The sequence below is a fragment of the Neophocaena asiaeorientalis genome, unplaced genomic scaffold, assembly GCF_003031525.2.
Source record: "Neophocaena asiaeorientalis asiaeorientalis breed wild unplaced genomic scaffold, Neophocaena_asiaeorientalis_V1.1 scaffold35, whole genome shotgun sequence".
Classification (NCBI taxonomy): Eukaryota; Metazoa; Chordata; class Mammalia; order Artiodactyla; family Phocoenidae; genus Neophocaena; species Neophocaena asiaeorientalis.
This window is the reverse complement of record NW_020172984.1, coordinates 618,543-689,966: the sequence shown is the minus strand read 5'-3', so window position 1 is coordinate 689,966 and position 71,424 is coordinate 618,543. Positions and strand designations below refer to the sequence as shown.

Here is a 71,424-nt window from a genome sequence, read left to right as displayed (position 1 = left end):
GAGCTAGTTCAGCTGGTCTGGGAACCAGGGGAGGGGATGTGCTAGAAAGGAACAAAGTGCTGATGATTCAAAATGCAGTTGGGGGGATGGTTGGAGGAGTGAGCGGGGGTGGCGGGTGAACAGTGGGCATCAAAGCATTTACCAATTAGACAGTCTGGGCACGGAACAGATGAGTGGCAGATGCAATTACATTTCCCATCCGCGAGCTGTGAGCCGCCCCTGAGCCTCTTGTGGATGCATCAGTCGGGCCTCAATGTCTCTGACCCTCCTATCAGCGAAGGAGCCGGGACTGAAGCCCAACACCTTGAAACCGAGGACAGAGAACTCAGGGTCCGAGCCCCTTCTCCATCTCCAGCCCTAGGACCACAAAGATTCAGTAATGCTTCCCAGCTGCCCAGCACTCTGACTGACCTCTCTTCCCAGACCCACAGGGATGAAAGCAAATGAAGATTTCAGAGGCTCTAATCTGCCCAAACCTGAGGGTAGACATAGACCCTCTGTCCACGCAGGGCTCATCTTAAGCCAAAGCTGGGACAGAGCCGAGGGCCCAGGAGCAGTGACAGGCAGAACACGAGGAGACTCAGACAAAGTAATGACAACCCACACCCTACTTCCCTTGGGCTGAAACTATGCCTGTGCTGTCCAACTCAGTAGCTGCTAGCCGCCTGTGTCTATTTTCATTTAAATTAATTAAAATTGAATACGATTCAAAATGTAGTTCCTCAGTCATGCTAGCCACACTTCAAGTGCTCTGTAACCACATGCAGCTAGTGGTTACGATGTGAGACAGCCAGATAGAGAACACTTCCATCATGGCAGAAAGTTCTGTTGGATAGCTCGGGACACCCGAAAGTAACAACGTCAGCATAAAAATGAAAAGCCACACCTTATACCCCGTACAGAAGAGGGTTCTTTGGCTCCGTGTCCCTGTTCTCCTGTAGAGCCCTTTCTCCTTACTCTGGGACCCTCCTCCTCAGATGCCAGGCGCCCTGCTTTCCCATCCTCACCCCAGCGTCCTGAGCAGTGATACATCTCTTGTCTGCTCACCCCTAGGTGGCCTCGTCCGGCTAGGCCCTGGGCCCCCCCGGCTCTTCTTCCGTGAAGATGGGGCACAGGAGAATTACACACAAGCACTGCAGTGTGGAGTGTGTGTCCCTGACCCCTGCCTTCTCTTCTACCCTGGTGACCTGGGCTGGACCTAAGGCTCCCTGTACCTGCCTCATGGGAACCCAGACCTCGCCCTCAGTGACCAGGCCCTCGTCCTCTCCTCAGAGCATTCCCCGGAGGCCTCCAGAGCACCTCTGCCCCAGGCCAAGAGCTGCCACAGTTCTTCTAGCACTCCAAGTTGGATCTCACCTGACCGCCCCCCGCTCCAAATGTCTTCCCCACAGGGCCCCCTGCTCCTAAGGCTAAGGATGGGTCACCTATTAAGGCTACCCCAAGGTGGGATATTGTCCCAAGCCCTACAGGTCTCAGCAATCTGTTTATTTCTCAGGCCCCTCTGTCCAACCCTCTATCACCAAATTTTCTGGGTTACTGGGGGCATGTGGCAAAGATTGCTGATGGATCACCAAATCCATTTCCCCTCCTTCCTGGGCATACAGCTAAGCTTCACTTTCCATCCTCCCTTGCAGTTTAGCACATCCTTGGGAATGAGTTCTGGCCAATGGCATGTGAGGTGGTGCGTGCCACTTCAGGTACCATGACCTAGGTATGATCTCTGTGTTCTCTCCCCATCAGCTGGATGTTGGGACACAGGGCAGCCTCGTGTTGAACATGGTAAAGCCAGGGCCACCTGGGCCCTTGAATAACTGAGTAGAGCATAACCACCACCACCCACCAGCCCCCCACAACCTGGGCCTGCATTAGAGCGAGAGGGGCATTCACACATGCACACATCTGTCCACAGGGTCTCTTCACATCTGGCTGGAGATGTTCCTCCAGGCTCCCAGCTCCCAGTACTATTTCTGGTTAACAGGCAGGGCAGGTCTGCCTCCACGCTCTGTGGATGAAGGAATTTTTCTTCCCCAGCCACTTCCCTGTCCATGTCACCTTTCAAGTGAGCCTATAAATTGCTTTGGACAATCTCGCTCCAGTCCTGAGGCCAGAAAGAACATTTCTGCCCCTGCAGGCTGCTTAATGACTTGGCTCCTGCCACTTGGCAAGCTCCTTCCTCTCTCACTGTAGAAAAAAGAGCTGAGGGATGGTCAGAGGAGGGAGCAAGGACTTCAGAGCAGCCCCCTGTCTCTAAACTACGGAAAGAGGCCCCTAACCTTCTCCCTCCCGCCACCTCCTGCAGGTAGAAACCTCTGTGTCTGCAAATTTTTTTTTTTTTTAAACATCTTTATTGGGGTATAATTGCTTTACAATGGTGTGTTAGTTTCTGCTTTATAACAGTGAATTTGCAGAGATTAGGTTTGAAGCTCAGAGAAGGACCCTGTTTGATTTGACAAAGAGGCCCAGCGCACTGCCAACAGAAGGCCTTCCTCGTACCACCTGGCAACTTTCAGCTGCCCCACCCCAGGGCTGAGAGTGGGCGGCAGTCTCCACAGACTGTGCCATGGGTCTGGGGTCCCCCCGCTTCCACTGCTCTCTGCTCCCTCCTGGGTGGGATCTTTGGCGAGGCGTGTGCTCCAGCTAAAGACATCTCAGTCCAAACCGCATTAGAAGGAGTTTCTTAAACTAACTGAAAGGGCTTAGTCAAGTGTTCATCAAGCCATAAATGGACAGCTGCCTCCCGCCTTGAGCCCAATGCCTGGATTATTCATTCCTTTTGGCTTTCAGATCCTCCCTTTGGATCCAACAGAAGCTGCTCCTTCCACAGCCACCTTAGTTTGTAATGTCCTCCCAGCTGCATGTCCCCCCGCCCCCAGTCCCCCCCAGCGTTTTCCTTATTTTGGTAGAATAGGCATCTCTCTCTCTTCTCCAGGCCCCTTCTTTCATCCTGGACAGAGTCTCTGGGACACTGCTTCAGGCTTCTCTCACTTCTAACCAATTCCTTTTCCCCTCTTGTCACGGCAGTCTTAAACACATTTTGTTGGCCCTTCTACATTTTACTGAACTTTCCCTAAATTATCTCCAACCTGTTTATCTCTCTCTATTCCACCGTGCTCTAAAAAGGAAGCAAGTTTGGTCTTCAGCAGCATCCCTGTTTCTGCATGTTTCCCAGGGCTACTTCTTTCTTTCCTTGTCACTAGCATCCACCTTGTCCAGTCTCTACCCCTCAGGTGTTATCACACACATTTACTGTGTAACACGTGCCCAGGCACTATGTAAACGCAACACCTGCATTTTTTCATTTCATCCTCACAGCACCTCACGATGGTAGGTGCTATTATCCTGTTTTAGAGGTGAGGAGACTGAGGGAGGCCCAGCGGGATTGAATCACTCGCCTAGTCACGCAGTCAGTGGGAATAGGGATTCGGACCAAGGTCCGTCACGCTCTCTGGTCAACTCTGCCTAACACACACCTCAAGTCAACAAACATTTAGCAAAAGCTAGGTGTGCACAGTGCTATGGGTAATGGTTGCTTGGAGAGGAAACAAAGAAATAAAGTAAGATTTTGTCCATGCCCTCCAAGAGGATCCACTTAGTGCCAGAGACGGATGTGTAAATCTATGTAATACTTGGAAAGTGCAGTGGATAAAAATAACCACAGTGTCCTGAGCGTGTAGGAGAAGGAGTAACTATTGTCATGAGGGATGTGAAGCCCCTTCAGAAAGGTCTTGCTTATCTAAACAAAAATCTAAAGATAGACGAAAGCGTATTTCAGGGAAGGATCCTCCAGTCATGGCAGGAAAGTGGGAATTGTTGCAGAGCATCTTAGATGTTAAACTCCTGGGTTCTGGGTCAGATTCTTGATTTTGATCTTGGGAAAGTAACCTAATGTCTTGGAGCCTCAGTTTCTTTACCTGCAAAGTGAGGGGATACTACCTGCCTCGAAGGAGTGTTGGGAGGCTTAATTGTTCAAGTAAAGGATTGAGCGTAGTAACTGGAATGTTTTAAGTGTTCAATGATTATAATTCCCATAATCTTTCTTTTTGCCACAAAATACCCCAATTCTGTCTCATGACGAATAGTATTTATTGAATATCTTCTTAGAGTCAGGCGGCTTCACACAGGTTAACTCATTCAGTTCTCAGAACCAAGCTGTACGTTTTGTTTGGCATGGTTGGTTGTCACTGTCTTAACAGATGAGGGGGCCCAGGCTCAGAGTGTTCCGAAATTTGCTCAAGGTCATTGGAGAGACCTTCACGAGGACTCCAGTGGGCTCTGCCTGGCTCTGCAAGGACCTTGCTTTTTCTTTTGCATGAGTCACTAAGAACTCCTGGAGTTGCTGAGTGGAAGTGGAGGCATCAAGATCCCGGGGGACCTTGGAGGACATTGGGTCCCAAGCTGAAGTATCTGTGGAAGGAGAAGGCCACTAGGCATTCTCCTGGTGGCCCTACGAACACTGAGCTGTCTTCCTGCTTACAGTGGGGAGAGGCAAGCAAAGCAGCTGATTTTCCTTGGAAATGTCTACATTTCTGACAAAATCTGCCCTGGGGGTGTTGTCTATCCTTGCTACAAGGCAATGGGAAGACAGTGGGAGTCAGCATCTTATTGGAATGAATACAGGATTCGAAGATAGTCAGACATGGATTCAAATCCCAGTTCTAGGCCTCAAGCTGGGTGGCCTGGGTGAGGTACTTCTGACTGGTCCTCAGTTTGCTTGTCTTCAGACAAGGATGATCATACTCACCCAGCCTCCAGTGACTCCAGAGAGCAGTCACTAGAGCCAGCCAGTCAACGCATGGGGCACAATTCACAGAGTCAGGGCGATTTGGTGTTCGTAGTTGTTGAAATGAGCGAGGGGGTATTCGGATGATTCACTGCCCAGGGGAGGAAAACCGACCTACCACCTGCCCGACAGAGGAGAGCAGCCAGCTCTGGGCCACCACCTGGCAGTCCTTGGAGCCCCCTGGGATTGAGTACTTCCCCTCCCCACCCCCTTCCCCCCCCACCATTTGTGTGTGGTCTATACCACATACATTATTCATGGATCATAAAGTCCTCCAAGCCAGCCCCATCTGACCCCTTTGATGACATCCCCACAGCTGCCACCCAGTGTCACACACAGAGAACACACTAGATCCCTGCTTCTTGACTGACTGAATCAGTGTTGGGGTACCTGCTTTGGTCCCTGCTTGTTGGCCTTTACAGGGTCTCCACCTACTAATACTTGTCCCCGCACATGGAATCCATCCCTTACCCAGGCCTTTTCAAACAGGAAACTTCCCCTGTGGCCCACTGGCCATTGTTTCCTTTCAGGCCTTCATCACTTCCCATGTGGCCGAGGTTATGGACTTCAAAGCAAGGCCACAGAATGTGAGCTCCAGGCTGCTTTTTTCACGGCTTCTGCCAGTCCTGTTGCTCTGCATCCATCCCTGAAAACCTTCGGCTGGAACCAGAGGCCAATAGGCCGAAGTCCCTGTTGCCTGGCCCTTCTCAGCATCCAAACCAGCAAACCGAGGGCTTCCCCGGGGCTGAGTGACCTCCTCTGGGCAGTGGGCCAGAGCCCAGCAAAGCGCTGCTTCTTTAGCTGCTGAGGCTGCTTGAGGCCTGGGCTGCATCCCAGAGAATGAGGGCCCAGCTGTGCGGCTGGGAATCGCAGGGGCTCAGGGCTGCATGGAACTTAGGGGCCACCAAGTTCAACCCTTCTGTTGTTCAAAGCAGGCCGAAGAGGCACGGCAACCAGAATAGGGTCACACTGCAACGTAGGGGCAGAAGTGTGCTGGGCCACAGCCCTGTTCCCCAGCCCTGGGCTATTTCCTCCCCAAAGGTCCCAGTGCCTGGACTAGAAGAGTCCAAAGCCTGGCTCCACCCCTTTCCTTTTGGGTCCTCTGCTATTTGGCTTTTTCAGGGAAAAAGAAGGCTATCTAGTTTGTTGTTTCCAATTTCAGACTAAGAGGTAATGGAAAGAATAGTATCTATAAGGAAAAAAACTATTATTGTCCCCATTTGATGGATGAGGAAGCAGAGGCTCCCAGATAGCGAGTATCTTGCCCAAGGTCTCACAGCTAGTGCTGGGTTCCAACTCAGGCAGCTGGCTTTACGACATTATGCTGCTCGATCACCCTCAACCTCAGATGCACTGGCTGCTCCTTGGAGCCCCAGAGGCCAGGCTCCTCAGTTTGGGCAGCTCACTGTAGGGGTCCAGTCACTTTCTCCAAATAGTCATGAAGATTCTAGAGGCAACTGAAAAGGGCAGGAACTTTCCTTTCTCTAGTCCCACTGTTCTCTGAGCCTTAGTTTTTATGTGTTTTTGGTTTGTTTGTTTTTAGTCAGTAAAACTGGGGGCTCAAATTAGTTCTCCAAGATTCCTTACTTATTAACAGCCAACAAGCATGGAGTACTGTGCTGAGCCCTCATGCAGAAGCATCAGTGCCTACCATCCCTCTCCCGGAGAGGAGGGGGCAGCGCATTCCCGGCTTCAAGGGCTTGGATGAGTGGAGAAAACACACAGTCTGGAAGAATACATACGCGGGTCTTTGACTTCGGGTCCAAGGGGCCCTTCTAACCATTATAGGATCCATGGGAGGAACTAGAGTTTCGGAAGTGGCTTCTTTCCCATTCCATCCTCCAGGTCCCCTCTCATTCCATGTGTGTTCCACCTGCCTGATTTCTCAGCCCTCAAAGACCTCAAGGGACCACAGTTTGAGGGTGGAGAGACCTGTTTTCCCCAGGTCCTTGCACCTCTCTGCAGCGGGGTGCCGTGGGATGGAGAGGGGTATGGGGAGGGCCTCTGCTCACCTTCCAGGGCAGTGTCCCTGCAGGATGAGTTCACAGTGCCCAGACTAACAGTACAGTGGGCATCCCCTCCTCACTGCCAGGTGCAAAAGGCCTCTCTTCCACTGCTGTGCCCAGATGTGCCCACCAGGTTGGAAGAGGTGACGAGGGCAGTCCTCTGGCTCCCGTCATTCCCCCACTTCATCTTTATAACAGCGCCACCAGAAATTCTGGAGAAAAGGAAACTGAAGGCTGAAAATGACTCACACAAGGTCTTATAAGGTACAGGTGGCAAAACCAGGACACAAAAGCAAATCTGACTCCAAACCTGCCACCTATCCACTGAGTGACCAGTTTTAGCATCCGCTGACTCGTGGTCAGCCAGTGAGCCCTTCCCCCACCCCAATGGAGATTTCAACCAGACCCTAGAGCCTCAAACCCCTTAGTGAGGTCACAGGTTCTCTCTGAAGCAAACCGCCGCACCCAGCCCTGACCTGGCAGGCCTTCTTCTCTAATACACGTCCTGGGATGTGTCCAGTTGCATGACATGTTTTGCTGGGACTAGTTCCCTCTAGTCTTCCCCCAGTCCCAGCCGTTCCAGATTATCAATCTCATCCATCCTTCTGCAAGCGGGGGGTTATGTCTGCTAGTACAGGGGGCTGAGGGCTCCTACGGCCCTGTCAGGTGGCATCTGGGATCTCACAGCCCTTGCTGGGAGGCCCAAGGTGCCCATCCCCCTCGCAATGTTTGCCGCTTGGACCGAGTGACCCAGTTTCCCCAGCGGGGAAGCTCAGCTGGCGGGCTGCGCAGTTTGACATCTGTGTGTCTCTCCTGCCCCCTGTCGGTCACTGTGCAGGAGGCTCTCAAATGTCTGCGATCCCACTTGGGGCCTCGGTGCATTGACTCTCAGGCCTGCAAATGTTTGCTGAATTAACTGAGTGAGTAAGTGGATTGTTTACAGTTCTAGGCTCTGGGGTCCAAATTGGCCGAATAAACAGGGACTGCCCTTGACAAAACAGTGAACTCACTGTAGCTGAGCCTGGGCTCCTGCTAGCTGCTAGCTACCCCCTTGGCTGTCCTTTTCTCCCTTCCTGCCTGCCCCTCCTGTTCCCTCCCTCACTGGCCTGCTGCATTCCTCGGAAGAACTAGAATGTCTCAGGCTCAGGTCAACTGGTTTCCCCCCTCCTACCTCTTACAATCTCCTCTACCACATCCCCTTTGAGTGGTCCCAGTTCTCTGCTTGAATGCCTACAATGACGGCACGCTCGCTATCAGAGTAGCCTTCCCCATTTTCTGAGAGCTATAATCAAAAGAATTGTCTTCCTTTCTTCCAGACACTAAACCTGACCCCTGTTACTTCCACTCAGAGACTCAGTTCTTGCCTCTTGGGCGAGTCACTCAGAAGTCTGACCTGCCCACTCTGTGACAGCCTTTCAGCTCCTTGAAGGTGGCAGTCACATCCCTTAGACTTCTCCTTTCTCGCCCCAAACATGCTGGGCTCTTCACTTCCTGAGGCTTCCTTAAAAGGGGGAGTCTTGAAAACCAAAAAGCCTGGGAGACACAGACAGTGACTCTCCAATGGTGGAATTCTAGTCTTTTAGTCTGAAGACCTCCTGAAAGGCACCTATCTGCTTACTCCTAGGAGAAGCCCTAAATAACAAGTGGGATAATTCTTTAATCACTATTTCACAGTGTTTTAGATTTAGAATTTACAAAGCTCTTTTACAAAGAGCTCTTTTACAACTTACAAAGCTCTTTTACATGCTATCTCAGTTGAGTGAAATTATTTTCACACCCATTTTAGGGATGATAAAAGTGAGGACTCAGAGAGGAAAAAATCTTGTACATGATCACACAGTAAGTGGATGATAGCTGGCACTCACATCTGATCTTCTGATTCCAAGTCTAACATTCTTCCTACGAAAGTGTTTGTTGTGGCTTCTGCCTCCGGAGAATGTGAGAAGATCAAAAAAGGCAGAGAAAAAGTACTGAGCACTTACTATTTGCCAGGCACTGTTCTAAGTGCTAAATATGTGTTGATGTTCAAAACAACCACATAAGTTGTATAATATTATTATTGTTCCTATCTTACTTACCAGGGTTAGGAAGAAAAAGTCCAGCGTTCTAACCCATACAGCCCAGCTGTAGAGTTGGCCCTTCTAACCACATCCCACACCGCTCCACACTTGCCTGGGTTTGTGCTCACATCTCTGTTTCTCTCCTTGCCTCTCTTTTACCTGACGGGTGATACTGAGGAGAAAGTTTGAGAATCTTCCTCCGGGGGCAGGGTGGGGAGACCTTCCTTCAGAGGCAGTGTGGTAGTCGGGAACCCAGAGGCTGGTTCAGACTCAGGCTCTGCTCTTTCCAGCTGAGTGACCTTGGGCAAGTCAGTCAACCTCTCTTCCCCTCAGTTTCATCATCTGTAAAACGACAGTAACACTAGCACCCACCCTGTTGGGTTTCTGTGGGTTGTAAGTTAACATTTTTGTAAAGTGCTTAGAGCAGTGCATGTTTATTATGAAATTGGAAACTCTGGCCATTTGAGCTGACTGGGGCAAAGCCTGGAGGGTGGGTCAAAGCAGGGGGCATCCTGTGGAGGCACAGGGAGCATGGGCAGGGGGTGGGGCGGGGGGAAGGATGGAGGATGTGAATGACTTTCAGCGGGAACTGACCTCTTCATGGAGTCACGAGTTCTCTGAATTAAGAGGATCTTTCCGAGGCATCTAACCCAACCAGGCAGTAGAGCAGTAGAGCAGGCAGGAGTCTCAGCCAAAGGCCTGGGAAGACCAGGAATTCCCTGCTTCCTGAGACCACAGGACAACTGCAATAAAATAAATGACACTTGGGAGGCTGGGGTTGGGAGAGGTTCCCTTTGGCCTCTTAGGGAGTCTTGACAGCAGGGATATTGAGTCCAGATGCCTTTACACCTGGCCTCAATTTGGCTTCATATCCTGTGAATTCTTAGGCATGATCCAAACCTGCTGTAGAACTGTATGAGCTCTAGGCTGCTAGCTACACTGATAATAAGAGCCAACATTTATGGATTCCCATGCACTGGGCCCAATTCTGAACACTTGCTTGTTAACTCTTTTAATTTTTACATCATTGCTTTGACACTGGTTTAGCCCCACTTTACCTAGGAGGAAATGGACACACTGAGAGATTATAATATTTGACCATCATCATGCAGTGAGTAGTGATCAGAGAATGAGAACCAGATCCTTTGACTCCAGAACCAGTATTCTCAACACAAGGGAAAGCCACTCATTTCAGAAATAACTGAAATTGTGTATTGAAAAATTCTTTATTTTGTCTGAAAATTGAACTGGGTCTTTAAAGGTTTTAGAGAAGCAGGTTTCTCTTTCAGGTTGTGGCAGCATTTTCTCAGAACCAAATGGTGACATGGATAGCATCCCTTGCTCCTCCAGCAGTATCTGGGTGCTTGTTTCATGCCAGGCATTGCACCAGGCCCTGGGGAGGCTACACAGACTCAACCACTGCCCCGTGGAGTTTACAGTCTGGTGAGGCAGAGACACTGGACAGCTAGTTGTGGCAGCATATAATCCCACACCGTGATGAGTGCTCTGAAGGAAAAGTCCAGGATGCTCTGAGAGTACGTGATGGGCATAGGTACTGTCCTAGACTGGTGGGGGAAAGGGCACATGGCAGGAACACTTTTGTCTGTACGTGTGTAAGTGAAAGCTTTTCATATGCAAGAACATCTTTTTCTAAGATTATTTCTGAGTGAGTATAAATAATGGACATGGACTCAAATTTCACTCAGAGAAAAGAGATTCAGTACTTACTTCCCACCTCTTAAAGAGGCTCAGAGTTCTAGACACAAGAAGGCTTCTTAGACTGCATAGTCCCTTCGTGGGTAAAGAGGGTGACTGCTTCTCTGGTGTCCAGTGAGCTGGCATAAGAGTATCTTCATGATCCCAGGACCTTATAGTGCCCTGGTTCTCCTTTAGAAAATGACAATTCATACACATTTATGGTGTGCTCCAGCTTTTAGTAGCAGAGTGATCTTGTTAGGAGCCCTGGCTTTGGTGTCAGACTGACATGGGATAAGTTACTTCATTTCTATTGGCCTCAGTTTCCACTCTATAAAACGGATCAATAATAGCATCTACTTACAGGGTTAATGTGAGGAGTAAATGAGATAACACCTAAGAAACGCTTTAGAATCTCGCTGGATACATGACAAATGTTCAACCAGTGTGAACTAGTATTAGCCTAAGACTTACTAGCAAGGTTAGGATATTGGGGTGAATCTGCATTTATCTCAAGACATAAGACAGAATTGAATTTATTTTTAAATAAACACATTGCCTAAGTTGTCTCCATACCTTTGTCTCTTCTTCCTTTCCTATTTACCTTTCTATTTACATTATCTAATTCTATAGACTTTCAGAGAGAAAGGTCACAAGATATAAACTTGCTTGGAGTTTCTTATGTGAAAAAAGAAGGAAAGCCAATATGGAAATTCTCTCCAGCATTCCCTGGTTATTTATAAAATCTACCCAGAGCAGGAAACAAAACTCTAAATATAAAAACCACGTGAAAACTTCCATTTAGGGAGCTCCAAAGTGCTTTATTTTTAATTTATTGTTATGACTGTGGAGGCTATTGTTAAATTTCAGACACTGTGGGGTGGTAGGAAAATCCCAAGTGAGTTTTGCCCACAACCTTTCTGGGGTCCAAGGGAGGAGAGGTTGCTGTGAGTGGCCTTCAGAGCCCAAGCACACACAAAGGTGCCTGAGTGGTGGCTTCTGGCGGTGCACTTTGGGGATGACTTTCCCTCTGCCCAAAGCAGTAATGACTCTGCAAACAGAAGGATGCTCCTCTGGGGGATTCCTGCCTAGGTGTGCCCTGGGTGTAAGAAAGCTATATCCGGGTTTCTGATGCTCTGAGGGCAGGAAAACAGCTCTTGTTCCCATGGGCTTCCAGAGAATGCACCAACATTTATCTCCCTCCCTCGACAATGGCTAGAATGCTGCCTCTCCAGGCAAAAATAATTGCTCACCATAATTACACCTGGCATTTGGGTAACACTTTATGGCCACTAATTAGTTAAACGTACACAGCACCCTGTGAGACCAAAGGATCCCTGGCTCTGCTTTGTGGGGGGGAACAGAGGGACGGGGAGTAACCTCAGGCTGTGGCTCAAGTCAGACTGGGCTTGTGCCCAGCGCCTGCTCCCGCCCCAGACCCAGCACAGCAAGCTCTGCACAGCTGGCAAGGGTTTTAGCTTTCTTCTTCCCCAGAGGGACAAGGAAGTGGTGGTTTCCTAAACCATTCATTCTGCTTTGGTAATGGATATTGGAAACGGTACTCTCTGAGCAATCTCTACAGTAACCAGAGGCTCTGTTTAACAGATCGCCAAGCATCTCTTGAGGTCCAGCTGTAAGTATGTGGGGACTCATCTCTGTGCTGATGTCCTGGGGAAATGGCACGCCTCCATTCCTCCCCCAAAGAGTGCATAACCTAGCTTGGGTGGAGTGAGGCAAAATAACGTACAGGAAATAATTAGAGTGTAAGCCAAAATGGAGAGAGTGATATGGAATGGAGTTTGCTGAAGGTTAAAAGAAAGAAGGACTTGAAGGTGAGCCTGGGAGCACCAAGGAGAAGGTGAGCCTTGGGTGGTGTGATTGGAGAGGCAAGGGTACCAGTGAATGTGGAGAATGTGGAGGACTCTGTTGTCCCCGCTCCTGGGAATGCTGTGAGCAGACACCTGCAGCTGTCAGCCATTTCAGGGCTTTCCTCAACTGCAGAGAGCTGCCTTACCCCCAAGGTCACGATCCTTTCCACAGTGGTCTGATGACTAAACAATGCAGAAATACAAAGGCCCAGGCATCTCAGCTCATCCTGGGACAACTCTGAAGGCCACAAATTAGTGAGACCTTCTAACTCCAGAGCCCCCCCATGGGGTCAGCTGAGGCTGGCGTTGGGTCTGATTGCAGGTCCACTTTTCCTTCCTCCCAATCCTAGTTCTTTTCCTTTCCTTCCACAGGTGTCAATCTCAAAGTCACTACTTAAGAAACACCCTGCATGCTAAACTCTTTCCAGGGAACCCACTATCAGAAAGTTAGGTAAATGGATTTCCATTAGGGACCACTCCAGAATGTTGAGCAGGAAAGTCGGATGTGGGCCTTGGTAAAGACTAACCAGGCTAGAGCATGTAAAATGGGTAAGAGCAAGGGAGAGGGTGGAGGTGAGAAGACCAGCTCGGGGCCAGCTGGACCAAAGGGAATGCAGGCAATGAAGAGAATCCAAGAAATCCATATGAAGAAGGAAGAAAAGACAGGATTTGGTAGCAGGTTATTTTTCAGAGAAAGAAAGGTCAGAGATAAAAGGGTTAGTCTATGTTGTTTTTTTAAGTTATCACATTACCAAAATAATAAGATTACGGGATGGAGGACTGTTGTCCTAAATTCTGTTTTAGACTTGAGTTTGAGGTGACAATGAGACTTCCCAGTGAGATATCTTGTGGGCAATTGTGTGTCTAAAACAGGAGAGTGGATAAGAGGTCGGGATTGGAAAGCTTGATTTGGGAGCTATGTCCGTCTATATCTTTCAAAGACAGTCATGACAATATCTCCCATTGCACGTGCTCTTCTACATTGTGACCTGGCTACTGGCCCCATTGAGAAGTGGAGTCTAATTTCCTTGCCTTTGAACCTGGGCAGGCTTGTGAAAGCTTTGGTTAATAGAGCACAGTGGAAGTTCTGCTGTGTGACTTTTGGGCCTAGGTCAGAAAAGGCCACGCAAAAAAACTAAATATAAAATTACCATATGACCCAGCAATCCCACACCTGGGCATATACCCAGAGAAAACCATAATTCAAAAAGACACATGCACCCCAATGTCCATTGCAGCACTGTTTTACAATAGCCAGGTCATGGAAGTATCCTAAATGCCCATTGACAGATGAATGGATAAAGAAGATGTGGTACATATATACAATGGAATATTACTCAGCCATAAAAAGGAATGAAACTGGGTCATTTGTAGAGATGTGGGTGGACCTAGAGACTGTCATACAGAGTGACATAAGTCAGAAAGAGAAAAACAAATATTGTAGATTAACGCTTATATGTGGAATCTAGAAAACTGGTAAAGATGAACCAGTTTGCAAGGCAGAAATAGAGACAGAGATGTAGAGAACAAACGTATGGACACCAAGGGGGGAAAGTGGGGTTGGGGGTGGTGGTGGTGGGATGAACTGGGAGATTGGGATTGACATATATACACTAATATGTGTAAGATAGATAACTAATAAGAACCTGCTGTATTAAATAAATAAATAAATACATAAGAAAAGGCCATGCAGTTTCTGCCTGGTTGTCTTGGAATGGAAGCCGATGCCACGTAAGAAGTCTGCCTACCGTCAGACTACTCTGCCAGAGAGGCTGTGTGTAGCAGATTACAACCAATGTCAACTGCCAACCAAGTGAATGACTCACCTTGGATATCCAGCCCAGATGAAATGACTAAAGCCCCAGCCAACATCTGACCGCAACCACATGGGAGACCTGAAGTTTGAACCACCCAATGGAGCCCTTCTCAAATTCCTGATCCATGATTGTTTTTAGCTGCTAAGCACTGGGGTAATCTGTTACATAGCAATAGTAATCGGAACAGGGGTCATTAGCATAGGGGAGAGTAGGACCTCATCATTGTGTTCTGCATAATAAGCTCCCGTCCTCTAATCTGTTCCATGACACTGCATCCTGCCTCACCTTCCCTACCCTACCACCACTCACCTTCCACGGAACTGCCAGGGTTCTTTCTTAAGTGGTTCCCAAGTAATCTTATCAAATCGCTTCCCTTCTTGAAAACCTTCCACAGTTCCAAATGGCCTGCAAAGGTCCTCAAATTTCAGTATGTACTATAAAGTGGTACGGTGGTCAACTGTAATGACCATGGGGTGCCCAGACATTTGGTCAAATGTATTCGGGATGTGTCTGTGAGGGTGTTGCTGGATGAGATTAACATTTGAATTGGAAGACTGAATAAAGCCGACTGCCCCCCAGTGTGGGCTGGCCTTATCGAATGAAAGATCTAAATAAAACAAAAAGGTTGTGTAAAAGGCAACTCCTCCTACTGCCTGATTGAACTGGGATTATGGTCTTTTCCTTCCTTCGGACTCAAACTGAAAACTTCTCTCTTCATGGGTCTTGAGCCTGTTGGCTTTTGGACTGGAACTTACACCATTGGCTTTCCTGGTTCTCAGGCATTTGGACTCTGACTGGAATTTATACTGTCAGCTTTTCTGGGTCTCCAGCTTGCCGACTGCAGGTTTTGGGACATAGCTGTATCTATCTGTATCTATATCTGTGTCTTAATCTGTATCTCTGTTGCGGCCTCTCCCGTTGCGGAGCACAGGCTCCGGATGTGCAGGCTCAGCGGCCATGGCTCACGGGCCCAGCCGCTCCATGACATGTGGAATCCTCCCGGACCGGGCACGAACCCGTGTCCCCTGCATCGGCAGGCGGACTCTCAACCACTGCGCCACCAGGGAAGCCCTATATCATCTATCTTTATCTACATCCTACTAGTTCCGTTTCTCTGGAGAACACTGACTAATACAGTTGGAGTCTGGGAATTGATTCCCCAGGTGATTTTGATTCTGACACCGGTTGACAAACCCTAGCCTACAGGATACAGTCCTTTACAACCCAATAGTCTGCTCCCACTTTTGTTAAACATCTCACCACTACCCTCAAGAAGACAATGGCTTTGCTGCAGAACCTCTATATTCTCTATTTATCTACCAGCTTTCATAGTTTGAGCTTTAATTTCTGTAATTTGTATTATGAAAACAATAATTGTATTCTCAATATAAAAATATATAAAATGAAATTGTAAATTAATAATTTACATAATGTGCTTTTAAATATGCATGTGCATAAAATTTATAAATTAAATAGTAACAGTAGGAAAAAGTATCTCTTTCAGATAAACATCCCCATCACCACCCCTTCCATGCCCCTGGAGAATCTGATATTCTGTCCCACTGAGCTAAAAACCACTACTTTAGCCAGTAGGGCTCCCTGAAGATCCCCCAATCATGCTAGTCTCTCTTCCTGGAAGGGTTTTTGCTCCTTTGACATATATTTATTGAAGATTTAGCGTGTGCCAGGCACTGTGCTATGCAACGTAGCCCTCCCTCCCAGAGAGAAGCAATTGATTCTTTCTCTGAGGACCATAGCCCCTGAGTCTGTACTTGTATCCTAGCCTCGTCCTGCCATGATGTGTTAGTTATCGCCTTCCCTAGACTGCAGCTTCTCAGGTCAGGGATTGTTATCTTGCTCATCTTTGTATCTCAGTCACTGGCACAGTGCCCGATATCTAGTAAGAACTCAATGAATGTTGATGAATGAGTTCATAAATGAATGATGATAGCCCAGTGTCTGGCACATCAGAGATGATAAATAAATATTGGTTGAAATGCTATAGAACTGAAAGTACGGGTCACAGAAACAAGGTCAGGAAGAATTTCAAGAAGGAAGGTTTCTTGAACGCAGTCAAAAAGATCCCAAAAGATCAAGAAGGGTGAACACTGAGGAGAAAAAGGAAACATTGGATTTGACAAAAAGGAAGTTAATGTTAAATCCTAGAAAAAAAAAGCAATTGACAAAATGTTTATCACAAAACCAACAAGTGAAGATCAGTGTTTACTTACCTTCCGAGTGTTAGTGGTACCTCTTTACATCCTGTGACTGGGTGAGCTCCCGTGAACCCTGCAGTTTATTATGCCACAGTCTTCACTAAGTAGCTAGTTAAAATGCCCATACATTAACCATCAAAGCTTAAAAATCTTTCACTTACACTTGAATTTTAAGCTTAACCGTACATTAACCAAGATAACCATACAGTTATCTTTCCTAAGAAAAAATGGGACCACTAGCTGAGGGGTTATTACCACAGGTATCTTCTCTCTCCATTCATTCTTTGAGCACGTATTTATTATGCTACAAACTGTGCTGGGTAGGGTCCATTCTTCAGCTAATGGTGCAGATTCTATTAGTAGAGCTCATGTGTACTTGTGGCTCCATTTTTCAAATCCTAAATCCTAGACTTGCCGGGATTCCCAGGGCAGTTTAACTCCTGGGAAATTCCTCTTAGGAAACACTTAAACTCTTCTTACCATTTGCTGTACCAAAAACAGCACTAGCTCGGGCAGCTAGGATGTCTCGAGTGGAAACATTGCCCAGAGTACATCCTAGGGAACCCTGGTTTACATTCTGGGTCATATTAAAATGAAGGCTTCTTTACTGCAGGATTTGAGAGAGTCCTTTTTTTTTTCTTTTTTTCTTTCTTTGCCAGTCTTTTATATGCAAAGATGCATGGGGGCAGGGTTGGAGGCTTGGATAATACAGTATAAAGTGTTTTCTAAACTCATTTTCTTCTTCTTGGGACCATTTTATGGGATACTGGGAAATACTGATATAGATTATGTATGTTCATTCACTCAACAAAAATTGTTTGTGTCAGTTATGTGCCTGACGGTGTGCTGAGAACTGTGGATAATATGGTAAGTAACCAGACACACAGGACTGTCCTTATGAAGAACTGGGGGGAGAAAAAGACATAAATCAAATGCACTAAATTGTAAATTGAATAATTACAACAGTAAAATTGCAACTGTGACCATGCAATGAAGGAGAGGCACACTACATGGCAAGTGAGAGCCTATAATAGGGGACTTCAGTCTGGTCAGGGAAGGCTGCTCTGAGGAGGTAACCTGGAAATGATCCCTGAAGTATGAATAGGAGTTCACCCGGTGATGAGGGTGGAGAAGAGCATATGCCCTGGGATGGGAGGGAGTTCCGTGAGTGTGTGGGACAGAAAGAAGGCCAATGGGGGATGGGGAGCAAGATGAGGCTAGAATGGTATAAAGGGCCAAACCATATAGGACATTATAGGCCATGTTAGGAATTCCGGTCTTTATTTGAGGAGCAATGGAAACCATCGATTTGTGTTTTGGAAAGATCATTCAAGCTGCTGAGTGGACAACTGATTGGAGGCGGGCCAGGGTGGATCTAGGTGGACTGTTTAAAAGGCTATTGAAGTGGTCTAGGATGATGGCTATTTGGTGATGGTGGTGGAAGAGATGATGACAAGAATTCATCCTCATTGGTCTAGATCAAGTCCCTCTTCTACAAAGCAGCTGAACCCACACAGAGCTGGGTTTGTAATAATATACAGGTACCATCCACTTCACCAGAAATCTTCTTTCTGCACCTGAGGGATTGGGGGTGTAGAAAGGGGTGGTCTGCTCTTACCTCAATTCATTCAAGCAAATCATTGTATAGAAGCTTTTGTCCTCAGATTAGAGATGCTCTCTGGAGCATCTGTCATTAGGATCCAAAGAGAGCCCCTGCCTGTAACCATGTTCTTTGGGGTCTGCTTTTACCCTGTGGGACTATAGGTTTGTTTCCAGGCATCTGGGAATTTCAAAGCTGGGAGGTGTCACAGAGATCATCTTCACCCTCAACTGTATGCAAGAATTTCTTCTACATATTTGAAAACACCTCAAACAGGTGTCCATTCATTCTATCCCCAATTACACTAGCTATAAGCTGTCTCATCCTGTCCCCAAGCCTCTGGGGTCTTTAGAGCTTAAACACTATCTCATAACTCACCCATAATAATTGCTCTCATTCTCATATTTTACATACTCTCTCATTTCCTCACAATAGCTTCAATTTACAGAGTTTAAGTGACATGCTCACAGTAAGGAAATTTAGGGTCACACCCTTAATGAAACTTTGCTTGGAACATACGATTCTACCCTGTGCATTCTATGTCGTCTGGAATTTTACAATGAACACGTATAATTCCCCTGACTACTCCAGCCCACACTGAGTTCTCTTATCACTAAACTTTTATACTTAACTTTAAATTTTTTATATTTTAATAATTCAGTGACTAATTTTAAGTGTACCTGATTTTTTTTTTCGGTACGCGGGCCTCTCACTGTTGTGGCCTCTCCCGTTGCGGAGCACAGGCTCCGGACGCGCAGGCTCAGCGGTCGTGGCTCACGGGCCTTGCCGCTCCGCGGCATGTGGGATCCTCCCAGACCGGGGCACAAACCTGTGTCGCCTGCATCGGCAGGCGGACTCTCAACCACTGCGCCACCAGGGAAGCCCTAAGTGTACCTGATTTTTATCCTCATCCAAGGAAATTCTGGGTAGGGATCATATCATACAATTTCTCCCTGTATTTTCACTACGCTGGGCACATAGAACATGCTTTTAAAAAGATTGATTGATTGATTAGTTAAAGGAGCTCATAGTTTTTTAAATGTCATGGAAATACTGTCTATGGTCATGGACAAACACATGCAAACATTTGCAGAAATCCATTTCTTCCACTAGGTTATTTACAGTTGTGTTGAGGGGCTGGGTTTCCCCAAAGCTGGTTTCTTCTTGCTAATAGTGGGCTCACAGAGATAGCTTGTGAGATCTCAGAACTTAATTGCATTTGTGTGAGAAATTTTAGGTACTAAACACACCAGAAAATATAGAATCTACAACTTTTTGTCATATTCTATTAACTTTATAACCTCACCAGTGTTTATAAATGGATGGAATTCGACATGAAAGATACAGGAAGACTACATACAACACACCATCCAGAACTCCTTAAATTGGAATCTCCACCCGACATGGGAGCAGCAAGAGGATTTTGCCTAATACCCAATAAGAAGCAGCAAATAAAGCTTTGATTGCCTCTGACTTTAGAAGTTTTGTCCAATAATTGAGAGTCTGTGAGTTCCCATCTCCTTTGCAAGTCAGCTAATTTTTGCCTCTAAATTGACTACAATCAAATGAAATACTCTCTTCCAGTTGCTATAAACTGCTGAGGTTAAAACACCATTCTTAAAGTAGGCAGATACTAACACAGTTACTATATATTTTCCCACTATGTTAGTGAGCTAAGGAATTGTCTATGTCATTTGTTGTAAAATTTTTTGTTACAATTTTCCCTGTCAAAGTATTGTATCTGTTCACAACATAGAAGGGGAGAATGGATATTGGGGAGGCAATCAGCCCTCTAGTGTCACCCCTAATATGTAGGGATGACTTCAAATCAAATGCTTTCACAGACTGGGAAAAAAACCAAACCTACACATTTTATTCTTCTTAAGTATTTGTAAAATATATTGGATCTCTAAGCCTCAGTTTCCTTACCCGATAAAAAAAAGGGAGGGATTATAAGCCTGCCTATCTCCTTGGGTTGTTGTGAGGGTGAAGCAAGTCAATGCAAGGAAAGTTTTTGCAGAATGCCTGGTATGTAGCATGCGCTCAGTAAAGTCTGGCTTCTATTTTTATTATCTATTCGTGAATTATGTAATCCGATGTACTTGTTCAGATTTCAACCTGTGGGAAGGAGAGGCTGCTGCTGGAGAACGATGCATGTCATTTTCAAGAACCTGGTTCATATGGGGTACAGTGGAAAGCATCCCGCAGTGGGACTTACTTAGTGGACTTAAGTTCTGTCCCCCACCTTGCAGACTTATGTGCCAGATTCAGAAAGTCACAGAACATAAAATTACAGGACTTTGTGGAAGGTAGATTTTGTCGAGAGAAGCCAGGACTCCAGAATTGGGCTACTACTGCTCCTTTCCCTTGGACTTTCTTTAAAACAAAACAAACAAAAAGTACCACCACCAGCAACAACTGTATTTAGCCTCTTGAACCAGTTTCCCAATCTGCAATTAAGATAATCATATTTTCCCTAACTCATATGATTGCTATGAAGATCAAATTGGATAATGTAAGTGAAATTATGAAATGACAGTTTTAATTGAACCTTGCTAAGTACCTTGAGCTTTCCATGCATTGTGTCATGTAATTCACCCAGTAGGTAGTTGTGGAAGACACCGTTGGTGACCCCAATGCCTGTTCTCCCCCTTTTCCTTAGAAATAAGACCTCTGATTTTCAGCTGGGCTAAAGTAGATACAGAATATACTTCCTGGCTTTCCTTGCTAAGTGTGGCCAGAGGTCTACCTTCTGGCGAGTGAGATAGAAGTTTAGTGTGTTACTTCCAGGTAGTGTCTTAAGAGGAGGAGGACATGCTGTTGTTCCTCCCATCATCTGCCCTGTTGGGTGACTGGAATGGTTATTTGATGACTGGAATTTGAAAAGCCATATTAGATTGTGTGGTAGCGTAAGAATTGCAGGGCATCAAAATAGAAGGAAATGATCCATTCCTTGAAAGTCTTCTGATAATATGGAAGTCATAGTAACATTATGAATGAAAAATGCAAGTCTCAGGAAGACTACAAATACAAATTAGTATAAAGTTACAAAATAAGCAAAACTAAAATAACATATTTTTAAGGTGATGTGTGTGCATGTGTATGAGCGCACATGCATACACACATACATATATATTAAAGAACTTTAAAGAATTCATATATATATTTTTTCCCCAAACCTCATGACAAGGATTTTAAAATTACTTTAAAAATTTTTAAATTCCATTAAAAAATTTTTAAGTTCTTAAAACAAAACAAGGGATTTCTAAATACCAGATTCAGGATAGTAGCCATCTATGAGGGTAGGCAGTGGGTAAGGGAGGAACATTTATGTAGATGTAGATTATTGATAACTGTCTTTTTCTTGCATTGAATGATAGGTTCATGGGTATTCACTATGTTCTTGATAAGTAAATGAAAAGTTTAAAGGCCCATGGACGGACCATTGATGATTATGTGTCATGAACTAAGGATTATGATTAATCCAATTCTGTGTACTCAAGTTCAGAGAGAAAAGATACTAGCAATAGCAATACATGCTTACTGTGTACTGGGCACTGTTCTTTTTTTTTTTTAGAGTAATAATTTTTAAAAAATATTTATTTATTTGGTTGCACTGAGTCCTACTTGTGGCAGGCAGGCTCCTTAGTTGCTGCACGCGTGTGGGATCTAGTTCCCTGACTAGGGATCAAACCTGGGCCCCTGCATTGGAAGCGCGGAGTCTTATACACTGCACCACCACTAGACATCTTCTAAGCTCTTAATACAGTCAGGTGACCCACGGTTGGTTGAATCCAAGGATGCAGAACCTGTGGATACTGAGGGTCGACTGTGTGTTTTAACCCACTTAATCTTCCCAGTAAAGAGGTTCTATGATTATTCCCATTTTACAGATGAGAAAACAAAGGCCCAGAGAGATTAACAGTAACTCTTGAGACCCACAGCAGAGCTGGGATTTAATCCAGCCTGGCTGTTTCCAGAGTTCATGCTCTTAGACACTGCCCTATGTCTAAATAAATGAAAGAGATAATTGTATTAGGGCTTAGTCATGTAGGATAAATTATAACAGAGGCTTTCTGTAACAATGTTAAAGGATGAACCATATGCACAGCTTTTTAAGTATACTAAACACCACTGAACTGTATGCTTTAAATGGGTGAATTTTATGGTATGTAAATTATATCTTAATAAAGCTGTTTTTAAAAATTCTACAAACCACAAATAAGTGACTTTATAATGCAAACTGTGTCCCAAATGATTGTTCGCTATTTTAGGGATTTCATATATGTCTATGGGTAAAATACACACTTTTTCTGTAGAGCAAACAAAACAAACCTTACTGTTAGGAGACCACTCACTTTATGAAAGAAAATGAAGCAGAAAATTTTAATCCACTACTGTGAGTGGGAAAATTTTTTTTTTAAATTCCCAGCTTCAGGCCTTTTTGTATCTGTCAGGGAAATCAAAGGGCTCTCGGCTCCCAAGATAAATTTCATATTGCAGTCATAACTGTCTCTGTATGTACTGAGGATACACAAACAATAAAACCTAGGAAGGAAGAGGGTGGAAAGAACACATTTGATTGAAAACATACTGATACCTTTTAATTGCACAGCTTTCTTCCATGCACATAACTTTTATTTTGCTTTCCTTTTTAATCTAAAACTGATTTTAAAGGAGACGGAGAAAGCACTGCATTTAGACAGCTAGTTGTGGGCAATCTCCTGCTGGGTGCGTCCTCTAGGGCCTTTGAGTTGTACAGCTCCAAGGGGCCAACACTGACACCACAATGGGCAATGGCAGCTTTTCCTCAACGCTATTTCTTCGTTTTCGACAAGGCACTAAAAGGAGAGATCAACATGCTGCTATGATAGCTTGGTAGCTTAACTGTGTTTTCATGACCGCTGAAAGATCCTCCTCACAGTCAGTTATCCTCACAAATCTGGCCATAGATCACAAGGAGACCAGATGAAAGCCTGGACTGGACCTCAACAACTCGCTCACCAACACAAGAAAAAGTGTTTAAAGTCTTGGCCCTCTAAACCATGGGTCACTTTTATCTTCTCTCAGCTCTCTCTAAAGTGCATGTGTGAACATAGGCTGATATAACCTCACTAAACCACTTCATACTTTAAAAAACACAGAGAAAATGAAAACAAAATAAATCACTTATTTTAAGTACATCTTGGATCAACATATCATGTCATTATTTAGTTCTGTCCTACCTACACACACACACACACACACACACACACACACACACACACACACACACACACACCCCACAGACTATATTTTGGCTCTGTTATTGATAATGGAATCCAGTCCTTTTCTGTCTACCCATTAAACTTACCAGTCCTCTTGATACCAGACAGGCTGTCAGCTCCCCACCCCTTAGATAAACCTTCCTACTGCAGCCACATGTGGGCAGTATCGTCCATCAAGTTCCCTAGTATTTCAAATGGCAAGCCACTAAACCTAGCAGAGCCTCAGGCACTGCCACACATACTGGTATTGCTCTCTGACTTCTCTCCCTCAATTCTTGTGCTCCCTCAGTCCCTATGATGAGATTTGGGAAACTATACTTATTTGGTCCTTTTTTTTTTTTTTTTTGATCAGTGAGTCATCTAAGCAGGTCAATTTAGGCCAAAAATAGTCACCTTGGATGGAACCTGATTTATTTGGATTGGCTATAACACTGATTAAAGTAATCAGATAATGGCTTAACTTCAACTTTGTGTTGTGTTACTATAACCTTGAAACAGATGAAAACTGAACCCCCCTAACTAGGCAAAGTTTTTTCTTTTGAATAATGTGTGTTTTTTAATTCCCTAGCATCCAGATTTCTATCTGTATCATTTCCCACTAAAGGAACCAGAACTCCTAGGAGAAATGGCTGATTCCATGTCAGGGGCAGATAAGCCTGGAACAAAATAATGAAGAGGGGGAAGAGCAAGAGGACAGTGTAGATGAAACAAGATTGACATGATTTGAAAACTGTTGAAATTGGGTGTTGGGCACAAGAGAATTCTTTATAGCATTCTACTTTTGTATATTTTTTAGTTTTTCCATAAAAAGTTTTTTAAGGAAAGCTAAAAATAATTGCTATTTTGAAAACAATGAAACAGCAATAGCATGCACATGGTAAACAAGTTTTCTTTTAACAATGCATAAAGGTATAGAACGAAAACTTGTCTTTTTCCACCTAGCCCCTCCTTAGCATGATCTCAGTAACAACTTCCTAAGTATTCTCAATTAAGTTTCTATGAATATATATTAAAAAATGTACAAACATATACAGGTATATCATTTTTTAAAACTACAAATGGTAGCATATTATACACATCGTACTATGTCTCATTAAGTTATTTCACTACCTGGTTTTAATACAATGACTATGTCTACACAATACAATATCATAGATATGCTTTTACATACTGGGCTTCTTTCAAGTTTTTTGATGTAATCAAGAGACAAAAGGCTCATATCTTCACCTTCCTCAAGATTACTTAATAAAAAGAAGGATGGCTAAGGCTGGGGTAAACAGGTTGCAGTCCCTAATCTTAAAAGTTTCAAGTTTAGGTTTCCGTTTGGGGGACCCTGTTACCTTGAAAAATGCCTTTAAAAAACATCTCACATTCTCTCCTTACAGACAGGATCTTGAGAGGTGTGGTTAAGAGGATCAATACAAGAATCCTCTTAACCTCTGCCGGGAGGATATCGGGGAGAACTGCAGAAACCTAACCCCTGTGATGAACTCAGCACTACCTCCCTTCACCAGACGGTGGGCAGCCGGACAGAGGCTGTACCTGTTATCATCTTGGTCTCCGGCACCTCACGCAAGTGCTTTATCGTCTGACACGATGAAGGTCTGTGGAAAGAAAGTCGGGTTTTAAAGCGGTTAACGATTGAAAGAACTAAAAGAGATGGGTTTACAGACAGAAAGGTGGCTGTTCTACTGGGTTCTAGTATAGACTAACCTGGGGTGGGGTGACGTACAAGAAGCCACAGAAAAAAACGCGACACATCTGCATGGAGCGTAAATTGTACTCGATTATTCAACAGGGAGGGATACTACATATGAAAGACAAACGCAGCTCTATTACGGAACTACAAAACCCCAAATCCACGTAAATTTGCAACACAAAACAGGAAGCCCTGACCCCTCCGCCGTGGCCTGACAGTTCCCACCCCGCCCGCGGGCGGCGAAACTGGAAGCGTCAGTGACTCTCCTGGGTTGCCCGGGGGCACTCAGGCGAAAACGGAACACGCAGAGCAATGCCGGCTCCCGAGCCAGGGCTGCGCCCCAGCTCCGCTGCGTCCTCGCTGCGGGTCCCCAAGAGCCCACGTCCTGCCTCCGCCCCGCCCCTGACGTTAGTGTGAGCCGGCGCTTTGCGAACTGTGAACTCCCGGCCCCGCCCACCTGCCCCGCGGGCCCCAGAGCGCTTTCTGGCGCATGGGGGGGTGGGGCTTTTTCAGGCTGTTCTCGCAGAGGCCAGAGGGGGTAAGATGGTGTCGGGTGGGCGCTGCGCGACGGCTTCCTGAAGGGTTCGTGGGTCCCGACAGCCGGAGAGCCTGCCCAGACCCTTGTCCCACACAGGTAGGAAGTAGGAAGCCCAGAAGTTCTGAGGTCCGAGGACCAAAGCACAACCAAGTACGCAGCGGGACCGAACAAATGTTGGAGAGGAGAACGCAGAAAGCGTCGGGAGGCGGAACTGGTTTATGGTCACCGTCTCGCGACGTCTAACTGACGTCGCAGAGCAAGCGCGTATTCTCTTTCACCTTCAGGCAGCCTCCTCAGTGTACGGGCCTACCCCTTTAAGCGAGTGATGGACAGTTATTTCGGCCTATCAATTTCCTCGTCAACGTCCAATCAGATTTAAACTTCCTTCAGCCGCCGGAGGAGTTGGAAGAAGTGGGTAGAAGGAGGGAACCCTCCCCCTCTCTTTTTCTCTCTCTCTCTGTCTCGCACTCTGTCTCTCTCGCGAGATCGCAGTGACCCGGCCTCTCAGAAAAAAATGCCAGAACATATGGCCCGACTTCCCAAATAGTAGGCTGAAGGACGGGGTCGTAAACCAATGAAAAGGATGAGGAGGTGGGATCACCGCTTTCACCGCGCAAGAAGTACCGTTACAGGGCAGACTTTTTGTCCAATCAACGCCTCCAGACTTCGGGTCAGGTGACCATAGAGTGCGGGGGGCGGAGCTACAGTCTGGCGCGAGGAACCGTTAAGATGGACAACGACTATAACCAATGAGGTACTCTGACTAGGGCGTTGGGAACCCAATAACAGTGGTCGGGCGGGCGCCTTCCCGGAGCGCGGGGAGATGTAAAGACAGACAAATAGTTTTCCCAATGAGACTGTAGAAGAGAGGAGCTAATTGACCAATGAAGACTGCGGGGCGGGAACCTCTGCCGCGGCGGAGTCCAAGATGGCGGCGTGCGGTTCCGCTGTGTGAAACGAGCGCGGGGCGGCGGGTTAGTCAGTTTCGCGGAGAAGACCTCCGACGACCCGCTACAATGAAGGGAAAAGAGCGCTCCCCAGTCAAGCCGAAACGCTCCCGTGGTGGTGAGGACTCGACTCCCCGCGGGGAGCGGAGCAAGAAGTTAGGGGGCTCTGGTGGCAGCAATGGGAGCAGCAGTGGAAAGACCGACGGCGGCGGCGGGTCGCGGCGCAGCCTTCATCTGGACAAGTCTAGCAGCCGAGGTGGTAGCCGCGAGTACGACACCGGTGGGGGCAGCTCCAGTAGCCGCTTGCATAGTTACAGCTCCCCAAGCACCAAAAATTCCTCGGGCGGGGGCGAGTCGCGCAGCAGCTCCCGGGGTGGAGGCGGGGAGTCACGTTCCTCTGGGGCCGCCTCTTCAGCTCCTGGCGGCGGGGACGGCGGGGAATACAAGACATTGAAGATAAGCGAGTTGGGGTCTCAGCTGAGTGACGAAGCGGTGGAGGACGGACTGTTTCACGAGTTCAAACGCTTCGGTGATGTAAGTGTCAAAATCAGTCATCTCTCGGGTTCTGGCAGCGGGGATGAGCGAGTAGCCTTTGTGAACTTCCGGCGGCCAGAGGACGCGCGGGCGGCCAAGCATGCCAGAGGCCGTCTAGTGCTCTATGACCGGCCCCTGAAGATAGAAGCTGTGTATGTGAGCCGGCGCCGCAGCCGCTCCCCTTTAGACAAAGATTCTTATCCTCCATCAGCCAGTGTTGTCGGGTCCTCTGTAGGTGGTCACCGGCACCCCCCTGGAGGAGGTGGTGGAGGCCAGAGATCACTTTCCCCTGGTGGCGCAGCCTTGGGATACAGAGACTACCGGTTGCAGCAGTTGGCTCTTGGCCGCCTGCCCCCTCCACCTCCGCCACCATTGCCCCGAGACCTGGAGAGGGAGCGAGACTACTCGTTCTATGAGAGAGTACGCCCAGCCTACAGTCTGGAGCCAAGGGTGGGAGCTGGAGCAGGTGCTGCTCCTTTCAGAGAAGTGGATGAGATCTCACCCGAGGATGATCAGCGCGCTAACCGGACGCTTTTCTTGGGCAACCTAGACATCACTGTGACAGAGAGTGATCTAAGAAGGGCTTTTGACCGTTTCGGAGTCATCACAGAAGTAGATATCAAGAGGCCTTCTCGGGGCCAGACCAGTACCTATGGCTTTCTCAAATTTGAGAACCTAGACATGTCTCACCGGGCCAAACTAGCAATGTCTGGCAAAATTATAATTCGGAATCCTATAAAAATTGGTTATGGCAAAGCTACACCCACCACCCGCCTCTGGGTAGGTGGCCTGGGTCCTTGGGTGCCTCTTGCTGCCCTGGCACGGGAGTTTGACCGATTTGGCACCATACGCACCATTGACTACCGCAAAGGTGATAGTTGGGCGTATATCCAGTACGAAAGCCTGGATGCAGCTCATGCTGCCTGGACCCATATGCGGGGCTTCCCACTCGGTGGCCCAGATCGTCGCCTTAGAGTAGACTTTGCAGACACAGAACATCGTTACCAGCAGCAATATCTGCAGCCTCTGCCCTTAACTCATTATGAACTGGTGACAGATGCTTTTGGACACCGGGCACCTGACCCTTTGAGGGGTGCTCGGGACAGGACACCACCGTTACTATACAGAGATCGTGATAGGGACCTTTATCCTGACTCCGATTGGGTGCCACCCCCGCCCCCAGTTCGTGAACGCAGCACTCGGACTGCAGCTACTGCTGTGCCTGCTTATGAGCCACTGGATAGCTTGGATCGCAGGCGGGATGGCTGGTCCTTGGACCGGGACAGAGGTGATCGAGATCTGCCCAGCAGCAGAGACCAACCTAGGAAGCGAAGGCTGCCTGAGGAGAGCGGGGGACGTCATCTGGATAGGTCCCCGGAGAGTGACCGTCCACGAAAACGTCATTGTGCACCTTCTCCTGACCGCAGTCCAGAATTGAGCAGTAGCCGGGATCGCTACAACAGTGACAATGATCGATCTTCCCGTCTTCTCTTGGAAAGGCCCTCTCCAATCAGAGACCGACGAGGTAGTTTGGAGAAGAGCCAGGGTGACAAGCGAGACCGTAAAAACTCTGCATCAGCTGAACGGGATAGGAAGCACCGGACAGCTGCTTCCACTGAGGGAAAAAGCCCTCTGAAAAAAGAAGACCGGTCTGATGGGAGTGCACCCAGCACCAGCACTGCTTCATCGAAGCTGAAGTCCCCTTCCCAGAAACAGGATGGTGGGACAGCCCCTGCAGCAGCAGCCTCTCCCAAACTCTGTTTGGCCTGGCAGGGCATGCTTCTGTTGAAGAACAGCAACTTTCCTTCCAACATGCATCTGTTGCAGGGTGACCTCCAGGTGGCTAGTAGTCTTCTTGTGGAGGGCTCAACTGGAGGCAAAGTGGCCCAGCTCAAAATCACTCAGCGTCTTCGTTTGGACCAGCCCAAGTTGGATGAAGTAACTCGACGCATCAAAGTGGCAGGGCCCAATGGTTATGCTATTCTTCTGGCTGTGCCTGGAAGTTCTGATAGCAGGTCCTCCTCTTCCTCGGCCACCTCAGACACTGCCACCTCTACTCAGAGGCCACTTAGGAACCTCGTGTCCTATTTAAAGCAAAAGCAGGCCGCCGGGGTGATCAGCCTCCCTGTGGGGGGCAACAAAGACAAGGAAAACACCGGAGTCCTTCATGCCTTCCCACCCTGTGAGTTCTCCCAGCAGTTCCTGGATTCCCCTGCCAAGGCACTGGCCAAATCTGAAGAAGATTACCTGGTCATGATCATTGTCCGTGGTGCGTCTTAAAGTCCATATGTAACTTGTATTTAGTACTTTGACATGGTTCCTGTTTTGTGATGTGTGATGGGATACAGCATTGGATGAAATTTTCTTTTCAATTAGTTGTTTAGTTGTAGCTTTCTTTTTTATATTTTTATAAACCTCTTTAAAATAGAAGTCAGGAGAGTTTAGCTATTATTTTAAGTGAAAGGGATGCCCTAAAGGTAGCAGGCAAATGGATTTACTTTAATTAGGAGTTCCCACTCTTATGAGTAACATTTTCCTCTTTTTCTGCAGTTTTTTCTTTTTTAACCTTAAGCTTAAAAAAATCCTCCAAGTTACAAAACCAGAAATTTGAAAAGTCAATTTGGAAAACAAAGAGCCCACTGACTATATAAAGATGATAATATACACCTGAAAATGGCTTGATTGGTATGTAGGTAAATAATTCCTGTACCAGAAATGTTTGTGTGGCTGAAATTTGATCAGGAATCTCATTAGTATAAGCTGGTAAATCATATAGCATTGTGATTATTTTATTCAGGTATTTGAGTATTTCTCTTAAAATACGTGGTTTATTCCCAGAGAGTTTGCTTTAACATACACATTTTTATCATTGGTTCTTGAGTTCTGTATCCTGTATATGCACTTTTGGTTTGTAGCAGTAACTGTTCAGTAAAAATTGAGGAGTATGTTACAAACCACATATGTCTTACGCTTACAGTAGTATGCAGGAAGTGAGTAGGTGCTTTTAAAATCAGAATTCTTTGGTCAGTTGTTGGTGTGTGGTGGTGGTTTCACTGACTTTTTCAGAGAGATGTAGCAGGTACAGTTCTAATTTAATTGTGCATATTTCAAAACTTGTGTTTTTCATCAGAGATGAGTTTTTATTTTTGTATCCATTCAAATTTCTGATTTCAATAATAGAAAGAAGAGTTGTCTGCAGGCTCATAAGTCATCTTTTGTTTCAGTGGGCATTAATCAGCCATATGTCATCGTGAAATGCCTTTGACATACTCTCCAAATTTTGCTTGTATTTTTATTTTCATATTTAAACGCTAGCAATGACATTACATTATTGAAAAGATTTTGAATATCTTTGAAATTTTATGTTTATATTTTCACTGGTGTCCAACCACAGAAAATTGAAATGTCAGTTTAGGAAAACCCTTTTTTAGTGGTTTATTTTCTCAGACACCTGGAATTAATACAAAATAATTTAGCCCATCCTGACAGTTTTTTTCCAAAACTGAAGATTATATCAACTTCTGGTTCTTAACAAGGGTTTTTGCTGCTTAACAGTAACGAGTGTTTTCCTTGTCTGTCTTTTTTTTTCATCTACCCCCATCACCCCCAGCCCTAGTTTCTCAGGTCATTTGTAGGTATATTTTCCCCCGTGATTTAAATGTTGAGGACTTTAGCTAAGGCCTTTGATATTTAATTATGATTAGAAACTTGAGGACCTTTGGATCATGGTCATGTTTCTAGTCTGTGTAAGTGACTTCTTGAAAGCCTGGCAGAACCCAACTGTTTTCTTTCTGTTATCAAAGCTGATAGTTTTGAAATAGCACCAATAATAACCCAGGGAAACGTCATGTAATTTTTAATTGTCCGTTATGACAGGTGTCTAATGCATGTCAGCATGAAAGCCTCATCACTCTGTGTCATCCTTTTTGGTTTTCACTATGCATTTGTAAATTTTCTTTTTAAGTTTGGAAGTTTTTGTGTTTTTTGTTTTTAAACTGGAAAAACTAGCCATTTTGAGAGAAGGAAGATACTAGGCTATGAGCACAAAGGTCCTTGGTGTGCCTGTAGGGAAAATACCTGAAATCCTACAATTAAGACTTTTGGTCCTTTTTGCTTTTAAAAGGCTTTGCTTGACATTCTAATGTGGAGTAGACACCTGTTCAGAAACTTCTGCAAGTGTGCAGTCTGTGCGTAAGTGGGGTCAGAGTACAATTTGCGGCTAGATACATTTTTTCCAGTTTAAATAATCTCACTAACCATTAACTTTTGAATATCTTTTGATAAGATGGCTGGACAAATAATTTTACTCTTTTAGGGAGTGAAGTCCATGACATCTAATTTTACTCTAATCCAAAGTGTGTGTGGTTATTGTTTTTTTTTTAAGTTGATGTGACAGCTTACCGAAGAGCAGAGTACTGTGGGTTTTGCTCCATGTTTGTTTGAACCTTAATCTGACATTGTGGCTTTTGTTAGATCTGGGCAGTTTGTGCTTCAATGTTTTTGAAACAATGGCTTGATACCATTTCTAAATGTATGTATTATAACTATGTTTAGTTTAGTGTGTACCTGCAGAGTGCCATCATTCAGATGAATCTCTTAATTTGTGTTGCTTGTTCTGTTGTGCAGGTTCATAATATTGGTAAACTACTTAAAACTTCAGAGTGTAATGAAAACAAATGTCTAAAACTATCTGGTTCTAATTCTCATTAGCCAGAATTTCGTAATCTCAACATTGGATGTTCTTTGTAACAACCAATTGTTTCTTTTACTTTAAAAAAATGTATTTGTTTAATTGATTTTTTTGGAACTCAGTTCAAATGAATGGAAAGAATTTCTTCAGGATATCATTCGACGACTTATTAAGTATTACTGGTAAAAAAAAAAATAAACCATCAAGCTAATTTAGATTTTTAATCACAACTTCAAAGTTTATGAAAAATTAATCATTCAGCTCCTAGCCAATTTTTTTATATTATTTTGTTGGTTATAACTGGGATCCCTATAAAGAGTTTTCCACACAAAAAATTTAAATTCCTGGTTTAAGATGTATATTTTTACTCTCACCTGAGAGTAGATAGAGTTTTCCCTTTAAGGATTATATCTTAAAATGTCCATTCTCTGGCTGGTATAAGCTCTTGTCACATTTTGAAGGTAATATATATACTCTGGACCTTCTTAACTCAGATCATTTGAGGTACAATAGTAAAAGTAAGGTGTGTGTTGCTTTCTGAGTCAAACGCTTGTTTAGGTTTATTTAAAAACTATTTTATGAGCAGGTTTTCACTGACAATTTTTCTGTTGTTTTTTGTCTTTTTGATTTTAAATCCACTTTCTTCAGACAGTGAAATTGCTCATTTGCAGATACAGCTTGAACTGCAGTTTGGTTCCCTATAGAACCCACTCACCAAAAACTGTGGTAACAGAACTAGGAAATCCTGTTGAGAAGAGGGCCTTAATGACCTTTTTTGTGAAAAAATTTTTGGAGAGAATTTCTGGACACTTTTTTTCTGTCTCTGCCACAGTGTTTGGTTTGGAGATAGGAGTTAGGTATGAGAACAAGAAGAGAAATGGAGCTGACCCTCTTAACATTCTGGTTATAGTGATGTGCCTAAAGGGAGAAAATGATTTCAGGTAACTACGGTGAACTGTCTAGCTTAATGAAGAGTTTTACATGTATGATGTAAACAGAGTTGGAAAGTAAAAGTCCTACAGTGTTCTTTGGCTGTTTAGCGATTGTTTGTATGAGGGTTTTCTTAAAAGAAAATAACAGCTGCTGTCTTTGATAACACAGATGAAGGTGGATTTTTAAAAGGCTTTGTATCTTGACCCCTTTGTACAGTAATGGAGTAGGTCTGTATTGCTCCATATAAATTACAGAATGAAAATAGAGGGGGTAAAAGTTTGACTAAACTCCACCTTTTTATAGTTTCATTTTTTAAGTTATATTTAGAATATATTGATTATAAATTGATTGTAAACTTGCTTTTTTCTGATATGTTTTACTCAGTTACATGAGTACCAAGGATATTTTCAGTCCTATAATCCTCACTTAATTGCAGTCTTTAAAAAAAAAAATCCACCCTATTGTTCTACTTGTTGTCTATTCATACAGTAAATTCATTTCAAGGTTTGTGCCAGTGGGTATTATTGGTGCTTTTTGAAGTCAAGGTGGACTATCCAGGAAGGTCTTGTTAATGTTATGTTTAGCTATAATGGCATAGGGGAAATATATATATTTTTAATATTGTAAACGTTTGTACTGAATAACCTTTTTCCCCTCCCCCCCCCCGCAAGCAAAACTGGTGAACAGCGGATGAAGATACGGAATTCAAAGCTCTAATGGACCTTTTTGAAGAGAAGTTGTGGCTTATGTGGAGTTTACATGGGCCTCTTGATGGAAGAAAGCTAATCTGTTTAGTATTTGTGCATTTTACTAAAATGGCAGCTTAAAGTTGTGTATCTGCTATTGTGATGCCAATGCCGGTGTTTTAAGTGGAAAAAAAATGACCTTGCTTTGTGCTGTGTACACAAGATTTCTGGAAAAGAAAAACCCTTTTTATGGCTCACACAGCTTAAAAGTAGCTGTCACTCAAACGTGCGCTCACAGTTGAGCTGCTTTTGTTTTATTCTAAATAAATTGTTTCTTTTGAGGAAAATGTTTTTCTGCCTGGAAGTGAATTGACGGCAAACCTTTGACCCCTTTGTTTGCAGCTGAGGGGGTACTTGCTGCTGCTCAGATCTTGTATGTCTTGAGCAAGAAGCAGGGAGACCATCATTTTGACTATCACAGTGTGTCAATTCTGAAGGATCACTAGTGTTACTGTGACCCCCTTTGTTTGCAGTGAAGGGGATCGTTTGCTTCTCAGTCCTCAACTTGATGAGGAAATGGTGCTGTTTGCTGGCACGCAAGAAGCCGGGGCAAGCACCGTAAGCCTCACCACAGTGCACGAGTCGGGGGCTTTGCTGGTTTGAAGAGCCGGAGTTGCTGAAATTTAAGTTTTGATTTATTTTGTTCACCCATCACGTTTGGCCTTAGTTTCATTTTTAATTTGAAGAAAAGTTTGAAATTGCTTTATCTTGCTCTTAACATTTGCACCAAATTGCCAAAAGAAGGAGAAATGCTCCGCTTGCGTTTTAAATGTTAATGATGATGTTAATAAAGCCTTTCCTGACACATTTGAGGAGCTCCTCCATCTTCAGGGGCTTCTTACCAGAGTTATGCAGTGATGGGTTTAGTTCTGAATGGATGAAGAGTTCCTGAGAGCTAGCGTTTGTAATTAGAACCGTTACTTGGTATCTGTGCCTTATTTGACCTGTGGTTCCACATGCCTTGGATGTGCATGCACCGTGACGGTTTCATAGGTACGAACGCACACTCAGGCCCAGTCACTTCGGTTGGTAGTACAGATTGTGAGGAAAAAATGGAGGCATCCTTAAGGAGCAAAAAGTGTTTGCCTTTAGTTCCTGCATTATCCTGTACAGGGGCTCCTGAGCTTTGGAAGCTGTTTCCAGTACAGGAGAACAACTCCCCTGTTTGCAGCAGGAGACTTCGGTGCACAGTGACAACGCTGGAGTTCAAGAGGAAGCCAGCAGTGCTGCACCATTGGCTTCAGACACCATTGTTGTTTGCCAGTTTTAAACTTAACTAGTTGCAGACGAAGACCACCTTGAAATGCAGGCTTGTTGGGCTTGTTTTGAATTTTAACCTCGGATGGAAGAGGCCTAGTGCTGTCTGTCTCCATGCGGGATGATGATTACTTAGGCAACAGGTGATTATCAACAAAGGATGCCACGCTTATACTCTGCAAGGTGGTGTTCCAGTGGCAAACAGCTGTATAAACTCTTGTAAACAGGTAAGAGGGTTTTTAGAGGTCAAAATGCATTATAATTATTAGGGTGAGGGCTTTTAATGTTTTGGGGTATGTTTCTCTGATTGGAAGTCTTTAGGTACTCTGCTGCTGTTACTAGCTTCCTCCCCTCACCAAAGTGTTGTATTAACAAAGTTGCAGGCCAGAACTTTTGTTCTACTTGGTATTTTGAGTTTTTTAAGTTTTTAAATTTGTTTTAACGTTTGAAAAAATTATTTTAATGTGAGAGCCAAAGTATTAAAATCCTGGTTATGGATTTGGATCTACAAAAAATTGACGTTTTCTTTTAGCCATAGCCTTCACCCTTAGTGGTGATTTAATGGTGCTGGAAGAACTCAACTGGTGTAAAAATGTTGCTTATTACAAACACTGATTTCTAAACCTCCAAGTTAAGAATATTTTAGTATGTATAGCAAAAAAGTGTATTATCAGACTGGGAATGACAGATAACTTAGCCAAAATAGTTAATTTTTTTCTTTTTCCACAGAGAGATTTATTTAATTATAAAATTAGGTAGCTACAACCAACTTTAGGAGGTGAATGGGCAGTGTTGAGGAAGATCTAGCGCTTAACCATTTTCATTGTCCATTTAGCCCTGCCAGCCTTCTGAGCCCTTCCAGCCCCTCCCTCCAACATAAATCAAGTGTGAGGCTTTGGCCGCTTAATACAAGCACAACTTCTTGAATGTATAATACAACTTAGGTTTCCTTGCTTTATTTTAAATGGGATCAAATATTTTGAAGAGAATTTTTCTTTTTCATGAGATTTTTGTCTTTCATCTCTTTCCAAAGGGGAAAAGTGAAGTATGATGGTTTTTAGGTTCTCAGTATGTCATTTTCAACAGTTTTTAAAACATGAGTTGGTAAATGATCTCTCATGTACATTTCTTTAAACAGTTTGTTCCTGTTGGAAATGTTAATTTCCAGTGTGTTTTCTTTCTCTGACTACTGAAAGCCCATTAAGTAGTTTTTACAATTAGTAAAAAAGTATTTAAAATCACTGTGGCAATTTGAGGAAGATTTTGTTACACTCTACATATTTCTCCATGTTTGGTATCTTTCTAAGATCTCAGGCTTCATCTTTCAAGAAGAAAAAATGTTGCAGACAGGGCATTTGTTTATTTGTATCTGAAACCATGTCATGCAAAATGGAAAGATACACAGTTTTTTGAAACTACTCATGAAATCATTTTATTTCCAGCTGCACCATGAAGAAAAAATATTAATTGGGTTGAGTATTAGATCTAGAGTTCTGGTTTTATAAATTGGAAAGTGCCCTTTGGAATTATATGTGTGGTTTTTCCAGTGTCTTTTGTATGATCTGAATTTAGGGTTCTACTATAAAGGAAATAGTTCCAAGAACACCCCTGAGTTGACTTGTGCTCATTTTGAAAAGTCTGGTTGTATTAAAATTGAAAATGGGGATTACCCTGAGTTTAGTAAAACAACCTAGATTTTATAAATTGCCACTTCAGTAGCTTAAGGCACATTATTATTTACAAGCTGTTTATCTGAGGCAATAAATTTAGTGCTTATGGCTTGTACAGCATCTATTTTTCTTCTTTGCAATAGGATATATGGTTATGGCTTATCTGACCATCACCACCATTTCCCATTCAAGTTTGCTCTTTTTAAGCTTTCCTGGTTAAAATAGGATTTTTACTTAAAAACTTGGATTATAACCTAGTTATACGTTCTAAGCAGAGGAGTTTATTGAGCAACAAAATTCCTTCAAACCTCAGACAAGATTGTTGCTAAGAAGCAACCAAAAAGAGATTTTGATTTTGAGGTAAAATTACTTAACATGCTTCTGTACCCAAATGCTGTGATATTAAGCATTCAGGTAGGGTTCCTGTATAAATTAAATGCTGGCTGTATGTTAAGAACTAAGATGCTGAGTATATAGAACAAAGTATCAAATAGTGTCTACCCCTGTCAGCAACTTGTACTCTAATTGGAGAAACTAGATATAAACAGGTAAATAGTTAAATATCAGGGCAGAAAAGTTCATAGTTTAATAAGACAACTATGAGAGATGTCACAGGTCAAATTTGATTAATTGAATTTTTACTGGCCATATGGGTATATGATTGAGTATATGAACTTTAAGCTGGGGTGGTCAAGAAAGGCTTTACAAAATAATTTGTTAGTTAGAGAAGGATATAGAATGGTGGAGGGGGGTTGGGATTGAGATGTCAGGCCAAGAAGCATGAGTAATAATAGAAGTTGATACATGGAAAAGATGCAGGCTGAGTCTAGAAAACTAGTAACGTAGTTGGGTCAACAAAATAGGGAGTCCTGAAAGGCAAGCCAGTTTTAGGCAGGTGGGGAGTGAGGATGCATAATCAATTGAGGGGTGCTGATGTAAAGCAACAATACTAATAGCAGTCACTTATTAAATAGCATTCTGCCAAGTCCTCGACAAACATTGTCTCATCCACTTTTCACCACAGACCAGTCTGACAGCTAGTAAGTGATAGAGCCAGGGTTCTAACCAGGCTTTTGTTCTAGCTTGGGCTCTTGGTCACTGTACTGTCATACCTCACTTTTTTCCAGCGGCTGGGGTGGGATTAAAGCTGCAAACTTGAGAAAATGTCTGGATAGTGTATTTCATACTATAGTGTATCAGCATTTGAGGTTCTTGGGAAGCATACAGGCCCTTGGCTCCAACCCCAGAAATTCTGGGCTTTGTTAGGGCCAACATGGCCCAGGAGTCTTTGTTCTTTTACAAGCCCTCTGGGTAATTCTGATGTAGTCTGTGGTCAGTGGCCATGGGTTGAGCAACACTAACCCACAGAGAGTAGAGTGTTGAAGTTATAAACTTGGGGTAATGTCATATTTATGGCATGGGAAGGGAAGATGGTGCTAGAAAAGAGGCTCAGGTAGGAGAGCCAGAATAGTGTTCAGATTCTGAAGCTGAGAGGAGCTTACAGAAGATAAATTCAGAGCTATTGAAGAGACAAGCAGAATGAAACTGCAAATGCCGTGGAATTTATTACTTAAAATTGTCACTTAAGTAATTGTTTTATAGTCATGTACTTATATCTCCCAGGAATTCAATCTAGCTTAGTATTTAATTTTACCTTATAACTGTCTGTGAAGAAGCGTTGCTGTTTAGTTTATGAAATGCTAAAGGGGTACCAGAAAAGTTTTATGACTTGGCTGAGGGGTACATAGCCAGAAACTGATTGAGGTATCCTTGAGTTTTCAGTTAATCTAAAAAATAATGTGATTGTAGTCTATCTTGAAATTGAAAGCAGTTGTAGGATTGAGTGAGTATATGTGTATGTACACAATGTAAGTTGTTTTCCATCAATGAACCATCACTTTTCTCTACTACCTCCTAACTAGGTTACTAATAGGATTGAGATACAATGGAATTATAGGTAAAGTTGAGTGTATCTTTGACTTGTAAATGGTTGAAAGATTTCCCATTTTGAATTATCAATACTTGGTTTGTCTTTGATTGGTGTAGCTAATTATTTAATTCTTCAAATATTTAGGTACGTGTTATGTATCAGGTAGTATTCTAGGTCTTGGGAGTATATTGGTGAGGAAAACAGCTCCTTATGTCTCATGGAGCTCATATTCTGATTGAAGAAGGGAGGTAGGTAGTAAACTAAGTTAGGGCCTTGTTGCCAGGAACAAAGGGTTTAGATTGTATTCTAAAGCTGAATGCAGTGGAAAGCCATTGGAGGTTTTAAGCAGGGGGATGAAGTGATTTGATCAAGATTTGACTACGTGTCTCAGGGAAGTAACAAATAAATGTCTTTCAGATTTCTTTCAATTATTCCCAAGATCTAGAATACTGCCTCGTATATAATAGGTACCCAAATATTTGAAAAATTAATTAATTAGCTACAGAAATTGAAGACAAACAGTATGAGTAATTCAAAACAGGAAATCTTTCAACCATTTACACATCAAAGATAAATGAACATTTCAAATTCTCTGCAAGACGGTGAATATGTTCTTGCTCAGAGATAAGCAGTGTTCTTTTATTTAAATACTGTAATAGAGATTTTATTTCTTCTTCAGGCTCATAATTGTTGACTACCCTGAGTTCTTCCTCCTTGTACATCCTCATTTTCTCAACATGTCATTTTTTATTCTTACTGCTTTCAGCAAACTGTCATGACAGTTTACACTATAGTCACATATAGTTTCTGCTATAACACATTGACCGTGTTTTCTATATTTCATAACTTGTAATTTTTCTAGTGGTATCAAACCAAACTTCCATACTAAAAATCAATTTAGAGAGTTTTTGTGGAATGGCTGTCATCCTGTGCAAGCCAGTTACATGCGTGTATACAATTTTAAAGTACTGAATTAGTATCTGACCTTTCTCACGAAACCAGCAGATTTTCCTTTTACCCAAGCCAGGGGCTTAATGAAAAGCTGTCATGCATAAGCTTGTTATTGCATCTATGTTCAGGGTAGAAATATTATTACAGGTAAAATTAACACTTTGAGGCACCATATAAATATATATTTTTATTACATATTTTTAAGGCATATTGAGAAAAGTGTTTGATAAAATTGTATTTTAGCATATAGAAATTGACTGTCAGTAGTTTTACCTTGCTCCCAAGATAAGCATATCATTTGTGTATATTCTTTTATAGAGAAACACTTCAATAAATACACTCTTTAGAATTTTTCTGCATTTTGTAGCAGAGGTCTCAAACCTGGCTATGCATTAAAATCACCCGAGGAACTTTTCAGTACCAATAGCTGGGAGTCTCTCGTAGATTATTTAAATTGATCTAGGTACAGTGGGGCTCTGCCAAGGCCCCACTGTTGTTTTAAGTGCCCACGTGATTCTAGTATGTAGCCAGGGTTGAGAACCACTGCCCTAGAGACAAATCTTAAACATACGGACCAACACACGCACAATCAGCCTCTTAAAAACTGTTTGAACATCAAAGCGAAAAACTTTCAGAGTATAATTTGGATTCAGTAGAGTATGTATATTGTTTAGTCTTCTAGAATTTCTGCTGTTGAAAGTTTGGCCCTCAGACCAGCAGTAATAGCATCACCTAGAAGCTTGTTAAGAAATGTAGAATTGCAAGGCCTCACACAGACCCACTGAATGGACTCAGATCCCTAGGTGATTCCTCTGTACTGGAAGGTTTGAGAAGTACTTACTAAGATGCAGATATATAAATGTCCTTTGTAGTAAAAATGGGTGATTAGAATCTTATCCCTCATGCATAAGATTCTCAGATTTGTGCATTAGTCAATGACATTTACTTTAAAGATTTAAAAAAAATATTTCAGTAAGAAAAGTAAGAACAAGAGTTCATAGGTAGTGAGCTTCTGGTGACTAATTCTCTACCAGAGGGTCTCTGCCACCAAGATAGGGGAGGGGTTATTGTTGTCTTTCCTAGTTGGTTGGTTCTTGCTTATTTTGTTACACTTATATTTTTTTCTCTCCCTCCTCTTCTGTTCTAGCCCACTCTTTTCATTGTGAGATAGAATATGTTATTTTTTTATAGATACAGGTGAGGATATTTGAGACACTGTACTGATAGGTACCCCATAATTTAGAAAATTTGGTAGAGGTAGGTTCAGAGCGTTCTATGGAGGGCATGGGTATGGACAGGACTGAAGAGTGGTTCCTAATTGCTTTTGTTTTTAATTGTATGATAATAACTTCATTAATAAACTGATTTTCCTCACATAGCAACAAGAATCTAATTATGTTAAAGTTCACAGTGACAAATAATGAATGTTAAGATTTGTATGTATTGAAGGGAATGGACCAATGTGAATGTTCAGAAAATACTGTAAATTGCATGATATCAATTTAGATACAGAAATGCTATTTTTAATGCATAAGTTTTTATGATAAAAGATTCTAAAATACATTAACCAAGCAACCATGTTGATATCAAATGAAAAATTGCAGCCAGATTATTCTCATCCCACAAGTTTTTAATTTTTAAATTGGCATATGTGTTTTAGAGGGATTTTTCATTAAGAACAGCAATGTCAGTGTCTCTAGAAAACTTTTCTAGGGTGGTTTTATGATTTATAGATTTCTCCTGAGACATGAGAGGTGTTTTTTTATTTTTTAGTGGAGACTTACCTGTATCATTTATCTCTCCTGACAAATTTCATTTATGAAGTTTACCCTCTGCAGTGTTATTAATCTTACTGGAAATTCATTCCACGAAAAGGATGAATTCATCTGAACTTTAAGGTTTGGTGGTTGAAAATACTTTATTTCTGTGATACATGAGTGTTTTTTTCTTTAATATTAATGGTTTAAAGTTATTTTGAACCTTCAGAGACACCTTTTCTTCTATTTGCTGCTCCTTAAGTTTGGAGATGTCTGAAGCCCTAATTTAAAAAAAAAAAATTAACACATGGTATTGGATCTACCTCCTCTATTTTTTTTTAATAGCCAAGTTTAAAGGAGGGAACATTTCTAAGTATAGTAATTGGTTAAAATGTCTTTTTTTCCTCCTGGGTTTCTTTTTAGGAACTACTGACAATCAAAAACCTATAGCCGACTTTGGGATATGGCTTTAATATTCAGCAACTAAAAGATGAGTTCTAATTGGCAGACTTCTGGCATTGGCACTTGTCCTTCTGTTTCTATAGAAACTGGGTTGGAAGTCAGAGCTGCACAAAGGGAAAGGGTAAGTTTCTTTTAAACTCCATATTTATAAACCCGTATTAACTGTGGCATGGTATCAGTTTTCACATAAGGATATATACATTAGTGTACTAGAACGCAAATATGAACTACTGATTTTTACTTGAGTGGAAACTGACATCAAGTCATTAAATGTAATAGGAGGGTTTAAATATGGATTTATTTTTCTCGTGACTCTGACTTCACATTCTTGAAGCAGTGAACTCAGTATGATAATTTTCACTTTCACTTATATCTCATTTCGGGGTGATAAAATTGGTTTTTATCCTCTTAGATCTTTATTGTCGTTTTCTGGTAAGTGAAAATTGGGGTATAAAATATGTACAGAGGACATTTTAAAAGTCTGCATGAATTGTAAGTCTCTTCTCTGGGGCAGAGTCTGATTCTTTCCATTATAAAACAAGTACTGTACAACTGACTAGTTTTTTAGCTTCTCTCCTCTCTTAGCCAAGCAGGACGAGGTCGTCTGTTGGGCACATACATGTGTTCTCATCCAGGCAGACACCCATTAATCGTAGAACCTAAGACACCTGCCAGTTGGTGAGTTATCTTATTACTATGGCTTCAGAGGACTGTGCTGCACAGCTGGGGCATTTAGGCTTGAAATGGTTTAATCAAGTGTGATAAACTCCTCTGATCTACAGGTTGGTGTTTGTAAATTAAAACTTTGACTAGTTGGGATATTGAAGGAAGGTAATATTAGCTCTTGTTCTTTAAAACTTGTCTATCATTTCCTTGGTCATGAAGTACTGCTCTTAAGGGATAGATTTCTCTTTTCCTTGCTAAGAGAATGTTGAAGTTGGTTGACACCAACCAAAGAGTGGGACATCTTGGCTTTATTTTGGCCCAAATTGTTAGTTTTGTAAAAATAGTGTAAAAGCGAAAGTTGGAAATTTTTCAATAGGGAAAGTTAATTCAGTTTTAAAAATTTCACTTCACAAGTCTTTGGTCAGTTAATGCCTGAAAGTAGATTTTCATTAAAACTGTATGCCTCCCTTCCTTAAGTACTACTGTGTATCCTGTTTGTTTCTATTTGCTCCCTGGAGCTTGAATGATGTAAAAATAAATTGAATTTGTGACTGTTGGTAAATGTGGACAGAAAAAACTTTAGTCTCTAGCTGCCTGCTGTCAAGTATCCAGACATCCAGATGTGTCTTTACTCCTTAGTAAGGGTGGCCAACTTGTCCTGTTTTTAAAACGGAGAGTCATAGGTCGCAGGAACTCACTTATTTCCAGGCAAGCCAGACAGTTGGTCACCCTGTCTTATTCTCTGCATGCCTGAAACAATGTCACTAGGTTGTTACTGATCATCGTTTTGGATAGAAATAGATTTTTACAATATGTTAGCTTCTGTTGGAAAGTACCAGAGGGTAAGTTCTTCTTTTTAAAGAAATGATAGTCTTATTTGTCTCAGTGATCCTAGGTAATGCCAGCTTCCCTCTCATAGAAATAAAACATGAATTTTATTTTATTTATTTATTTTTTGTGGTACGCGGGCCTCTCACTGTTTTGGCCTCTCCCGTTGCGGAGCACAGGCTCCGGACGCGCAGGCTCAGCGGCCATGGCTCACGGGCCCAGCCGCTTCGCGGCACGTGGGATCCTCCCGGACCGGGGCACGAACCCGTGTCCCCTGCATCGGCAGGCGGACTCTCAACCACTGGGCCACCAGGGAAGCCCTAAAACGTGAATTTTAAACTGATCGATTTAAAGGTGATTACAAGGACTTTTGTTGTTTTTCATTTGTGTCCCCATGTTAAGACCATGGGTGATAAATGTGAGACATTTAGGTAGATATTTGTGGTGAATGAGTAGCCAAATGAGGCAAATATATATGTATATATGTCTTAAAGCCTTATACAAGTTGATTCTGTTTTAAGAGAAACACTCAAGGCTTTTAATAAGTATTGGGCTTTGGTTTTATAATGAGGTCCTCAGAGGAACTAGGTTTGGATTTTTAAAAATTACATCTAAGGGCTTCCCTGGTGGCGCAGTGGTTGAGAGTCTGCCTGCCGATGCAGGGGACATGGGTTCGTGCCCTGGTCCGGGAAGATCCCACATGCCGCAGAGCGGCTGGACCCGTGAGCCATGGCCGCTGAGCCTGTGCGTCCGGAGCCTGTGCTCCGCAATGGGAGAGGCCACAACAGTGAGAGGCCCACGTACTGCAAAAAAAAAAAGAAAAAAAAAAATTACATCTAAAATCAAATATTAATACACGGTGTGCTTTTTTTTTTCTCATGGAAAAAGCCAGTTTTACAATTAGGCAAGTTTATGTGCTAAGGAGCTAATTTTTTGCAAAAAACATAGCATCACATATGTTAATATGCCTAGATTACTTGAAAAATATCACAAATTATTTCAGTCCATTTAAGTAATTGTTGCTTTTATTATACTTTTAGAAAATCATTAAAGAAGAAAAGCCAGGGGCTGTGATCTAATCAGCGTTGTTAATTAGTTTTCAGAATTGGTTCCATTAGGACTAGCTTTGTAACTTTAGGCGAATAACTTGGTCTTAATTTGCTTTTGTCCTTAGGTGTAAGACAGGAATATTAATACCTATCCATCTTCCTCACAGGATTAGCATGATGCTGATGAGGTAATAGGTGGGAAAGAACTTTAAAAACTTAAAAGTACTGTAAGGTGGAGTTTTATTTATTTATAAATTTATTTTATTTATTTTTGGCTGTATTGGGTCTTCATTGCTGCGCGCAGGCTTTCTCTAGTTGCCGCGAGCCGGGGCTACTCTTCATTGTGCGTGGGCTTCTCACTGCGGTGGCTTCTGTTGTTGCAGAGCACTGGCTCTAGGCGTGCAGGCTTCAGTAGTTGTGGTGCGCGGGCTCAGTAGTTGTGGCTCACGGGCTCTAGAGAGCAGGCTCAGTAGTTGTGGCACACGGGCTTAGTTGCTCCATGTGGGTAGAGTTTTAGTATCAGAAATAGTATTTCATGAACAACGTATATAGAAAATTCCTTTTACAGTGGTGGTATGACATTTTCTTAGAGTAAGAACAGCAAGAAATGGTATCTTAATAGTTTTAAATATCTCAGCAAGTAACTGTGAAGAAAGTATTATTGAACTTTTATGTTCAAATTATCATGCTCTACTAAATATGTATATTTATAGATAATACTTTATAAACATTTCAACTAATATTTTAGTATTGAGGAATTATAAGTGGCACATACTTAGGCATTACCTCCTTTGGTCTGGGTTGGTGAATATTGGAAGACCTAAAAAAGTTCATTATCTTTAACAACTACATTATTATTGCATTGTAGCAGATGTGTTTTGTGACTTTAATTTGTTCGTTTTGGTTCTTAGGTATTTTGCATCCTCATTTTCATTTCAATCTAGATATTAAAAGTTTATGCCAATTTGAGTTAGAACGAATTTATTATAAGATAACTGCTTACAATTAAATTAGCTTCGTAATCTTGTGACACTGCTAAGAAGCCAGGGTTTTCTGAAGGGGAAAGTGTAGGGTTTTTTGTCACTTTGAGTTTGAGTTATGACTCCTCTACTTACTGGGTGTTTAATTACTTTGACCTTAAGTTTATACATTTGTAAAATAGTCATCATAGTATTTTATTCCGAAGTTTGTGAATATTAAATTAAGATTAAATATAAAATGTGTCTGCCTCAGTGACTAGTATGTATTAGATGTTGAAATAAAGTTCTTCACCAGCCTACTTCTCCAAACACATGCTAAGCCTCTTTGTTTCCTCTTTGTCCCATGGGATATCTTGAGGAGGAAGGAGATAGAAAATCGGTGTACTCTTGCTTTTCTTGAAACCCTGTATCTGTCCGAGATAGTATTTCTAGATTATGGTTACTTAGAAATGTGTTAACATCTTATAATATTGTTCAAGGGCAGGAGTAAATGAATAGGAACATTTAAAGTTGATTGTTAATATAGTGAATACATTAGTTATGAAGTCTTTAGCTTCCTGTAGTCTAGGGAGTCAGTCTTTCTTGATCCACACCGCCCAGGTTTAGAGGGGCTATTAGCATGGAGTAGGATGAAGAACTGCTCTGTTGTGTAAGAATCATAAAGCCTATGTAAATCAGAATTCAACTTGGAGTTCTTTAGTTGGTTCTACTTTTACTGTTTTGTGGGTTATTTTATTTTATTTTTTTTTGGCCGCGCGGCTTGCGGGATCTCAGTTCCCCAACCAGGGATCGAACCCAGGCCATGGCAGTGAAAGCCCTGAATGCTAAGCACTAGGCCACCAGGGAACTCGCTGTAGTTGGTTCTGCTTAAAATGTATAGTTTGCTTTCATAGGAGGAAAGAAACTAGTTGCCCTAGGTAGTTAACGTCTTTTGAGAACAGTTATTGCTCAAGAGGGAAGGGGGGACGGATGAGAGTGGTTCCTAGTAAATCATTGATTTTCTTAATCTTGTGCTTTGATGTAGAAAGAAGAAGAAAGGAAATTATCAGCTACTGTGTATGAAGGGTATTTTGCTTGGTACAAGTATGTTTTCATTTAATCCTCATAGTATAGCTGTGAGGTAGCTTGGTGGTATCATTTTACAGAGGAGGAAATTGGGACTCAGAGAGGCTAACTTTCACGAGGTTACATAGTAACAGGTAGCAGAGCTTGGATTTATTATTATTTTTGCTGTTTGTGTGAGGCGGTACTGTTTCTGCTCTATTCATATTGTCTTACATCTGAAATGTAAAAGGAATGTTAGACATTTACATTTAAGTGTAAAACCTATACATTTTAAATAGGACCAACTGCCGTTTTTAAGATAACCCAGATGTGGACCCAGATTAATTTGGTTCCAGAATTGGTGCTGGCCCTTGGGAAATAGATCCATCTTGTTGATCTTGCAGACTGATGGAAAAGATTGACATGTCAGCTCATATAGTGCTCTGTTAAAAGTTAGATGGGGGAAGGGTAAGCTGCGACAAAGTGAGAGAGAGGCATGGACATATATACACTACCAAACGTAAAATAGATAGCTAGTGGGAAGCAGCCGCATAGCACAGGGAGATCAGCTCAGTGCTTTGTGACAGCCTGGAGGGGTGGGATAGGGAGGGTGGGAGGGAGGGAGACGCAAGAGGGAAGAGATATGGGAACATATGTATATGTATAACTGATTCACTTTGTTATAAAGCAGAAACTAACACACCATTGTAAAGCAATTATACTCCAATAAAGATTAAAAAAAAAAAAAAAGTTAGGGCTTCCCTGGTGGCGCAGTGGTTGAGAATCTGCCTGCTAATGCAGGGGACACGGGTTCGAGCCCTGGTCTGGGAGGATCCCACATGCCGCGGAGCAACTAGTCCCGTGAGCCACAACTACTGAGCCTGCGCGTCTGGAGCTTGTGCTCCGCACCAAGAGAGGCCTCGATAGTGAGAGGCCCGCGCAGCGCTATGAAGAGTGGCCCCCACTTGCCACAGCTAGAGAAAGCCCACGCACAGAAATGAAGACCCAACGCAGCCAAAAATAAATATATTAATTAATTAAAAAAAAAGTTAGATGAGATTACAGAGGAGAGAATGACAATGCTGGGGGAGGTTTTTCAGAGGCTTTTGGTGAGTCAGATTGTGAAGGATAAGTGAGACCGTGCCTGGTGGAGAATGGCAAGCCATTGGGATTGTAACTGGTGGCACAGCTTGTACAAAGGCACACGTAGAGAGTGAGAGGGTGTGGCATTTTGGAGCTAAAACCAGGCTTTCAGTTTAGGATTTTTCTCTATAGGCAATTAATAGATATTTCAAAGCAGAGAGGAATTGAAAGATGGAATAATAATGGTAATAATAGTCTTGAGGACCATTCAGAAGGAGATTCTAGAGGAGGTTGGTATTGCAGAGAACTCTAGGGTGATCTTTTTTTCCTTTTAAAATCACCCGGATAATGAAGAGCTCTCTATCCACATGCAGTTGCTTAGTCTAAGTGACATTAATTAGTTAACATAATTATTCCATATTTAAGAAACATCTTTTGGTTTATCTCCCGTTAAGAGCCACCTATTCAACTTTCATATAAAACTTGTTCTAAAGATATGTCTAGATATTTAGCTTGAACATTCCAGATAATTAGATATAGTGAAAAAGTAACATTGTTTGGATGAGTAGGAATACTATTCAAATGATCTTGCAATAAAGGTTTGTTGTTCGTGGGGTTTTTTCTTTTTTTAGCAGTTCTTATTTATTTTTTATTACATAGCAATACATGTTTATTATAGAAAATTTAAGAAACAAAATAATGAAAGAAAACAAAGATTATCTCTAGTTAAGAAGCAAAGATAAACTATTTGGGGGGTGTATACTCTTCCAGTCACTAAACAATGTTTCAATGTTCATTCACATTCCAGAGTTCAATGGCTCTGTTTAATACTGCTTTATATGAAGGAAAATGGTTTTCTGTCTTTACATATTTTTGCGACTGAATTACCATGGCACAACTGAGAGTTTGGTTAATTTATTATTACAGTACATTCTGATTTTCATTTAATATCTAAAGTAACTGCTTCAACTGATTAAAATTTTAGCCTATTTGATTAAATACTAACAGAGTTTAATTTAAGTTGCTATTACTCTTTTCTTACCACCAGTTAGACATTCTTCAGAGTGCTAAAGCAAAAAGGAACCTTAAAAAATTACGTGGTTCACCTTCTTAGTTTACAAATGCGGGTACTTTTCTTCCATGCTTTTGTTTCCAGTGACTTTTAGTTTAGACTTTCTTTTGTTAAGCTCTCACTTGATTGCAGTCCTCTCTCTTTCTGGTCAGACTGTTTTTCCATCTCTCAGCCAATGGTACAAAGAAAAGGGAAACTGAAGAGAGGAGATAGCATATGCCCGAGAGGTAGAAGGAGCCGGTGTATGTCTGGGTATAATCATATAACCAGCCTATATGGAAGGAAGGATTTCTGTTAGTGATGCAAACCTTTCCATTAGTAGTTCTCAGCCATGAACCGTTCCTTGAAGGAAGGAGCCTCCTGTACTTACTAGTCTGTATTGTGACCCATTAGAAAGTTAGTCAAGCTGCTTACCTGTCTTATTTTCTATTGAGGAAGTTAAATCAATTCCATCTGAGTTAGGGGTTTAAACGTTGGGTTAAAAGTAATTGTGAACCCAGAGCCCATCTCCAGTCTTGTTTTGGAAGTTGGAGAAAATTAGGAACACGTACCATTTCATTTTACAATGAATTTTATTAGAAGACCACTATTCTTATGAAGAAAAGTATTGTGAATTACTATTTTCCAAAGAAAAAAATGAGAACTGATTATTATCTTTTTTTCCTTCACTGAACAGACATTTGAATTCTTACTGTGTTCCCAGCAACGTGCTAGGTGTTGAGGATATGATAATGAGCCAAAACAGACATGGTCCCTGCCCTCATAGACCGTATAGTTTAGTGGGGATTTGGTATTAACCACATAAATTACACCTGCGATAAAGGCTGTGAGGGGATGGATGGTTCAGGAGGTTATGAGAACAAATGAAAAGGAACTGACTTACTTGGCCAAGTGGGTTAAACAATGACGATAATTCCCCCTGAAATCTCAAAGTGCTCTTTTAAAAGCAAGAATTGGGAGGGTCCTCAAAATCATTTGGCTAATGGCACATACTAGAACTTCTTAGGTGAAATGCTTTTTTTTAAAAAAAGTGTGAGCTTGTGGTGGCAAAGAATATTTGTGCAAGGCACCAATGTTTATACATTATTGCAAAAGTCAACCCTGTGAAAAAGGCAAATAATGTCTCAATATTATTATGAAAATAGTTTTGACCTCAGGCTCCCTAAAAAGGGCTCAGGACCTCTCGGGGAGTCACAGTCTTTTCTAGATTATTGTATGCATATTATGTTTGTAGATGCAAACTTAAAATACGGCTTTTATAAGTTTTTATATTTAAAATCTTGAAAAACCTTAAGTCAAGGCTGTTATTCTGATCATTTATTCAAAAAGTTTTGGTACTCTATGCCAGCACAGTTCTGGTTACTAGGGATAAACCCATGGACAAAAATGGATGAAAGTATCTGTCTGCATGGAGCTTACATTGTATCTTTTGATTTTCACTTATGTCTTGGAACATGATTTCTCACTGGATGTGTAGAGTATACCCTTTTTTTATTTTTTTGTCTATGATTGTGTGTCTCTATCTCCTCTCCTTTTTATTCTCTTACTTGGCTCTGATAGAGACTTTCAATTTTTGTTTGTTTGCTTCATTAGCTTTTTGTTTCCTTTTCTTAATGTAATGAATGAATGGAATGTTTTATTTAAATTCAGCTAACTTTAACTTGCTTTTACTGTTTGATCAGTGACCTCAATTAAATGTTTCCTGGAGTTAAGCAAAATAGTGAAACCGACTGGGACAAGTCTTTGTATTATGTTGATTGACCTTTAGATATCTAAGAAATGGTTGACCAATCTGTCAGTTTTTCTAGAAATTTCTATGAAGGAGGAACTGTGGAAAGCAGCAGCACCCCACCCCCTCTTTTCCTTTGTCATTCTTGCCTTCGTCCCTTAGTATAGCAATTTACCAGTTTATATATAACCTGTGAATTTTAAGACAGGGGTATTTGAAGTAACACTCTAGGAAAAGACTACAAATTCTTGGAGAGGGAGGTAGATAGTGCTGCTAAAAGGTCAGGAGGGTAAAGCTAAAAATAGTGAAACTGAGTTGTTTTATAAATCCTGGAGGGACTAAAACAGTTTAAGAGAAAACTGCTTATAAGCCTTTCATTTCACACACATTTGAAGTCAGAATGTTGTTTCTGACATGTGAAAGATTAAGATATTTAGTGTATTTTCTTACCAGGGCAGGGAATTACTTAGCATGCTTTAGAACTGTTTCCATGTATTTCCATGCAAAGTTTCTATTTATTTATTTATTTATGTCGTGTCGCACAGCTTACAGAATCGTAGTTCCCCAACCAGGGATTGTACCTGGGCCCCTGGCAGTGAGAGCGCTGAATCCTAACCACTGGACTGCCAGGGAATAACCAATGCAAAGTTTAATGAAATAATTTGTTTTAAATCTGTTTCTCCCATTTATGCTTGATTATTGAGAGATTAGTATATTTTAAAATTCTGCCTCTAAGATCTAATTACCATTCCATACGATAATAATGTGCAGTTGAGTATTTGGTTTTAAGATGTTATTTATAATAGCAAATATGAGGTGAAATGTAAGATGCAGGACTATATTGTACTATTATTAATTAATTGTCCTATGAAAATATTAGCTTCATAATCAAGCTTAAATTTAAGTGGCTACTAGGTAAGTTAAATTCATAGCTTTGCTGCTCTAACCAAACATCTCTGTTTGGTTGGAATAATTAGCCTTTCCCCACCATTGAAAGTAAAATAAGACTGTATAGGGAATTGGCTGGCAGTCCTGTGGTTAGGACTCCTCACTTCCACTGCACGGAACGCGGGTTCGATCCCTGGTCAGGGAGCTAAGATCCTACACGCGACGTGGTGCAGCCAAAAAAAAAAAAAAAAAGAAGAAGAAGACTGTATATTTGATCTGATTTTATTAGGTCTTTGTACTTTTTTTATAATAGCACGAAATAGATGTATACAAATGCACTTTCAACCCTAAACAGTTTCAGGGTTATTGTTGGTAGTTCAGAAACCACTGCGTTCTAATCATTTTCAAATGGAAATACACACATAAATTGACATTCAAAAGACTGGGTTTCTTTGTGGTTATAGCAAAAGCATTGTGAGTGGCAGAGAATACCAGCCACAGTCCAGGAAAGCGTGCGATGGATCTGAGCCTCCACTCCATGCTAAGGAATACTGTATGTAGCCAGCATTCTGAGGAGTACGCTGCCTACTGGTGCAGACTTCCTAAGCTGAAGTCCCCTCTAAGCATTTCCTTGGTGTCTCCAGACTGCCTGCATCAGATTCACTTAAGATGCATGTTAATTGTGCAAATTCATTGGCTTCCTAAGCATACTTCCTCCTAGGTGGCACCCAGTTGATTCTTACATACAATAAAGTTGTTGTCCAAATTACTTCTTTATAGCTGTAACCCTTGTTCTGGCTAGGAATATCTAATAATGTTTCCCGTGATAATTTAAAACAACTAAGAAGATAGGCCTCAACTTCCTTAAACAGTTTTGCAAACCAGTTTTCTTACAGTCAACAAAAAAGGGATTGGAATAATCTTTTAAGTTTGATGTTTAATATAGAATCTAAATTCATTTTTTTAAATGTCAACATTTTAAAAATGATACTCTATATCATTTTATGGGTTAAGCCATACACGTTTAAAAATGAGTTTAACATCTTGTCTAAAAAGTATTCATATCTGATATCTCAGAAGTTGATTTTTAGCTGATTTATGAATCCTTTTCAATAGGATTACTACTGTAAGTTTATTATTGGTCATCTTGTTAAGATTTGAAATACCCCTAGAAGGCCCTTAATTACAAAGTTCCTTGATGGTAGTTCAAATTAGTTGTTGAGGATTCTGTAAGTGACTGGCCGGTGTTGAACCAGAGCTTCTAGCTGTTAGGCTGTAGAATAGTGGCAGACTTCCAAGGTGTGCAGAGACAATGAACTTCTCACATTCTTGGGGTCACTGGAGCTGCCCACTGGCTGTTAGCAGCCTTGTCATTTTACTTAGGGTGTGCTGTACAAATATTTCCTGTATGTGCCATGAAGGGAAAAATCTTGGGAAACATGGTTTAGCAAATATAAACCTCAGTGCCTTTTAAGACAGGAGCTCTCTGAAGGTCTCATGATAGAAATTTGCCATAAGATTTACTGGTAGTGCTATAAGTATTGGCTCTGTGTTGTAAGTTTTATTAAGAAGATTGTGGTCTGTGTTAGGATTTTGAAACTTGATTCCTTGGCCTTGCAAGGAAAGGACTACCTCCCCCCTCTCCTTTTTAAACCACAATAGAGAGCTATTTGGAATTTATTTTTGATGCTTTTGTAGGGATTCATTAATCCTAGGAATGCTGTATCAAAGTAAAATTCTGTGTGTTTTGTTGCTTATGGGGAAAATAACCACTGGATAAAGAAATGATTTACATTGTTTCCTTTTGCCTCTTCAGGGTATAATATATTTCTCAGGATTTAAAGGACAGAGAACTTTGTTCTGCCTTCTCACTTGTCCCCCGTATCCCCAATCTCCAAAATGGACTTATAGCAGACCAAAAGGTTGAGTTGCTTGTGTGTTTGTTTTCCAAATAAAATTTCAGGCTGTAGAGAAATTCTCAACTGATAGGCCAAGATGACTGATAAAACTCTAGAGGGCATGGTTGATAAAAGGTGGAGTGAGGACTGGGTGGAATATCTGTTTAACATTGTATCTGAAATGAGGATGTAATAGAGATAGGAAATGACCTGTCATTTCATGAGGAGATGAACTTGTCTGTGTTCATGGGACAGAGAGACAAGCTTAGATGGATGAATTTCCATTTTAGCCATTGTCTTTTCTTGTAAAACGCAGATAAAGAGTTAATGCAGGACTTCCCTGGTGGCGCAGTGGTTAAGAATCCGCCTGCCAATGCAGGGGACACGGGTTCGAGCCCTGGTCCTGGAAGATCCCTCATGCCGCGGAGCAACTAAGCCCATGCGCCACAACTACTGTGCCCGCATGCCACAACTACTGAAGCCCGCGTGCCCAGAGCCCATGCTCCACAATAAGAGAATGAGAAGCCCACGCACTGCAACTAAGAGTAGCCCCTGCTTGCTGCAACTAGAGAAAGCCCATGTGCAGCAATGAAGACCCCACTCAGCCAAAAATAAATAAAACTACATAAATAAATTTATAAAAAAGAAAAAAACTTGGAAAAAGTTAATGCAAAATTACCAGTTTTGCTCCATGGTGTTTCTGATGAATTGTGAGGTTGAATAATAATAGCAAGAGGGCTTCCCTGGTGGCGCAGTGGTTGAGAGTCTGCCTGCCGATGCAGGGGACGTGGGTTCATGCCCCGGTCTGGGAAGATCCTACATGCCGCGGAGCGGCTGGGCCCGTGAGCCATGACCGCTGAGCCTGTGCGTCCAGAGCCTGTGCTCCGCAACGGAAGAGGCCACAACAGTGAGAGGCCCACATAGCGAAAAAAAAAAAAAAAATAATAATAATAGCAAGAGAGAGATGTATTTCTTCTTTAGGAACGAGTTACCTTTAGCTTATTCTGGAGTACAATCAACTTATAGTTATTTGGCATTAGAAATAACTCTCCTTGAATTTATTGAAAAAAATTATTTTTGTGAAATATCTGCTTGATTGAGTGAAGCTTTACTATATTTTAAGGTCATTTTTATTATACCAAAGCTTAGGGTGCCTTCATTTAAAGGTAAGAAAATGGAGACATGGGTTACAGTGGCTCAACCGAATTTTCAATTAATGAAGTGGAAGAATGCAAGTTCTAACAATTCTCAGTTTTAGACATTTTAGACTAAGTCCTAATGTTAAGCAGTGTATGTGGCTGACAGAGTGAATGCTATACCATGATCCAATAAGGTATGAAAGAACATTGAACAAATAATTTTGTCTTCTCTTTGTCCATGTGGCAGCTAGTAGAGTTCTGTGCTAATAAGTTGCTTAATAATTATTGAATGAATACTGAGTTATAATCAAATAATTATTTGTGAACCAAACAAAAACAAAATAAATGAACAAACCAAACCAAACAAACATGTAGATACAGAGAATAGAGTAGTTGTTATCAGAGGGGAAGGGGCAGGAGGGAGGGCTAAATGGGTAAGGGAAATCACCTGTATGGATGGAAAATAAATTTTTGGTGGTGAAAACAAAAACAAAATTATTTATGGCATTTTAAGGGAGTTTTCAGAGATTTGTGATTTAAATTTTTTATATTAAAATAAATATTAGCATAATATATGCACTCATCAGTTGGGAAAGGGGGGTGTATGTGGAAGAGAGAGGAACTACATTCGGTGGTTTTGTTTTATAGGCAGCTGATATGGGCTGTTGGTGGTTTTATTTTTATTTATTTATTTATTTGTTTGTTTGTTTGCGGTACGTGGGCCTCTCACTGTTGTGGCCTCTCCCGTTGCGGAGCACAAGCTCCAGACGCGCAGGCTCAGCGGCCATGGCTCACGGGCCTAGCTGCTCCGTGGCATGTGGGATCTTCCCGGACCGGGGCACGAACCCATGTCCCCTGCATTGGCAGGTGGACTCTCAACCACTGTGCCACCAGGGAAGCCCAAGTGGTTTTATTTTTAAATGAAACTGAACAGCCGTTAGCATTTTGAGCTCATACGTCAAATACCTCAGGTACAAGACTAGGAATTTAACATAAGTAATTTATATCTGTCTTGTACATTGGAGAATATGACTGTATACTTGTTTTTTTTGCCGAAGGCACTATTTTTGTATTTAGATTGCTTTCTGCAGGTGTACTTTTGTTAACAGGGGTCTATTAGAAATGTATATTAAGTTTTAAAAATATTAATACTTTTTATTTTTCCACAACCTTCCAAGGCTTCCATCTTGGTGTCAGTGTATAGTTCTGGATGCCATCTACCAGCAAAAAACAGCATTTGGGTTTGGATGAACAGTGACATTTGGTCTATCCTTGGGTCTACTGACCGCCTAGGTCAGGAAACTAGAAAAACCCCGAAACTGGTCCAGTCTGAAGCAGGCCATATTATTAACTAAAATTGAATTTGTTGCTGAGTATTGGCAAGAATAGGGAGAGCTGTGGGGTGGAGTGGGCAGGGTGGTCGCTTGTGGGGAGTGGGGGGGTATAATTTTTAAACTATTATTTATTTCAATCCCTGTCAATTTTAACCAAGATCTGATGGAGAATTTTGTTGCCACTGTATTTCTTATCATAATCACCATTACAAAAGATGTATAAATAATTTTCTTGCCCATATGCTCTATTTACGTTTTTTTAAAGAAAAAAGTAACTTTAAAAAATCTCAGTTATATGATTCCTTGGGTTTCCTATGCTTTATATTCCCCTTTCCTTGAATTTTTAAAATATGCTGTATAGAACTAACTTGTTTTTCTTTTTTATTTCCATACAGGAAGGAGAAAATTATTATTCATGTACCATTTTTAACTAGTCTTTTGACTGAGGATTATTGTGAAACATTTTACTGTTTGCTAGATTCCTTATTTTAAATGCCTGTAATCTTTTATAGGAATTTCACCTTTTGTAATGACAAGTCTAGGTAAGTAAAAAATGAGGATCTCATACAGTTCGGAAGATCTAAGTTTGGTTTAGAATTTAATATTTTATAACCAATAAGCCTTTTGATTTAGTTAAAGCTAAAGACAGTAACGTAACTTGCCTGTACCCGTTGAGGGTTGAGTGGATCTGTAACTCAGTATTTCTGATGTTCTTTAGTAGTTGCTGCTGGAGTCAGAAGTTAGTAACAAATCTAATGGCCTTTGTAAAACCCTCTTGTCACTTCACAGAGCAAGGACCTACAGCAAGGGCTCTCCCGAAGTCTCCCTTCAGCAAGAAGCCTAGCACTACATTGTAGTCAATGAGAAACCGTGGTACAGAGCAGGAAACTAATTATAGACTGAATTATATATTATTATCATAATCTTGTTTAAGATACTCTGAGCAACTCCCAGACTAAAAACCTGTACTTAAGCTTTCAGCAATAGCCTTATCACTTCCTTTGACGTTTTTGTAGAACTTAAAAAATTTATGATTGCCTAAATAACATTTTCAGAGTTAGCAGGTAAAAATTCTACCATGAGCTCTGTCTTTATCCTCACATACAGTGCTAGGGTATCATGGACATTGGGTAATAAAAGGCTTGTAACTTTTTTTTTTTGACTCACTAATAGTAAGAAATGTGTTTTACATCACATATGTTTTCTGTTACATAGGTGTGTGTGCGTGTGAAATAAGTTTCACAATAAAGTGATGCACTCTGATTTCTAATCTGCTCGTGGTCCTTTTTTATTAAAAAAAATTTTTTTTAAAGATCATGACCAACAAATTGGTTTCAAGACCCACACATATATCTATAGCTTTTTCCTTTTAAGTAATACTCCTCACAAAACTTGCTTTGTCTTCTCATACATTGAACTCTTTAAATATTTTTAAATGTATGCAAAAACATTTATCTCTAAACATGTTGTAGTTTTGTTATTTGCCTTCATCATTTGAATAAGATATTCTGTGCCCTGGTATTTGTTACTTCCCTACACTTTTGGCCTAATAGGCTTGAAGAGTTCCAAGACATCATTAGGACAGCCAGTGAAGAAGGGTCAAAATTGAAAAAATTCATCAGCAAACTGTATTTGAACTCTGTATTTCACTGACCTGGATACTAGCCATAGAGTAGCTCTGCTAGCCACCTCTGGTGCTTGGTCTTTTACCACTCCCTGTATAACAATTCTGGGCTATAAAATTCTAGCCTGTTTTCCAGTTACGAAGTATTGGCTGAGTTAGAGCTCATGGGAAGAGGTGTGTTCATAAATGCAAATAAGGACTTAGTTGTGTATTTGTGTAATTTTTTCCTTTAGATGGGTATACCTAAATTGAAACTCAGATAGTGGTACATTGTTTTACCTTCAGTAATAATTTCTTTTATTAAGTTTTTATACTTTTGATATTTGCCTTTAAGTCTTAAGTTCATAGAGGTGTAAATCTAATGTCATTATAAAACTTAGTTTAAAAAAAATGATAGTGGGACAAGATCAGACCCTTTTTCTGTCTTCAGGACTGAGGGAAGCAGAAGTAAGTTTTAGGCTGAATTCCTTTTTGTGGATGATTGGAAATGCTGTACTAATTTGTAATTCAACTATATTGAGAACCTATAGTGTAAGATACTAAAGCTTAAGTCTGTTTCTTAAAGAAATTTGTGAGTAGGCAGTCTTTTAATAGTCTTAGATTAAATGTTCAGCAAGCACAAAATGTCCCAATAGGTAAAAAGTGAATGTAAAACAATGCTTCAGTCTTAAAGTTGACTTAAAAACAGAACTCCCCCAAGTTTTACTCTACTTGTATTTAATGTTCTCCAGTGGCCCCACATATCCTCTCCACAGATTCTGGCCTTAATCCAAGACAGCTTTTGTTTGTTTTTGTTTTTAACCATCATAGGTCTTTGGGCATCTGATAAAACTCTGGATTGTCTCCCCAGAGAAGTAGATATATACACAATCCCTGCTCTAAGACTCCCAAGAGGATGTAAGAATCTGCCTAGTGCACATCTGTTGAATTAACCCTGAGATTCTCCTGGATTAGTGATGGAGTTGTGAGAGTTGGTATAGGAACAGCAGAGATAATCATCAGTTTCTTTTAACCTGATAACGTCGTTCCGTGTTACCATTAATCATGGATCAGCATTTTGTTTCATTGCTTTTGAAGTTTACTTAGAATGTGGGTAAGCTGTTACCTGCTAAAGGTGGTCCAGAAAGGACAGCCATCCCAGCAAAGAAACTGGCAAGCCCCAAGAACCTGTGTACCATAGAATTCCCAGACAGATCAACCTGTAGGGATTAGAATCCAATGTTAGCCATATTGAGGGTGAAATTCTGTGGAGACCTTTGCCTACAGAGGGGCAAATACTGTGTATGTCATCTGAAACTGTGAACAGTTGACTTCTGAGGTGATTTGGATGGCATTTTACCCTGATATTATGAAAGAGCTGAGGCAGATAGGGAACAGTAATTTCAGTAGGCAGACAGTGTTTTCATTTTATTAGTAAGGAACGTTGGTTTTTGTTTCTTTTTAAAAATCTTTTAATTGGTTCAGGGATACTTTTTTCCCTTGAACCTCACTGCTCTTCTCTGTTAGGAAATGGTATTTACAGTTGGAGCTGACAGTGGTATTACTGAATCCACCTATGGCTGAATACCAACCATTGGTTTATAAGAAATCAGATATCTCAGGAGTGGATTTCAGCTTTAGAAAGTTTGATTTTTGCTTAAGCCTCATATAAGATCCTGCAGCACTTCTGCTAATATTGATATCAGGTCAGAAGATTCCGGGGGATTCTGTTGCAGCACACTGGGGGCCTAGTTCTAAGAACCCATGGGGTTCCAAGAAAAACCCAGAAGTATTTGTATTACTCAGTTCCGTTCAGGTCTAGGACTTTATGTAAATTTGGGGTAAAGATGGAGAGGAGTTAAAAACACAATGTCCTTATTAAAGTGTACAGAACTTCTCTCAACAAAAGAGAAGCCAGTGCTGGTCAGGAAGCCCTTTTTTCTTTTAAGGAACTCTTCCAAGATGTGTCTTAGAACCAAAGAAATTTCTGGACCTGAAGGAAAGAAGTGAACAGAAGTCTAACCTGGGAGACTGATAAGCAAAATGGAATCCTTCTGATCCCTATTTTGCTCTTCTTTCCTGTCCCACTTCCCACGGGGGGATAGTCCTCTCACCCCCCCCCGGCCTCACCCCCCCAAGGTAAGATGAATAGCTGGATAAGATACAGCTACAAGGTTTCTGAGTATGTTTGTTTTTAATTATAAAATTAATACAAAATATGTTTTCTCTTTTGGGGAGGTGATTGTTAACACTTTTACTAAATGGTGTAAGAACATTAATGAGTACATCTACTCACCAGTACAGGAAGTATCAATGCCAGGTAACCACCGGAGAAAATGGCAAAGAAGATGGTATAGGTCATAAGTAGTGGAAATGTGGTGGCAAAAGGAGCAAGCAGGTTAGTGATGCCGCAGAGGATGAGGTAAGACTTGTGGTAATGATACTTCTTGATCCAGTTTTGATCAGCAACCCATCCGGAGATAATCTGACTGACTGTCTCAATGATACCTGGAACAATATTGAAAAGGTCTTATGAAATCCTAATTCCATTTTCCTAGCCCCTTTGAAAACTGTAAATGCATAAGGCATCTTTTCCTAAGTAATATGACTTCATCCTGAGGCTGGGACATGAGAGAAAAAAAAAACGGTTCCATTTGTCTATCAATAGATTCTGTCATTTACTTACCTATTCCAGACACATCAATAAAATACCAGAAAGGCTCCTTCAGAGTTGGGTAGAGGACTCACCAGGTATTTTTTCTGACTGTGTTTGGGAAACTCATACCGTCAAACTGGGAATACCAGGTTATAGAGAACGCTGGGCTCAGTAGGCCTCCCTTGAAGTGGTGAGCAAGTGAGATTTCTTAAAGATTAGTAAACCCACAGGTTAGTGTCCTGGGGAAGTCATATGGTGGACGACTGGAGTATAAATAATAAAGTCTTACGGTGAAGAAAAAAACAGATGAGACTCATAATTGTATATGAGGTTTTGATAATTAAGTCATTCTCCAAAGGCTATTATGTTTAACTTGAAAATATGTAGAAGGTCTGGAAATGGGAGATCATCTCTTGAACACTGGAACTATGGTGTAACTTGAATAAAATTTAAGAATAACATTTTTCACTTAGTTTTATGATAACAGAACATTCTTATTCTTTATCCTATTATATGTTAATGTAGCAGTTAAATACGGAAAGATTTTCACCAAAAGGAGCATGAGCTGCAGTTGTTTTATACTTAAAATTCTTCCTATGGTTCAAACATAAATTGCTCCACGAAAAGGAATTAAAAATTCATACTGCCATCTCTATATCTATTTTTACAGTTATTTCCTAGGATACATATTGAAACTTTATTATGTTCTTTGGTCCTGCTGTGAAGCCCTAATCTGATCTAAATTGATACTACCAGACGCTTTAGTGGAAAAAAAGTCAGTTTAGCTATGTATCTTTTTCTTGTGTATACAAGTTTTATTTGACTGAAGCAGTTGGAAATGGGGTGCAGTCAGTTTTGCAAGGGCTTGGTAAATAGGCTTCTCCAGAAATTAGCAAGAGAAAAATTAATGTTGAGCTACTGAGAATTTCCAGATAGAGCAAACCAGTTCCATTTCATTCATTTTCATTTTTTTAGACTCCCTATTTTGTCAGTTGAAAGAATCCATATCTTCTAGATCAAGCATTCTGTTTCCATACATTTTTATAAGTACTCAACTAAAATGATTTTTTTTTCATTCTAGTTCATTTTAAATGTCAGCCTACCCATTAATGACTAGCCTTAGTATGCTTATTTATCTTATCCTCTTACTTTGAGTTAAAGGGGGAAAAATTCTTAGCTACAAATACTACTAGAACATTATTGAATGCTTACAGTGGTTCATGTACTATTCTGAACTCTACATGCATTGCTTGCTTAATCCTAATAACCTTCTGAGAGTAGATGCTACTATTCATATATTACAAGGAAATTGAGACACAGAGAAGGCAAGTATCTTGCCCAAGGTCACACTGTCATACACTGCAAAAACTTGAACCTGGAAAGTCTAGCTCCAGAACCAATCCTTTCAACCACTGCACTGTGCAGCCTACCTAGGATTGTTTTTGCTTGCTAAAATGGCTGTTGTCACTGAGCACCAGCTTTCTAAAGTTTGGTATCCAACAAATACTTAGATACTGACATATGAAAATAAGACTTGCTTTGGGGTCCGTTGTCTGGTAGGGATGAGCCTGTGTGCAAGATGCAGTGACAGGTTGGAGGGAAAGTCCTGCTGCTCCCGCCAGCCTCAAAAAACTTGCTTTTCTGGCCTTCCCACAACTCCTTTTTTAAAAAAATTATTATTCTTAAGCTTTTAAAAAATTAATTTAATAAATTTTTGTAAAATTAAGTTCATTTCTCCTTTTGAGGGTGAGGTTGAAGTAGACTTTCTTACCAGCTACAGAAACGAGGTAGGAGGCGTCCATGATATTAATCCCCAGTGTTTTGGCTCTGGCTACCAGGTGAAAGGTAGGGATGAAATATGCCAACTGACTGAGGAGAAAAGACCACGTAAATATGTAGAAAAAAGGATTCTTAAGAAGAGAAAAATCAAAGAGTTTTTGTTTGCAGCTCCACAAAATAGTCTTATTCCCATAACTTTCTTCATTAGTTTTTTGGAAGAGTCTGTTCCTGTTAGGTTCATTGTTGAACTCTTCATTTTGATTTTGTGAGACTGTTAAACTTATACCAGGTTGTCCATCCTGCATAGTATTGTCCCTGATGGCAGACTCTTGTATCTCATTGCGGCATGATGTTTCTGTCCCACATGCTGCCTCTGGACCACTTGCAGAAAAGCTGCTACTTTTATCTTTAATATCGGAATTGCTCTCGCTTTTGATATGGGTGGGTCTCAAGAGCATACTAGAAGGCACCAAATGCAATGTGATTGCTCCAAATAATATAAGGGCACCTAAACAGGAGAGAGAAATTGAGAAGTTAAGCTAAAAATTACCTCTCTCATTTCACAATACTCTGTAATGCTTAGGCTCAGAAGACCACCACTAAATATTCAGTCATAGTGCAGTAATTCCTGAAAACACTGCTTTGTCCTTGTATTTAGCTGAAAGCATTTAAATCCGTTGACTTAACTGTTAGCCGTGCATACTGCTGTATCCTTGTGAAAACAGGGAGTCCTTGCAGATAGAAAAGGGGAAAGCTGTGCCACTAGGGGGCATGGAAGGAGAGTTATTTGTGCTAAAGGAAAAAAAATGGTTTGGGGTGGGGGGAAGTCATTTCAAATGTTAGAAAATTACAGTGTGTTTTAAATATCCTGAAGGGAGGGTGAAGATTTAGGTACAGAAAATACAGAATTAGGTAATGGGAATCATTTGGAAACTGCCTTAGAAGAGGAGATAGCCTGTCATCTGGTGATGTTTTAAATGTCCTCGAAAGAAGACATGCCAGTGTTGCCTTTGAAGCTGAGTAGTTGCTTGACTTCAGCGTGTCCTGACCAAAGCTGTGACTTGGGTGTGTTGCTTCTAGAGGTAGAATTAGCTGTAGGTTCTGCTATCCTGTATTATGGATTTGTCAGCTGGTCTTGTTCACCATGAGACTACTGGTGGTTTTTTTAATCAGGAAAGGAAAAGTTCAACAAAACTGCTCTGTAGATAGGAATAGGCTTATATATTCACATATATGTACATATACATAGATTTTTTTCCCCAATACTTTGAGGTTATTTTAATCCAAATGTTTTATCTCAGGTATGAAGAAAATTGTGGAGCGAACGGTTTTTATTCATTTGTGAAAATTTGTAGTTGACAGTATATAAAAGATTAAGTATTAAGGAACATAATCTTCTTTTCACTCAATTTTTTTCCATCTATTTTAGTGAATCTGATGGAGGAGACTTTTTTAAATGCAGATTTTTTTCTTAAAGAGAAAATTTGAAGAGAATGCTTTGAGTAGAGGATCCTTGTTTCCGCAGGAGTACCGCTTTCCCTGCAAAGGTGTGTTTCCCCAGCCGCATAGATTGCCCTCCATCCCCTCAGACTTGAACTCTATGGTGAACTCTGAGTTGCCTGCATGGCGGGCAAAGCCTGCAAGTAGTTCAGAGTCTCTTTTGCCATATATTCTCCAAGGAAGAATACTTTATTTTAGAATCATGCTCACTTCCTCTGTAGTCATCATAGAGAGGGCTCAACATTAAATCTTACAGAGTTGATGGTTCAGAAACTTAGAATGACTCACCTGTCCAGTCATATAGATCTATCAGGACTTTTGTAAAAGGCGCCAACAGAAATGTCAGTCCCATCCCTGAACGGGCAATAGCTGTAGAAAGAGCTAATCGTTTTTTGAAGTATTTGGTAGTGACCACAGCAGCGACTTGGTACAGGAAAGCAGAACCCAAACCTAAAAGAAAAACATAATAGCTTGGAATCACTTTCACATTAAGTGGCTTGGTACTGGACAAGATATTCTCCTGGACCTGAGATAATATAAGTAGGCCTTTTGAACTCATGGAGAGTAAAAGGGAAGGTTCCTGGTTCCATTTTTTTTTTTAAGTCTTAACTTTTACAATGGACTCACCAGGTAAAAATCCCATAGTCACACAAAGAAAGGGAATGCTTGTAGCCCAGCTGCTGATCAGATATCCACCAGTAACAAGGAAAGCCCCAAGAATGGAGGCAGTTTTCTCTCCAATTATGTCACAAATAACAGCAACTAGGGGACCTTGGGGAAAAGAAACAAATGCTAGTTAAATGTGCACTGGCATCCCTTATCTTCTGGTGTGCAGTTTAAATGGGTAACTGAAGGGAAATAAGAGGACTCTACATTTGTGTATCCTTCAAAAAGGTGTCTGTGTTGAGTTTCTTAATATTCCCAGCCCCACACTATTTTGCTTTTGGGAAGAAGTTTTGTTGTTTTTTGTTTGTTTTAAAGAAAAGATTGTAAATAAGCAGGTTTGGAAAGGAAGCTTGCTGAAAATGCATTATGAAACCTCTGCAAAAAACGGTTGCCTCTAGTGACCTGTGACTAGAACAAAGTTCAATTATTTATCTACACCATGTTCTAGCTCCAACTAGAACTAAAGGAAGAGGAATTGGTTCTGTCTTTTAGAGCTTTATGGTCGACATTCCAGTTGAGAGACTGGCTCACTGGACCTCTATTAAGACACTGTTGAAAGAAACAAGGCATGAAAATTGAATCATGGAATTAAATAGTTGGATTCTTCACCTTTCTTTGTTTAAGCACTAATTTTTCTAGTTTTTCCAAGTCAAGCAGAGGCTAAACACTGCAAGTCCTTTTCTCAGCTTTAAATGTTGATAAATGAACCTGAGTTTTAGCAAAGCTTCAGTCTTGATTGACTGTGACAGGTGAGTCTTCTTGGGATTGCCCTTTGGTGGTCCTTTTCCTTGGACAGCAAGCTTATTGATGGCTTTATACCTGCAGAGAAACGAAGCGATGACATGATGGATCCAATCCAACCAGTTTGCTCTGAGGTGCCTTCAAACTCTTCTTGAAAAACCACAAAGAAAATTGCAAAAGTCTTGGTCATCCCCATCACGAATACATTTACCTAAATCAAAGCAGACCAAAGAGTCCAAGTCAGGTGGTGAGTAAGCCATTACAGGGGAGGTTGGAACTGCTGGAGGCTCTGATTCTCTGTGTCACCTGTATTTTACCAGTTTGTTTGCCAGTTCCTCTTTGTAACATTTAAAATTTTAGGGGCGGGTTGTCCACTTAGAGTGTCTAATCACTTTACATGAAAGCATCTCATTTAATTCTCATTACAAAGGCATGGAATAGGTGTGTCAATATTGTATTAGAAATTCAGGAAATTGAGATTTAGCTTAAAAGTTGCTCAAGATGGGGGATGCTGGAGCTAAGACTTGAACCCAGAGAGACTGACTCCAGACCAACCACTATACCATCCAGTTACAGTAGCATCTGTTAAAAACAGCTGATTCCAGTTACCTTTGTGAGAGATGTGTGTTGATCCAAAAGAATTGTTGTCAGTCCTTAGGTTAGCTTTGCTTTAACTCTGCTTTTGAGCTGAGTACCCTCCCTCACCTGGTATATAAATACGGCAACCATAATACTTTATCACCCATTTGAAGCTCTTTGAGAGTGAAAAGTAGTGCTATTAATTGATGCCTGGACAGCAAGGGTAATGAGGATGTATGGTCACCTTACGGTTGGGTCATGTGCCCCACCCTTTTTTTCTGTCCCATCTAACCCTTTTGCCCGCACCACCCTCCTTCCTTCCACTAGGGAGAGCTCCTCTTTTGAGGTCAGGTTTTCTTTCAGTGGAGTAGCAGCATTTGTTTCTTGGAATTCTGATTAGAAGGGGGGCAGTGAGGAGCAAGGTTCTGAGGGGAACTAGAAGGGTGGCCTAGCCAGGCTCAGCAGTCAGTCAAAGCCCAGGAGCCACATGTACTCACTCTTGTCTCCAGGGGCTTCTTAGTGGCCCCTTTCCTTTGCTTTTTTTCATTGGCCTTGGTGTTTCAAGGCCACTTTCTCTGCTGTCAAGCTGGCTAGGCATTGTGGAAGGACCACAGATCCTGGGTTCCTTTTCACTGATTCTTTCTCTGTTCACCTGGTAAATATTTCCCCCTGTGGTTCTGCAGTCATCTCACTTTATACCTGCCGCATAGACAACCATTCAGTCTCAAGGTTTTAATTACCACCCTTGAACTCATGGTGTAGTTGTGAATACTGTGTTCCATCTGCAGTCAGCCTGCCTCGGCCAGAATCCTGGCTCTGCTTCCTATTAGGGGTGTGACCTTGGGCAAACTACGGAAGTTAAGCGTCCTCTTTTATAAAGTAGAGGAAAAGTAAATGTCACCTAGCTCATAGGACTGTGAAGACTGAGAAAATTCTGGTAAAGTAATACTTAGCACTTAATACTCAAACTATTAACTATGTTTTTGTTACCTTGTGTAACCATTCTGCTCTCTCAAGAGCTCGAGACTCATGTTAATGTCTACCATATCTTTCTAACTCAGGTTAACTTATCCAAAACTAAACTCATCTTTCTCTTATCCCATGCCTACTCTTCCTTTTCATTTCTCTTGATTGGTACCATCCACCCACTCACCCAAATCAGAGACCTGCCTCCACTTAGGAACCTCCTTCCCTCAGCCTCTACCTACTGAATAAAATAACCAAGGCCTTCCCCTCCATCCTCTCTGCTAGACTCTTACTTCAGACTAGTATTATTTCTTGTCTGGAGTAAGGGACTAGGAGTCAGTGGTGGTGCTCCAAGGTTGCAAAAGATGGGGTGGTGAGGAGGAAGTCTCTTAATGTACTTTTTCCCATTCTGATTTGATAGAAGCTACAAGACTTTCCTTATTTAGAGTGAACAATGCTATGGACACCAGGGCTATATATGCAGACATGAAAAAAACATTTTATCAAGCACTTTGTAATCATAACGTGCCTTAAAGGCACCTCTATCAGGAAATGAGGCTAGAGAATATACATGAACCTTAAATGACCCAGACTTGTTTCTTTCAGTTTAAAATACAGGGCGGTGATTGCCTCCTCTCATGAGCAGGGAATGTGACAATGAGGCGTCATTCTGTAAAATTACCCTTCCTCTTTTTCTGTGGACATGGGTTCTGTGCTGGCATCTACACGATGCTGGCCTCTATGTTCTTAGCCATCTGAGTTTGGCTAGCTACTGGTCCCCCCAATTTAGCACCTTTCCTCTCTGGTCTTTCCTTGGTGTCTGGGCATAGCAGCTGTAAGTGGATATGACTTGTCTCTAATAACTGGGTCTGTGCCTTCCACTGTGTATATCAAGAAGGCCAAGGACATAGCCTTTGTAGCCACCCTGCCTCCCTCCCTTAACTTGTAACCTTCCAACTTTGTTTCTGTTTTGACTCAGAGCTATTAAAAATCTTTTCCCCAAGGTCCAGATGTTCCCTTAGTTAACTAAGCAGACTAGATAAATCTATATTATACTATTTCATCTCATGTTTTGGACCAAGGTTGATGGGTTTCAGTCCTGTTCCAGAGTCCACATCAGACACTGTACATGGGCTTACCGCATCATCCATCCATCCATCCTCCCATCTGTCAACAGGTATATATTGAGTGCCTACTGTGTTCCAGGCTATTTACTAGGGCTTACAGTGGTGAGCAAACAGACTTGGCCCCTGTGCTCATGGAACATTCAGTCCTGGGACACAGGCTGAATACAGAAAACAATCATGCAAATATGTAGTTATAAAGTATGGTAAGTTAGAATATGAGTCATTTTTTTTTTTAAAGTAGGGAGCTCTTGAAGAACATGTTATTGAGTATTTCACTCATCTTTTCAGGAGCTCATCTATTATAGAAAAGTAGACTTGTAACTTATGCAGGCACAAAAGCATCGTCATCTTAAGTACCCACATTACCACTGTGGGTGATTGGCCTGAGTTAACTGTTAACATTTTGAGGACCCAAAATGTTTGTTTTGTGTGTCTGCTTTTATACGTAGCATCACACCCAAAAAAGTGGGACATTGTTTATTAATCTGGTTGTTAGCCAACTTTTCTTACCAGCAACTAAATTGATCAAATAACTTCCTATCCTCAGAGGATAATACAGGAAAAGGAAGGGTGGTTATTGGGGAGAAAGGTGGGAGAATTAGAGATCCTCACCAACAATGCCAGTTCTGCAAAGCCTGTGATGTGGGGAGGTGGCCCCAGTCACAGGAAGGCTCTCAGACTTAGGGTGTCCTTAGTTTCCTTTTTAGTAACACTTCTGGGAGGGAAAAAAAGATTCCACATTCTTTGGTAATGAAGCTAATGTTTAACAAATAGTCCTGTGGTTCGGAGTTTTGTATTATGTATGCCCTGGCTGAGGACTTCTTCCCCTCCTTTCCCCTTCTCTGTCATAAGGGAGGAGGTGTGGTATTTCTACACTGTGGGCTTCAGGGTAGTTAGTAGTCACCAGGACCTGCACTCCCTTCCCTGGGAGCTTCTTACTGTAGGGCTGGGCCGGGGAGGAGGATCAGGAGGGAAGGGTGTCTTTGTGAATACATCTCAAAGTTAACTTACTTGGGAACACTTAAGAGGAATTGGGGAGCTGGTGCCATTCTCAGGGTGGTGTGGGATATAGCTGTGATGGGGTTCACCAGTCCCTCAGAATGAGCATGCTGAGTCACATCACCACTGTCTCACATAACGACCCCAAGAGCTTCTGGGAGGACGAAGGAAAGAAGTTAATTAAAAGCAGAGTGCGGAGTCCAGCTGCTTATGGATGAAGGAGAAAAATCAGGCTCCAGTTTCAGAATCCACATCATTCTCTCCCTTTCCAGACATGTCAGAAATATACATTGGGCCTAACTCTAGCATAAGGTATGGTTGGCGGGGATGGGTTGGGAAGTGGACAGCAGGCAGAACAGAAGAAAAGTCCCTGCCCCCTAGGAGAGACGGAGGTTGCTTCCAGCAGGGTTACGTCTATGCTGGGCTGAGCTGGGGAACCCCCTTCCCACCCACCCCTGCAAAAGCACTTTTTAGCGGTTTCCAGTGCTACTTCTGGGTTGGTTAAATGTACGATTGTCCGCAAATCCTAATTGCCATGCAGCGAGGGCAGAGCTGCTGATGGTAACTGGAGCACTCTGTAAGTTTAAGGAGGGGTAGGAGACAGGATGGAATGCTTCTGCTTTCACTCAAGGAGAACATTTTCACCTTTCTCTTGGGTTCATTGGCAGTTCCTGGCCTTGCTCTAACCCCCTTTCCATTCAAATGTCAAGGATTTCATAAGTGATCTTAGTCTGCTCTGAGCCTTTCTCAGGGAGCCTTCTTTCAGGCAGTAGCAAAGGGGAAAGTAAATTCTTACCAGGAAGAAATGAAACACAACCATCCATCCCCAGCCTCCATCCAGGGTTTTCGTGTAGGGTCGGACCTTCCCCTCCCTCTTCAGCATGATGCTTCGTTTGTTTTAAATGCAGAAGATCCCTGTGACGAATCCAAGACAGAGTTGACTCAGTTGACAAAATGATCTTAACTTTTATTTCCTCTGTGGTATAAAACCACTTGTACTGTAATTTTTTTTCAGCCCACCTCTGAAACTAGATGATTTCTCCTCATTTCTAAAGTTTACAGACTCTGGAGTTTATAGACTCTCTGATCTCAACCTCAAAAATACAAGCAGGGCTTTGTACCATTTGGGGGATTTTTGTGGAGGTCTGCTGCCTGGCTTCCCCTGGAAGTCCACAGGGAGCTGACAGTTCTCTTGGAGTATGTCCTTAGTTACATATAAAGTCTGCCCGACTAGACTGTCCCGTTATCCTCGTTTATTCCATAATCATGATCCAGGCAGAACCATGGGAGAAATGAGAAAAAGATAACAAAAGGCTGTGATGTGAGGGACATCAAAGCCACCACATAAATCTCTCTTCCACCAATTTGAATGGCCTCTGAAAGATGACCACTCAGTTCACTTCAGGCAGGAATAGCAAAGGAGTTGATCGCAAAGCCTGACCTCACTGACTGTGGAGTGGCCATTCCTTGCACTATTCTCCTCCCAGGTCTGCAAACCATATCCTAGGGCAAGCTGTGCACCGTCCTCTGGGTAAGCTCTTGACTTTAGAGAAATAAAAAAAGGGGTGGGGAACTTCAGGTTTGGAAATTCCCCTTCACAGCACTTGCTAAAATGAAAATATTCTAATGGACTAAATAGACATGACAACAACATGCAATGCCTGTTCCTCGAATGGATCCCAGGCCAGAAAAAAGTTGAAAAGGACTTTAGGAGCTGCGTTGGGGAAATTGGAATGAGGACTGTATAGCAGACCAGGTTGGATCTCTTAGGGGTGACGGTGGTCTCGTGGTTCTGCCGAAGAATGTGCTTGTTCTTAGGAGGCATGTGCTAAGAAGCTCAGGAGTGAAGTGTCATAGAGTCTGCTACCTTCTCACAAGTGGTTCAGTAAAATAAATATATAGAGAGAGAAAAAGCAAAGAGAAAATGTAGATATTCTGAGAGAGAGGGCGGCATTCTTTATTTGCCACCGGCAGGTAGGCAGGCAGGCTCTTTCTTCCTGGGAAGGAGAATCTGCCGGCACGGCGTGTGGTACGGCCATCTGTCTGGTGAGCAGGCCGCGCAGGGAGAGATGCCAGTTGTTCAAAACACTATAGAGGACCAACCCCAACACACAGTCCCATTTTCATCCTACCTTTGATGTGGTGTGTAGCAAGGGAATCCTCCATAGACTTGAGACAATCTGGGAAGAAAAAGAAACTATACAATTTTCCAGAATGTTGCTCTTTTTCTAAGGCGTTTCATTCTTCTGCCCTGTGAAAACAAGCAAGCATTGTGAGAGCCCAGGGTTAGAGCCAATTTAGGCACTCCTGCCAGTGGACTTTACTTCCTGAGGGGAGGAGGAAAGACTGTAATTTGACATCATCCTAGGCCCTCCCTCCACCCAAAAGCAAGCATCAGAGTAAACCAAGTAGAAAATCCTTTGGGTAACTGTTGTTGATTAAACCTGGAGGCCCTCACACTAAGGTGGCTCTAATGCCAAGTTGGCCTATGTTAGCAAACCAAAATCAAAACAGGTTATGAAATGGAACCTAAGGATGACCAGTCACAAACAGCCAGTCAGGAATTAAGCTGTGGCCCATTAATGACTTCCTTGCTTCGCTTCTGCCCTCTCTATAAAAGCCTTTCCCTGAGCTCCCGTTGGTGGAGCGCTCCTAACATCTTCCAGTTTGACACTGCCTGGTTTGAATCCATTTTTGTTCAAATAAACTCTTAAAATTTTTAATATGCCTCAGTTTGTCTTTTAACAGTTCTGGTGTCAGAAGAGGGAACAAAGGAAGGAGACCCTGAGCAGCCACAGATAGGTATCTGCTGAGCCTATTGGCTTGCTGGTTTCTAGCTGCCTCTGGAGGTGTGGGTAAGTCCCTCTCCCACCCCAGCTCCACAAGCTTTTGCAGTATGAACTGTCAGACTTTAGTTGAGCCTTTCTTCTTCCAAACTGGGTCCAGAAACTGGTTGGAGACAGCCTGGGTCCGGGGTCAGACTGGGTTGGACTTAAACTGGGCTGGTCCTGTGTGAGGTCTCAGGTGAATGAAATTTTGTTTTAAGGGTGAACAAGTAGGCTATTCTTACCAAAGATAATCTCGTACTACAGTAGCCACAGTTTATCCACTTACGAGGTGCCCTAGAGAAAAAGGGATCCCAGCCAACCCTTACAATAAGGGCAGAGGGAAAATTATTCTTCCTCCTCTACAGTTTCTGGTGACCAGGATGACACCTGCTGGGACACTCCACTTGCTTTAGAGCCTGCTGATGGGATCCTGGGAAAGCTGGCAGAAGCCCATAAAGGGTGAGAATTCTTACCAAAGTCAGTTCTCCTGGACCTCCACCTGTGGTGCCTGGTTGAGAGAGGAAGGTACAATTTCACAGTGTTCCTTCCATTCTAGATTCAGATTGGCAGGAGAAAAATGTTTGTAAGAATTAGATCTTTGGGGGCTTCCCTGGTGGCATAGTGGTTAAGAATCTGCCTGCCAATGCAGGAGACATGGGTTCGATCCCTGGTCCAGGAAGATCCCACATACCGCAGAGCAACCAAGCCCGTGTGCCACAACTACTGAGCCTGTGCTCTAGAGCCCTCGAGCCACAGCTACTGAGCCTATGTGCCTAGAACCCGTGTTCCGCAACAAGAGAAGCCACCACAATGAGAAGCCCGCGCACCGCAATGAAGAGTAGTCCCC

The 71,424-nt window shown here is 42.0% G+C and overlaps 2 protein-coding genes and 1 long non-coding RNA gene across 7 annotated transcripts; 2 read left to right on the top strand and 1 right to left on the bottom strand.

Annotated features, from left to right (window-relative positions):
- Window positions 1-22,201: 22,201 nt before the first annotated feature.
- On the bottom strand, window positions 22,202-70,526 carry SLC16A4 (solute carrier family 16 member 4). Of its 5 annotated transcripts, none has more exons than XM_024742145.1 (10): window positions 69,882-70,526; window positions 68,546-68,664; window positions 64,157-64,289; window positions 63,299-63,442; window positions 62,960-63,121; window positions 61,164-61,679; window positions 59,033-59,244; window positions 57,863-57,956; window positions 24,852-24,913; window positions 22,202-22,883 (listed from the first exon to the last, which is right to left on the bottom strand). In XM_024742145.1, exons 2-9 carry the CDS (start codon window positions 68,630-68,632, stop codon window positions 24,891-24,893), a joined length of 1,371 nt encoding a protein of 456 aa, XP_024597913.1. In that variant the 5' UTR covers window positions 68,633-68,664; window positions 69,882-70,526; the 3' UTR covers window positions 22,202-22,883; window positions 24,852-24,890. The 5 variants fall into 5 exon arrangements, with proteins under 5 accessions (XP_024597913.1, XP_024597912.1, XP_024597911.1 ...); XM_024742144.1 differs by having other exon boundaries at window positions 22,207-22,590; XM_024742143.1 differs by lacking the exons at window positions 22,202-22,883; window positions 24,852-24,913 and adding an exon at window positions 39,418-41,242.
- Window positions 26,270-33,970, top strand: RBM15 (RNA binding motif protein 15). The gene is made up of 2 exons (XM_024742140.1): window positions 26,270-29,296; window positions 33,322-33,970. Exons 1-2 carry the CDS (start codon window positions 26,431-26,433, stop codon window positions 33,342-33,344), a joined length of 2,889 nt encoding a protein of 962 aa, XP_024597908.1. The 5' UTR covers window positions 26,270-26,430; the 3' UTR covers window positions 33,345-33,970.
- On the top strand, window positions 55,185-56,403 carry LOC112397861 (uncharacterized). The gene is made up of 2 exons (XR_003002884.1): window positions 55,185-55,675; window positions 55,923-56,403. It is a non-coding gene; the product is annotated as an uncharacterized LOC112397861 (long non-coding RNA).
- Window positions 70,527-71,424: the final 898 nt, after the last annotated feature.

Bases quoted from the DNA above. Each gene is read 5' to 3' on its own strand.
- SLC16A4 (XM_024742141.1), bottom strand. From the start codon at position 68,632: ATGCTGAAGAGGGAGGGGAAGGTCCGACCCTACACGAAAACCCTGGAT. The intron at 61,680-62,959 runs GTGAGTCATTCT...TCTCCTGTTTAG, and splicing joins AGATCTATATGACTGGACAG to GTGCCCTTATATTATTTGGA. The intron at 48,417-57,862 runs GTAACAGCTTAC...CCTTCCATATAG, and splicing joins TTCTGGACCACCTTTAGCAG to GCTGGTTATATGATTATACC.
- RBM15 (XM_024742140.1), top strand. From the start codon at position 26,431: ATGAAGACTGCGGGGCGGGAACCTCTGCCGCGGCGGAGTCCAAGATGG. The intron at 29,297-33,321 runs GTGCGTCTTAAA...CCCCCCCGCAAG, and splicing joins GGTCATGATCATTGTCCGTG to CAAAACTGGTGAACAGCGGA.